This window comes from Sturnira hondurensis, unplaced genomic scaffold (genome assembly GCF_014824575.4).
Source record: "Sturnira hondurensis isolate 20B ecotype Veracruz unplaced genomic scaffold, ASM1482457v3 Scaffold0014104, whole genome shotgun sequence".
NCBI lineage: Eukaryota > Metazoa > Chordata > Mammalia > Chiroptera > Phyllostomidae > Sturnira > Sturnira hondurensis.
The window spans coordinates 1-67,011 of NW_028086735.1; the positions used below are offsets into that span (position 1 = coordinate 1).

Consider the following 67,011-nt stretch of genomic DNA (forward strand, 5'->3'; position numbering starts at 1 on the left):
AAATTTACTTCAGTGGCTTTGGGACAAATTAAAAGTCCTAAACCTGATGACCAAAAAAATTAAAAAAAAAAGAAAGAAAGAAAGAAGAAGAGAAAAAAAGAAAGAAAATCCTACATGTGCTTGTGATTACTGTGATCAGTGGTTTTACAACTTTAATGTGCATAATAGTTCACTGGAATAAAATGCAGATTCTGCATCAATTGGCCTGAGATCCTGTCTTCTAAAGGCCTCCTAGTATGATCACTTTGTGAGGTATTTGATTGTCTAACCACTATGCTATACACCTGAAATGAATACAAAATAATATTAAATATAAACTAAATGATTGAAAAATGAAAAAATAAAGAAAAATTTTTTCAATAAAAAATAAATAATAGCTCTGACTGCTGCCTGGCTACTAATTCCCAAACCACATTTTTCAGTGATAAAGCTTATATAATATGTTTTAAAATATGCAATAGTAGAAATGTGGTTAGTAAGAAGAAAATGAAATAAATTACTTATATTATTAGACAAAGGGGTTGGTGGAGGGTAGGAGTCAGGTAACTTCTTAGACATTAACTTTCACCTATGGTGAGACTTTGCCATTGATTTGTTTATCATTTATTTAATGATTGGTACAACAAGTTCAGGTCAGTCTCACATTTTTCTAGGAAAGTTGGTTTTATGTCACCCATAGAACATGTAAAATTCACATTGTTACAGAGTTTGCATAGCTTCTTTATATATTTTCCTGAAGGTCAGGAGTGATAAACTCTAGTGAGGATATATGAACAATATATTTTTTAATTTAAATTAATATTATTGACATTTTTGTGCCAGTTACTGTGTTGGGTTCTGGAGTAATAAATAATAAGTAGATAATAAATAATAAATAGATATATAAATAATAAATAAATAGAAAAGAAACAAATAATAAAGCATAGTTTCTGCTCTTAAAAACTTTACAATCTAGTAAGAATGGGAAGGCAAGTGGATACAGATTTGTGAAAAGCTAACTATATGCAAGAAAAATGGAAGGACATGTTAAATAGAAGCACAAGTAATGTGCTATGGAAGAAGAAATTAATTCCGCCTAAGGAAAGTCTTCATTAATGTCCTGACATTTAGGATTTTAAAATGGTTCCTTAAAAAAGTTCACATCTGCTTTCTAGTTTCCTAACTGTTCACCAACAGAAGACTCACAGTCTCAACTCATCTGGGAATATCTCACTAAATAACAGACCAATTTTAGGAACCTTTTAGAACTTTCTTCAGGGCTTCCTTCATTTCTTTATTCCGAAGGCTGTAGATCATGGGGTTGAAAAAAGGGGTCAAAACTGAGTAGAACAAAGTTGTGAACTTCTGCATACTCTCTGCTTGTCCTGTCCCTGGACTCACATATGTCATCATGACAGAACCGTAGAATAAAAACACAACAGCCAGGTGTGAGGAGCAGGTGGAGAAAGCCTTCTTCCGGCCAGCAACTGAGGGCACCTGCATTACAGCCTTCAGCACCAGGGTATAGGAGCCAATAATGTAGAAAAAGGTGGCAAAGATGAGGAGGGAGCTCATGGTGCCACACATGAGAACAGTCCCTGGAATTGGGACACAGGTTGAAGCCAGGTCCAACAGAGGACCCAGATCACACAGAAAGTCATCTATCACATTCGGACCACAAAATGGTAGCTGGGTAACGAATATCACTGGGATCAAAAACCAAAGGAAACCATACACCCAGCAAAAGATGACCAGGCTGCTGCAGAACTTAATAGTCATGACAGTGGGGTAGTGCAGGGGGCGGCAGATGGCCAGGAACCGGTCATAGGCCATGATGGAGAGAAATAAGCATTCGGTTGTGCCCAGTGAGAAGAAGAAATACAACTGGAGGAGGCACTGAACAAAGGAGATGGTTTTGGTCTGGGAGAGGAAGTTGGCCAGCATGTTGGGCACATCAGAGTTCACATAGCAGATCTCCAGGAAGGAGAAGTTAGCCAGCAGAATGTACATTGGGGTGTGGAGCCGGTGGTCCCAGCGCACTGCGCACACGATGGCCATATTCCCAAGGAGGGTCAGGATGTAAGTCACCAAGAATATGGAGAAGAGAAAGATCTGTATTTCCCAGCGGCAAGGGAATCCCAAGAGGATGAATTCACTCACAGTGTGAGAAATATTACTGGCCTCTGAGGTCATTTTCTTCCATCCTGTAAGGATTGCAGTAGAAATTACATATACAAAGGGAATGATGCCTCCTGACTTCTCCCCAGGAGAGTGAGCACATGTTCCTGCTCATAGGGGAAGGGGTCTAGACTAGTGGTTTCTATTTCTGATTGAGTGCTCCAACAATACAGTTGTGAGTATACTTTTTTAATATGTAACTATTTACTTTTAAACTATATACAAACCACTGTCAACCAATATAGTAAATATTGATAAAGACTTTGAAAGGAGAGGGGAGAGAATCATAGGGGAAAAGGGGAGGGACTCACATGAATAAGTATAAAGGACATATGGACAATAATTTAAGGTGGGGGGAGGAAATGGGAGGGAGGTGGGGAGCACTTGGGGGGGCAGGGCAGGGAATATAAAACAGAAAACTGTACTTGAATAAGAATTAAATTTTAAAAAATTAAAAAAATAAAAGAAAAATAAAAGAAAAAAAAGATTTGGAAAGAAAGCACTCTTAGAGTTAAAATAAAAATAGGAATTTAGACATTTCCTTTCTGCATCCTTCATTGGGTCACCTGGTACACCAAACTGTGCAGAACATTAGTCTAGACAATACAAATACATGGCTGGATCAAGCTAAATTGAGAGGTAAACTTTGACACAGGCAATTCAATTCCAAAACAATTAGAATTAACATACACTGAACAAAATGGTAATATCAACTAAGTGACATAAAGGAGGGAACATGAGGCTTTGTAGCCAGATAGGAAAATAAGTACAGAGTGACTTTAAGCAAGTTATGATTTGCCTCCATTAAGGGACCATTTATAGGCCATTATTAATGTCTGTCCTCTCTCTGTAAGATGGTGGAATACATGGGCTCCAGACTTTGATATTATCAGAATCACATGGAATAACCTTTGAAGGGTGTGGAATTGCGTGCTCCAGCTTTGGTGTGGGATCCACTGGTGTAGCTGAGCACGGGCATTTGTGTTAAAGATTTTGGCTCTGCCACTTCCTAAGGAGTATGTCCTCAGAGAAGGACTTAAGCTCATTACTTTGTCTCTGAAATATAAATAATAATACCTCCATAACAAGGATAAGATGAGAATTGCATAAAATGAGATATGCAAGAGCAGTTTATAAATTATACAATGCTACAAAAATGTAAATTATTACAAATCATTCAGGGATTATTATTATGCTATTATTATGATGCTAGATTATTTACTACCCCTTGTTAAACTTTGTAAATTAGACTGATTTCAAAATACCAAAGAATGTTTTTGCTTGGAGAATTTTAGCTATGTAACAGGCTAAGTACATGTATGTATGTATGTATATACGTGTGTGTATGAGTAGGAGAGTGCTCCTTAGTCCTTGCAGACCACACCAGATACAACTTCCTAATAAGCTTCCTTTTAAGGCTATATTTTTTGTTCAGCAAACACACCAAAGTGCTCATTTTCTCCTTTATAGATGGTCTTCCTTGTAGGGGTACCATCACAAATTTAAATGATCATTATTCATGGTGGACAAGACATGGAAACAACCAAAGTGTCCCTTGATAGACAATTTGGTGCATTTATACAATGGAATACTACTCAGCAGTATTTTCATGAGAAAAGATGAAATACTGCCATTTGATGACCATATGGATGGATTTTGAAAGCATCATGCTAAGTGAGGCAAGTCAATAAGAAAAAGTTAACCATATGATTTCACACAAGTGTTCTCTGAGGAATCCCTTAACATGAGTAGGGCTGTGATATAATGTCAAAATGAAGAACACTTGGCTTCAGTGATATTTCCAGACTCAGAGTTTGTGGCTGGGGAAAGGGGCACCAGCTCCTCTCCTGGACCCATCTGCTGCTTGTGTCATTGAATTTTTAAAGTGAGGGAAGGAAATGACTGAATTTCAATAAGAGTCTCAGTTTATAAAGATCTTAAGACTTTCAAATATTAGCTTTCTTTTTCATTTTTATTGCCTATAATTTGATAAAATTTCTTATGTTTCATCTACATCTTTGATTAAAATGTTAAGTACAACATGAGAAAATGCTATTTCAGATCACTTAAAACTTTTTCTAGGTTAACATCTATTATAATCAACAATTGTAGAAAGATAGCTAAGCTAAAAATATAATAATGATACAAAGGAGATGAAGATGACCTGGTATCTTCACAAAAAATTCTAGCAAAAACTATTAAACAAATGGTTAATGAAGTATTTTTAGGAACAAATTTTGAACTTTAAATTGGTATTCTTGTTCAGTTTCAGTTTTAAAAAAATGTCCTCTCATTCTCCAGAATTCTTTAAAGACACCATTAGTAGTTTTGAAATCATGTATGTGAATTCCCTCAGCACCCTGGGATATAATTTGCCTATGTCTAAAAATTTAAGCTTAATTTAAAATAATTGAGTGCTGTTTCACTTTATTTTCATGTCAACCCCCCTTTTCTTTTTCTTCATGTGAACTTAATAATATATATTGTTTAACTCCATTTATCCAAAATAATGTCATTTCAACATGAAATGAATTTTAAAAGTTACTAATGTGTTAGTTTACACCTTTAAATACTTGGTCTACAATACCTGGTATGCATTTTATACTTACAGCACATCTCAGTTCAGATTACCCACATTTCAAGTGCATCTCCTTTTGGAAAGATGTCCTTTTGGAGCTGTCCATACTCTGTTTCAAATAGATGGGCCACATCTCTTTCTCTCTCCAGATGACAGGAGATGGCCCAGTCTTTTCCTTTCAGTTCATAAACTGTGCATGTTAGGAAGCTCTCTTACCACAATGCTCTCAGCCGGTGTTGGAAAGATCTTCCTGTGTAGGTACAAATCTAGTGAAAAGCCCATTAAATTTCTTAGAGAAACTCATTTGTTCTTTATAATCACTTTATTTCATTTGCCTGTCTGTCTCTTTCTCTCTCTGCACTTATTTTTTTCCTTAGAGTTACTTCTAAGATGACACTGTGAGTTGGAGTTTCTTACCTTGGAACATTTAAGAACCGGTTCCAATGCTACCCATCTTATATAGTTTCAGTACTTGTATAATTAAAGAACAATATTTCATAACATTTTCAGGAAAATATTTTAAAATAAAAGTACTTTTTGATCATTGTCCATCATGAACTTTATTTTCTTTTAATTTTTTTAAATTTTAGAGTGTGGGAAGGGAGGGAGAAAAAGAGGGACAGAAACATTGATGAGAGAGAGAAACATCGATTGGTTGCCTTCTCTAAGCACCCTGACAGGGGACAGAACCTGCAACACAGAAATGTGCCTGAACCAGGAATTGGACTGGTGACCTTTCAGTTCTTGCAATGATGCCCAACTAACTGAGCCACAGTGGCCAGGACTAATTCATCTTCTATTAACTATCACTTTGCTACCATTTATTAAACACTTTATGTGGTAAGTACAGTCTTTTCAAGCTTATCTTCTGAACTTCATTTTGCTTTATAGCTGATCACTGGCCTAAACCATTTTAAAAACTCAGTATAAGTTTATGGAGTATCTATGGTATTCTTGCACACTTTTCAGTGCAAAGGATGCTTTAGAATGTATACTTATATTCCTGCATGGTGAAATGTCATAACAACCCAGCAATTCCACTGCTAGGATTATATCCCAAGAACCCTGAAACACCAATCCAAAAAATCATATGCATCCCAATGTTCATAGCAGCACAATTTACAGTAGCCAAGTGTTGGAAGGAACCTAAGTGCCCATCAGTAAATGAATAGATGAAAAAACTATGGTACATTTACATAATGGAATTCTATACAGCAGAAAGAAAGAAGGAGCTCCTACCCCTTGCAACAGCATGGATGGAACTGGAGAGCATTATGCTAAGTGAAATAAGCCAGGTGGTGAAAAACAAATGCCATATGATCGCACCTATAAGTGGAACCTAATGAACAAAACCAACAGGTGATCAAAATAAAACCGAAGACACTGAAATTAAGAACAAACTGATAGTAACCAGAGGGGAGGTGGGAGAGGATAACGGGGGGAAAAGGGTGAAGAGTTTACAGAAAAAACTATAAAGAACACACAGACAGAAACATGGCGGGGTGGTGGAAACAGGGTAGGGAGGTGGGGATGACTAAGGTGGTGGGAAAAGGCAGAAAACTGTACTTGAATAACAATTTTTTAAGTATTTAATAAAAATAAAATATATCATTGTAATATAAAAAGAGAGAAATATTCTTTTCAGTAAAATCAAAGGGTATTTTAAGAAGTAAATATGAAGTTTCAATGTTAATTGTGGGAGTTAAGTCTATAACCTCCACATTTCTAGATGTAGGTTGTTAATTTAAATGTGAAACATATAATTTTTCTTTTGCTTTTCAAATTAGCATACACGACTAGTCACAGTACCAGTGTCAGTGAAGGTGCAGTGGAATGACATTCAGAACTGCTGGGGGTGGGGATATAAACTTGCAAAATATTATTTTTTCTGGCAGGCAGTTTGGAAGTACCTGGAGCTTTAAAACATTCATGCCCAGCCCTGGCTGGTGTAGCTCAGTGGATTGAGCGCAGGCCTGTGAACCACACGATCACAGTTTGATTTCCAGTTCGGAGCACAAGCCTGGACTGCAGGCCAGTTCCCAGCAGGGGGTGCATGAGAGGCAACCATACATTAATGTTTCTCTCCTTCTCTCCTCCCTTTTCTCTCTAAAGATAAATAAGTAAAATCTTAAAAAAAATTTATGCCCATTAAATAATGATTAGAGGTGTAGAAAAAAATTAATAATAAGAAAATTCATCAAAGTGGTACATAAGAATTTCTGGAATCATGTTAAAATAAAAGTTCTGACTCAAAAGAAATGAATGGGGATTGGGATTCTAACTTTCTAATAAATAATAGGTAGTGCTGATTCTTTGGGTAGTGAAATTTTATAAAGTTCTTTATGCTTAATAGAATTTTTTGTGTAGCAAAAGGTTCATGTAGTTCATTATGTACATTTCTCTAGAAAAGGTAAATAATACATGGAAATAGAAATTTTATAGAAAGAAAAAATTAATAGTGGTAAGTTTTTCAAGGTCAAATGATAGGTTATATAATTTTTTTCATTCAAGTCTGTATTTCCCCAAATTTCTATGAGTAACATATATTATTTCCATAGTCTGGAAAAGTAATCATTATAAAATATTGGTTTTGCAGATACTTACTCTTCTGGATCAGATTCTACTCTTCCTAAGCATTTTATGTGAACTTTGCTATTTCTGGAATGTTCCAAATTTCTGAGAAGCCCACTATTTGCATTATATTTGACTTACCATGCAGGACATCACCTCCCCTTTACTTGCTATATGAATTTCAAACTAATAAAATCAGCCTCTGTGCCAGGTTTGAAGAAAAAGAAAAAAATTCCAACAGGGCATACTGAAGGCTGCATTTTACTTTTGGGTGACCAATACCATTATATAAACTGAGGACAGGGATTAGGAGATAAATTTTAAAATTAGAGTGCAATGTAATGAGAAATAATAGCTACCACCTTTGAGAGGATTTGTGTTGCTACTTTTCCCCATTGGATGGAGTTATATCTCATCCTCAGTTTACTTTTCTTCCCTAGAAGAAACAGAAAGGAAAATGGTATTAGTCTCCAATTGGGGCTTTACTATTCTTCAGTAAATTTTATTTTAAAGAGAACTCTGTAGTTCAGAATGAAGGTCAAAAAAGCCATGGCAATAGTAGAAAAGATGAAATGAAGACAATATAATAATTTTTTTACCTTTTCAGTTGACAAAATTTGGAAGTAATGGCTTCTTTTTCAAGTAGAAAAGTAGGAAAAAACCTACCTTTCCCTGCTTATATTTCCACACTCAAAACATAATACATATTTTTCAGCATCCCGCATTCATAAGGTATAGACAGCTGCCCTTTGTTGAAGTAGTTGATTCAGGCACCGATTAGGAAGAGGAAGCAGTGTTTGAAGATAAGCCTTCCCCACTCTTCAGTTCGCTGGTCTCAGAGCTCCATCCCTGGTGCTTTTACTTCCAGTGCCCTTGGGGGAAAAGGTTTTTTTTGAAGTTATGTAGGATGTGTCCTGCCTCCTCTCAATCCCCAGCAGTGATAAGAATGAAAACTTGGATTCTCCGCTTGTCCCCAGTGAAACTATTGCTGGAGCCCAGCCAGCTTCCCCAGAAGGACTCTACTGAGATTCTCTCAGCTGGATGGACATTACCCCAGGGACCCATCCTTTGGTGACTTTATTTCTGACATCTGACAATATTTTGTTCACAATGGACCAAGGATCCTACTCAACCTGTTGACACTGTCCATCTGGCATGCAATTCTGAGCCTCTTTATCTGATTCAAGAGACAGGTTATTTTGTTTTCTCATTTTTGAGTTTATTACATGCCCATAGCTGCCCTTTTACTTGGCCATACAAATATTAGCAGTTAATACTTATGGAAAGATTATTACATGCCAGGTACTAAGATAAATAGCTTTTATGAATAAGCTCATTTAACTCCCATAACAATTCAATATGTTAGCTATTACTATGACTTTTATTTTATAGGTAAAGCTACTGAAGCTTAGATAAATTCGTTTGTTCAAGATATCATATCTTATAAAAGGGAATGCCAATATCTGAAGTAAGTTGTCTCCAAGAGCAGAGCCCAAGTTCTTAAATAGTAAACTATTTATCCTGAGTCTTCACTTGGCATGGAAGAAAAACAGTCCTTACAGATAACTCAGCTCATGCCTGCTGCATGGAAAATTCTTACATACAAATTATTTTATTCAATTCTTTCGACACCCTGTGTGTCAGGTATCACTGTTGTAACTTTTAAAAGATACCTCATTATCACCTGGCTAGTGTAGCTCAGTGGATTGAGCATGGGCCTGTGAGGCAAAGGGTCACTGGTTCGATTCCCAGAGCACATGCCTGGGTTGCAGGCAACCACTACCTCCCACCCTCAATCCTACTTGCCTTTGGCTTTGTTCACGTGTCCTTTATACATGTTCCTTGACAACCTCTACCCTTCCTTCCCACATTATCCCCTTCCCCCCTGGTTACTGTCAGTTTGTTCTTTATTTCATTGTCTCTGGTTATATCTTGTTTGCTTGTTTATTTTGCTAATTACGTTCCATTTATAGGTAACGTCTTTCTTCTAACTATTTTTAAAACTGCAGAATAATGTTATTTGTGTAACATTCCCCTAGTGTGTATTGAGGCTATTTAAAATCTTCTGATCTTAAAATAATACAACAAAAAATCTCTGGCTTCAAATATTTGTTTACTTTTAGAGTATCTCCCTAGAACAGACTATTTGAATGAAAATTATAATGTCAAATTATATATGTGTATATATGAATTTTCTTCATACACATTACTACATTACTTTCCAAAATATATTCTCAAAAGATCTGTTGATGAATATGCCATCTTACACTATCCTTTTCAACATAAGGCTGATATTTTAAAAATTTATCTCTACATTGATAGAAGAAACCCATTCAGGAATAGAGGGCTCACGGGCATAGAGAATGAGGGGGGACTGACTGTGGGAGTGGGGGTGGTGGGTTGGGGGGAGCAATGGAGAGAAAGGCAGGACAACTGTTACTGAAAAACAATAAAAAAAGAAAACCATTTATACCTTATTTTTATAGTTGCATTTCCTTGTTACTAATTATATCATTTGTTCAGATATAGTTGACATGCTGCATAAGTTTAAGGTGTACAGCATAATAATTTGACTTACATATATCATACAATTATTGGCACAACAAGTTTAGTGAAAATACTTCATCTCATACAGATACAAAAGAAAAAAGAAAAAAAACTGTGTCGTGACATGAATGCTTAAGATTTATTCTCCTAACTTTTATATATACCACACAGCAGTATTAACTATTGCTACCATGTGGTGTATTACATTCCTAGTATTTATTTATTTTATAACTAGCACTTTGTACCTTTTGATCACCTTCGTCCAATTTCCTCTCCCCCCATGGTAACCACAAATCTGATATTTTTTTATTCATTACATTACATTCTCTTTTTACTTTATTTTTATTGTTTACACTATCATAGATGTCCCCTCACTGCTTCCCCCAACCTGAAGCCCCCTTCCCTATCTCCACACTGTTGTCTGTGTCCATGGGACATGCATATATGTTTTTTGGCTAACCACTTCATGCTCTTTCAACCAGTTTCCTTCTCACCCCTTCCTTCTGACAGCTGTCAGCCTATTCTGTATGTCCATGCCTCTGCTTCTATTTTGTTCATCAGTTGATTTTGCTCATTAGATTCCACATATAAGTGAGACCATATGGTATTTGTCTTTCACTGACTAGCTTATTTCACTTAGCATAATAATCCCCAGTGAGATCATATAATCTTGGCCTCTGTCTGACTTATTTCACTTAGTATAATGCCTTCAGGTTCCATTCATGTCATCCTAAATGGCAGGATTTCCTTTTTAACAGCTGAATAATATCCCATCATGTATTATTATACATAATAAATGTATAAATATATTACAAATATATACTAATATATAATAATATATTCAATCATGTATATACTCTATCCAGCAAAGCTATCATTTAGAATGGAAGGGCAGAAAAAGTGCTTCCCAGATAAGGTCAAGTTAAAGGAGTCCATCATCACCAAGCCCTTATTATATGAAATGTTAAAGGAACTTATCTAAGAAAAAGAAGATGATCAAAAATATGAACAGTAAATGAACTCACAACTATCAACAACTGAACCTAAAGAAGAAAATGAACTAAGCAAACAACTAGAACAGTAATAGAATCACAGAAATGGAGATCACCTGGAGGGTTATCAGCAGGGAAGAGGAGGGAGGTGAATGGGGGAAAAGCTACGGGAAATAAGCATAAATGGTAGGTAGAAAATAGACAAGGGAGGTTAAGAGTAGTGTAGGAAATGGAGAAGTCAAAGAACTTATATGTACTACCCATGGACACAAACTAACGTGGGGGAAGGCTGGTGGGAGTGAGGGATGCAGGGCAGAGGGGAATAAAGGGGAGAAAAAAAATGAAACAACTGTAATAGGATAATCAATAAAATATATTAAAAAAGAGAAACATAATTTTATTAACCAGTGTCACCTCAATAAATTCATTAAAAAGGAAAATAAAAAGCTTATCTCTATTTCTTGAGTGACTGTGGGCAGGTTATGCAAATTGTTATTTGCTGTGGGGATGACTTTGGCAGCAAGTCCTCCCAACCACCATGGATGAAAGTAATACTACCAAGACATGATCTGCTCAGGGAGGAGAGGTGGCCAATCTCTCAGAGGAAAAAGGCCTTGAGCCCCTTCCTCCAGGGGCTTTTATTGGGCTGTAAAGCACAGGAGTACAGGCGGTAAGGATCAAACAGTAAATAACATTTCAAAGAAATCTGAGGGCTTAGTCTGAGTCAATGTCTGCCAGGAAAGGGGGTTGCAGAAACTTTGGGAGACATACTCATTTTCCGCTCGGACCCTTAACATATGAATGAAAGCACTCTTAGCAAAGCAGGTTTGACAGGACTTTTAGGAATTCTTTCTTATGCCAGATTACCCCGATCCTGCTCTAGTCAGCAGAGGACTGGACTGCATCCCCCATCATAGGTTTTTCAGGCTTAAGTGGATTAGAGCCAGGAAGCGCTTCTCCCAGAGGGCATGGGGACATGGGCTATGTCAGAATAGCAAGGGGGTGAGGGTGTATCACTCCCTCTTTGTTGCAGCCCCCGAGTCCTTTCATGATGGCCTCACAAGTGATCGTGTCTAGCTTAGGTTGCCCCTCCTCTGAAGAGTCTTACCTACCATGCTTTGGGGGCAGGGGGATGAAGCAGAGGCAGCGTTTGCTACCAGAGGCAAGCTTTGTCTCCTTGTGGTTTGCATTCCAGAGGTTGCTCACTCAGCCTTAGCCATGGGGAGTAGTTGCAATTCCTGAAACCAGGCAGAGCAGTTCCCAAAAACTTGTCTGATTTTCCAGTTAAACTTGGGTGATGATCCTAAAAATAATATCTATATCATACATGTTTGGGTGATGAATTAATATATGGAAACATTTATAACAGTCCCTGGCCCTCATTACGTATTATAATGTTATGTAATGTATTATTATTAATAATAATTTCACCAAATTTTATTATCATCAGTTATTATTGTATAGTATAAGTTTCAGCAGTTTCCTTTTTCAGAAATTTTAAATGGTAATTCTACTATATTTATATAAAGAAAATATGACTACTTTTGTCTCAATTTTGCTTATAGTTCAAAAATGTCTATTTTTAAGAAAAAAAGGTTTGATTTTTAAAAGGTAAATGCAAATCAAAAGGAGAATTATTTCTGCTACATTCCCTCACATTTCCTTGTTTTCTAAAAGTGACAACAATAATTTTTTGGACAAATATTGTTGAGGACTGTCTTCTAGTTTCACCCGAGCAAATCAGAACTTTCATCCCTAGTTCTCAAAAAGGGCATTTTAGAGGGAAGGTTTATTTGGATTCAGTGAAAAATCACATATAAAACTATTTGCAAAATGCACTGTATAGCCAAAAGATGAAGCAACCCAAATGTCCATCAGCAGATAAATGAATGAATGAAATGTGATATATACATATGACCTAATATTATTCAGTCTTATAGAGAAAGAAAATTCTTAAATATCCTGAAACACGGATGAGACAGCTAGTCAAAAAAAGATACTGTGTGATTCCACTTCTATAAGGTTCCTAGAGTAGACAAATTCAGAGTAGAATGGTGGTTTCCAGGGGCTGGAGGGAGAGGCATGGGGACTGTTGTTTAATGGATACAAATTTTCAATTTTGGAAGGTGAAGAGCTCTGGAGGTGGATGGTGGTGATGGCTGCTTAACAATGTGGATAAACTTCATGCCACAGCATGGTACACTCAAAAAATTGTTGAGATGGTAAATGTCATGTTATGTGTATTTTATTACAATTAAAAATAATTATTTTTTAAAAAAATTCAAAGTACACCACCAATATCAGTTGTTATTTATTTTGTTACTGTTTTAACATTTCCTCTGTAGCCCTAATCTCATCTGTGCATGCATTTTCCTTTCTTCTGCGATGTTGCTGTTACGACTTTTACTAAGTAAAAAAAGCTATGGAGGGCAACATCTTTCCCTTCTGGTCACAAATACATTCCCACTCACCAACTCCAGCAGTTCTCTTTCCTCCAGGTGTCCCTTTGCTTAGCTCTTCCATGACACAGACAGTAGAGAGTGGTCTCCAGGAGACAGGCACTCCCTTCTTCCAAATGCAAGTTCTATCTCAGGAAGTTTCTTTCACTCCAGTGCACTTGATCGTAGAAACTGCATTGTCACTGGTGATAAATTTAAAGAAAAGAAAAATTTTGATTCTGGGCCATGCATGTAAGGTCAAGTCGACCTGGGGTGTGCCAGCTCTTGGCATCTGTCACTGGCAGAGCTTCTCCTGAAGCTCAGATATGCCTCCTACCTGAGCCAACTTGATTTTACTGTGGGTCAAAAGCCTCCTCCACTATTGAGCAACAGTTTTGAGGTGTCTGAGCTCAGGAAAAAGGAGAGCTCATAAACTGTGCTGAATTTTTTGCTTAGAGCACATCTGAATTTGGACCAGCCACATGTAAGTGCTCAGCAGCCACATGAAGCTAGTGATTACCTTTGAGACAATGAAATTCTTTGGCTTCTATGTTGTCCTTTGTAATAAGAGTGGGTGGGAGTGGGGTGAATTAGGGCTAGTAGATGAGGAGTTTCCATAAATAACCTTATGTAAATGACTTATGTTTTCCTTATTCTCTGACGCAGACTCCAGCCCACAGTATCTGTGGCATTATGGAACAAGACAAATTCACATGGACTACTGAGTCCTGTGCAAGAAAAGGGACAGCACAGCCACTCTCTCAAGGGGAGAGCACACCAACTCTTGCCTTGACAGGCTTTTATTGGCTTTAATTTGCATAGGAAATAGGGCATATATGGAAAGCTCAATCATTGTCAGGGATTAATGATCAAATAGATAATATTCAAAGAACTCTGAGGGCCTATTTTGAGCCAGGGTCAGATAGCTAAAGGGCCATAAAACTTTGGGGAAACAAACTCACTTCACTCTTGAACCCTTATCATTTAAATTGAGGGTATTAGCAAAGCAGGTTTCACAGGATTTTGTGTATTCTTTCTTAGGCCTTATCGCCCTGGGGAATCCTTCCCTTCCAGCATAGTGCTGCACCCATCGTTTCAGGCTTAGGTTGAGCAGAGGAAGTAAGGCAGCCAAGAGATTAGGACAACTCTTGCAGACAGAATGAGGACTCAGGCTTTGTCAAAGCTGAGGGGTGAGGGTCCATCACCCCCTTTCTCCATAACCCCTCAAGTTCTCTGAGGGCTCCCTCATGACCCTGCCTGTCTTAGGTCATCCTTCCCTTGAGGAATCTTACCCATCATTGGCTAAATAGTCATGCACTGGGGGCCAGGTAGGGTGAAGTAAAGTGGGCAGAGGGGGTGCCCTTGCCAGGGGGATAAGCTCTGTCTCCTTAGTGGCTTAGGGTCCCATGTTCTCTCACTCAACCTTAGCTATGGGGGATTACAGCTTCTTAAACCAGGCAGGGTGGTTCCCAACAATTCTCTATCCCTTCCCTTTTGTTTTCTTTATCTAAAGGGAGATTGAGCTTCAAAATACGGCTTTTAGAGAGCAGGGAGGCTTAACAACCTGGAGGCAGCAAAAGAGACAAGGAAGACCCTCTGTTTGTTACAACTGGAGTCAGATCAGGGACATTTTGGGAAAAGGCACAATGGCATTTGTATTGCTGCCCTCCACAGCAGACAGTTGTGGAAAGGTTGATGGGGAAGGGGAGTGGGTAACTTCACTAGGAGATGTCAGAGTTGTTCAGTGCTCTCCTTATCTTGCTGGTGGTGGTATATCAACCTGAGGATGTACAGTTTTACACAAAGGAACTCTGGGGCCTGCAAAGGCTTCTGAAACACAAATCACGTTCCAGGCAGTACACTTGGTATTGATGGTACATAGATGCATATGATAGGATCCTTGTTCTCAAAGGACTCTTGACTTATGGTGGCACAGATGTGTCAACAATTCCAATAAAAAATACTAAGTGAAAGGAAAGCATAGGGTGCCAGAGGAGCACAGAGGGGCGTATGACAGGAGTATAGGTTCAGGGGTGGGGTAAGTGAGAAGTGTTGGAGAGGAGTTCACAGAGGCTACTGCAGTTGAATCTTGAATTACAAGTGTTCTAGATAGGAGGGAGGGAGGGTGGATGATAGTGTGACAAGCAGAAAAAGAAATAGCACATAGAAGAGTCCTAATGTATGAATAAATGAATGTAGAGTGAAAGTGTGGGTCCTGAAAGGAGATGAACTTATAGAAGTAGGAATTTGGGTGTGCTGAAATGGTTGAACTTGATCCTATATGTGAGAAAGAAGTATTGAAGGATGGAAAGCAAGGAATTGATGTGAACAGATTTACATTTAAAAATTTTTGGTGTCTTTAAGTAGAGTCTGTGCTGTTTAGTGTCACAATATAGCTCCTTCTCTCATTAAGCATGTTGTAAGCTATCCAAACAGTTTTAAGGAGAAGATGAATTCAAATTAATTGCATCATCTCAGTCTTTTGAGAACTCCACAATTCCCCTAGAAAATACTTCTGATATCTTAGAGTGCTATAGAGGCAAGGCAGGAAATCTGTTTTACATCAACATTGTCAGAGTTCAAGGTTAGCAGCTCAATATTTCAATTGGGTAGGTATTCAATTAAAAGGGTAGACATTCAGCCCTGGTTGCCATGGCTCACTTGGTTGGGCATTGTCATGCAAATCTATAGGTCCTGGGCTTGATTTCTCATCACAGTACAGGCCTGGGTTATTGGTTCAGTCCCCAGTCTGGGCATGGGCAAGAGGCAAATGATCAGTGTTTCTCTCCCACATCAGTGTTTCTCTCCCTCTCTTTCTCTGCCCTTCCCCTCTCTTTTTAATCAACAAAAGAAAAAAATTAAAAAAGAAAAGGGTAGATATTGAGTCACCTCGGTTGGAAAGAGAGTTTTAAAACTAGGAATGTGTTGCATGTTCTCTCAATTGATGTTGACAGATATCATCATAATGGAGGCAGGTGGTAGTGTTGCCATATTCATCTATGGGCTCCAGTCTGAAGGCCTGGGCCAGCAGCACAGTATGAAAAATTAAGGCCTCAGTGTTAAGATAAGAGAGAAAAGTAACAGTAATGAGGAAAGCCCTGAAAGCTTTACAGGAAAGGCGGTTGCATTTACCAACATTTAAAATGCACTCACGCTATGACTCAAAATTTTTATTTCTCAGAATTTGTCCTTTATAAACATTGTTTCCTTAATTTTCCCTGCTGTTTTAATCTTGAAGGGAATAAGCCTGCAAGTATATTTTTGACATAGTCACCCACAGATCGTTTTCTTTTTACATTTATTGAAATGCAAATATTTTATTCACATGATTGTTCTCCAAATGAAATTCTTTTTAGTGGATCAAATACGAAGGGTGTTCATTTATTGTTCACTTAAAATCCAAATGGATGTTCCTGATTGACAAGTGATTGTTCTTCATGTGATAATTCTGGGTCTAGTTAAAAAACAAGTATAAATGGCCCATAGATATAGACAATAGGATGGGGATTGGCTGCGGGACTGGGGAGTATGGGGACAACAGGGAAGAACAATGGGGGGAAATGGGGACAACTGTAATATAGAACAACAATAAAAGAATTCTGGAACTCAGGCTTTTCCCATTTTTCCTTCATCTTCTTCAAAACTCAGCTTTCGCCCTGGCTGGTGTGACTCAGTGGACTGAGTGCTGGCCTGTGAACCAAAGTGTTGCTGGTTTGATTCCCAGTCAGGGTACATGCTTGGGTTGTGGGCCAGGTCCCCAGTAGGGGATGCAAGAGAGGCAACCACACATTGATATTTCTCTCCCTCTCTCCTTCCCTCCCACTCTGTCTAAAAATAAATAAATAAAATCTTTAAAAACAAATAAACAAAAACGCAAAAAATCTCAGCTTCCTGGGTCACATGCTCGGTTGTATCAAAGATCATCAGGGACCACACAGAGGTGTGGCCTGGAGAGCTGCACATCAGTTTTAATTATATTCTATGGACTAGACCTCAGTTACATGAGCAGACCTAACTGCAAGGAAGGCTTAGAAAAAATGCATTTTTTGAAGAGGAAGTTTTTTTCCTCACACAATGTTTTAACGTCATGGTTGACCAGCATATATCCTGTTTGATCCATACATAGAAATGAGGAGTTTGTAAATAATGAGGATAGGTAATTCTGAGGATACCTGGGAATAGGCTTATTCTGGATACCATTGGTGAGGTCTGTGAACAGCTATTTGTACAATAGGAATAGGAGACCATATTTCTCACAAAGCTTTAAGGTAATGATGCATCTTTGTTAGCTTAAAAGTAATTTATTAAGGTTGGGAGATGCAGCTCTGGAAGTGTTAGGCTAGAATATGAGTGCTTGCATGTGCCTGTGTTTGTGTGTGAGAGTACCTATGGGTGTGTGTATGTTTGTGTGTTTTTAATCTCCAAAAGATAATCACTAACAATGAAACATATTCAAGTCCGTATGATATATGTTGTCTTCATTGCTCCTGAGATTGAGGTCTCCAGAGACAGGTTTCAGAGTTCGGAAGGAATAAATAATGAGGGATGGAGAGATTTTTGGCACATTCTATTTTCTAAGTAAAACCTGAAAGGGATCCAAAGGATGTGAAGAAAGCAGCCAAAGGCTTTTTTTAAACCAAGTAGCTGACATCTCAGACTCACGGATTGAATTAGAATAAGTGGGTTTGGGTAGATGGAACAGTAACTTCTTTCCTATGTCTGACTGTCCTTTTTGTTTGATATATTCACAAGAAAAAGGAGCATAAATTTTCATGATTATTTTCCTGTATAAACACTATTCTAATTATAGAAACCTTATTACACATGTAATTAAGGAGGTTTTTTTTTTTGTCAAAGTATCATTTTGTTTTTGCAGGTCATCTTCAAAGGAATTGTATTCTTAGCTGACAAGAAAAGGCAAAATTTTTCTTTAAAACTTGGCAATAATTTAAATGACTCTTGTTTACTGTTCTCTTTCACATAGTTGGCGGCATAGCAAATCAACACCGATATGTGTGGCTTGTAGGAGGGGAACACTGTGTAAGTAGAAGCTAATTTATTTAATGAAATATAATAGTCAGACTCCAAAGAGTGAAAAAGAAAGCAGGGGGCTGGAGAACGCACTGTTCAGCGCAGGGATGTGTGGGAGCAGCTCTCCCCTTTGAGTTGCCCCAGGGGACAGGACGATCAGAAGAGAGCTAAAGTGTATTACAGTGGCAAACAGACAGTGAGGGCTCTTTGTTTAGTGTATCTTTTTCCTCTGTTCTGTGAGAAGCACTTAATTACCTCTGCTGATTTTAAAGACTGAGTGGTTAGGTTTCTACGCATCTTTTGAATCCATTCCTGGTATCTTTTTGCTTACACATTACCCTAGGTCAGCATTCAAAAAACATTTTTTTACTTGGACTATTGAAATAGCTTTCTAATGGTTTCCTGCTAATTTAATTAAATTAGCCTGTACTTGTCTGGTAAATTGTCTTTCAAAGGCAGCTCCATAAACCTTATATGTTGGTGGTGAAAGACAAATACCATATAATCTCACCTATAAGTGGAACCTAATCAACAAAACAAACTAGCGAGCAAAATATAACCAGAGACATTGAAATAAAGAACAAACTGACAGTACCAGAGGGGAGGGGAGAGAGTGATAATGGGGGAAAACAGGAGAACAAGTATAAAGGACACATGGATGAAGCCAAAGGGGGTAGGTTTGAAGGTGAGAGGTGGAGACGGGTGGGGCAAGGGCATGGTAGTGGGGGGAATGGGCACAACTGTAGGTGAACAATTTTTAAAAAAGAAAAAAGAAGACAAAACCTTTTATGTTTGTATTATATGCTATTCATGTTCTGCCTCCATCGGTGATTGTCCTTGGAAAATTCTGTCTTTTGCCAAGGTCCATCTCCATCTCAAAAGCCTTTTATTATTTTTTCCAGATGAGTCTAATCTTCGTATCTCAAATGACAACAACGCTTTGTTCTGATTTTTCATATCCTGTTGTTACTGTGTTAGTGGCAGCATCATGATGAAGGTGGAGGGATGGTAACTTCCAGTTTATATTTTGTATTAGCTCCCCACGAAGTTGCCATACACACAAAAAATCTAAATAAAAGCAATTCCCTTTTGAGGCAAAGGAGATCCCAAAGTAAATCTCCTTAGATCTCTTTCAATCAGATTTAAGCTCTTATGCTCCCTTTAAACAGAAATTCTAGAGCACAGGTGGCAAACTCAAGGCCCATGGGCTGAATCTGGCCCTCCACCTTGTTTTATCTGGCAGCAGCGCTGAGCTCTCAGTTAACTATTAAGGAGTAGTTACATTTACACAGTCTTAAAATTACACTTGACCCTTTGAAGGCAACCGTGAGGCTGACGTGGCCCCCAGTAAAAATGAGCTTGACACCCCTGTTCTAGAGCTATGAATGCGTTGCATTGCTTGAAGTTGTTTTGAACTAAGGATGTTTGACATAAGTTCTAAAAGAGTAGGACTCTGCTTTTTAATTAATTATTCCCCCCACACCTATTTATTAGAACAGTGGTTGGCAGTAGTATGAGCAAAAAATGTATGAGCAATAAATGCAGGAGACAAAGAGGAAAGAACAACTCACCTTCTGATGGAAATATAGTAATACTACAAACCCACATTGAGGAAAATAAACATATCTCTCCACCAGGAAGAAGAAAAATTGTGTAAATATTTCTGTGGCTTTTACCGTCTCTGTCGCTTTCACAGGTCAGACTAATGAGGACTTTGGAGACTACTAACATCTCTGGGTTTGTGAGTGAGTTCATCCTCCTGGGCTTCCCCTGCCGCAGAGACATCCAGATCTTCCTCTTTGTGCTCTTCTCCCTCATCTACCTTCTGACCCTCCTGGGGAACATAGCCATCATCTATGCTGTGTGGTCAAACCAGAATCTCCACACACCCATGTACATCCTCCTGGCCAACTTCTCCTTCCTGGAGATCTGCTATGTCAGTTCTGATGTGCCCAAAATGTTGGCCAACATCATCTCTCAGAACAAGAGCATCTCCTATTCTGGCTGCCTGCTCCAGTTTTACTTCTTTTTCTCCATGTGTGCTGCTGAAGGCTTATTTCTGTCGGTGATGTCATTTGATCGATTTCTTGCCATTTGTCGGCCTTTGCACTATCCCACTATCATGACACCTCGCCTATGTGCTCAGCTAGTGGTCTTCTGCTGGACAGGGGGCTTTCTCTGCTTACTGACTCCTTTGACCTTAATATATCAGGTGCCTTTCTGTGGTCCAAACACCATTGACCACTTTCTTTGTGATTTGGCACCTTTGCTGGCATTGTCCTGTGCTCCAGTATCTGGAATTACTCTGGTCTGTGGTATCATTAGCTCTCTCATCATCTTTCTCACTTTTCTGTACATCCTTGGCACTTACTTCTGTGTCCTAGGTGTGGTGCTACAGATGCCCTCAGGCTCAGGAAAGCATAAAGCTTTCTCCACTTGTGCCTCCCACCTTGCTGTGGTGTCTCTGTTCTATGGTTCAGTCATGGTGATGTACGTTAGCCCAGGTTCTGGGAAGCATCCTGGCATGCAGAAATTTGTGACCTTGTTCTATGCTTTGGCAACTCCATTCTTTAATCCCCTTATCTACAACTTCCGGAACAAAGATATGAAGGATGCACTAAAGAAAATTCTGAATGTATTACTGTGAGAAACTGCTAAGAGATCCAAAAGTCAAATTTAATATAATGCAATCATTAATGTTTAGGAGAGTAAATATGGAAGATCATGAGACAATTAAGATGATGTTTTCCCCCATCAGTTTATTTTATTTTCATATATTGGAAAGATAGTTTTAAAAACTCATTAGGCTCATAATTTAAATCTTAGGCAGTTTTTTTTTGTTCCAGATATGTCCATACCTTAGGTAGACTTCTTTATTTTGAAATACAACTTAATAAGATTTCTATATATTTCTCTAAAATTGAGTTTCTAGTTTCTCTTTTGTTTTCTATTACACACTACTTATTTCAGCACCCTCAAATTCTTTTTTTAATTTTTATTTTAATTGTTGTTCAAGTACAGTTTTCTGCCTTTCCCCCATCTCAGCGCACACCCCCCAGCCACCCCCCATCCCTCCCATTTCCACCCCTCCTTGTTATTGTCTATGGGTCTTTTATACTTGTTCCTGCAAACCCTTCACCCTTTCCCCCTGAAATTCCCTGCCCTCTTTCCTCTGGTCACTGTCAGCCTGTTCTCTATTTCAGTGTCTTATATTTTGCTTATTTGTTTGTTTTAACAAATTGGGTTCCTGTTAAAAGTGAGATCATGCGGTATTTGTCTTTTACTGCCTGGCTTATTTTGCTTAGCATAATGCTCTCCAGTTCTACCCATGCTGTTGTAAAGGGTAGGAGCTCCTTCTTTTTTTCTGCTGCATAGAATTCCATTATGTAAATGTACCCCAGTTTTTTATCCATTCATTTACTGATGGGCACCTAGGTTGCTTCTAGCACTTGGCTATTGTAAATTGTGCTACTATGAACATCGGGGTGCATAGGTTCTGTTGGATTGGTGTTTCAGGGTTCTTAGGATATAATCCTATCAGTGGAATTGCTGGGTCAAAAGGCAGATCCATTTTTAGTTTTCTGAGGAAATTCCATACTGTTTTCCATAGAGGTTGCACCAGTTTGCAATCCCATCAACAGTGCACTAGGCTTCCCTTTTCTCCACAACCTCTCCAACACTTGTTGTTTGTTGCTTTGTTTATGATGGCCATTCTGACCAGACAGCACCCTCAAATTTTGCCTTCATCACAGCCAGTTGCTCTTTTCTAAAGCATAGTAAATGTTGAATGTACTGCAAACCACAAGTGGCACACTAACAACCATTCAGACAACTTGATTTTAAAAAGTCCTCAACATCAGGAACTATTTTACAACACTTAAAAAAATTTTATTAATTCATTTATATTTTTTAGAGAGAGGGAAAGAGAGGGAGAGAGAGAGAGAGGAAGAAAAACATCATTGTGCTAGAGAAACATCCATCAGTGGCCTCTCACCAACCCCCCCCCAACTGGGGGTTTGGCCTGCTACTCAGGCAAGTGCCCTGACTGGAAATTAAACCAGTGACCCTTCAGTTTTCAGGCCAGCACTCAATCCACTGAATCCACTGAGCTACACCAACCAGGGCAATTTTAAAACACTTCAAAAAATATTTTATGATTCCAAGTATAGTTTTGGGATCCAATGAGTATCCTTAGTAAGGTTATGTTGATTGGATTGACTCCCACGTTTCGCCAATGCCGTCATTTTGGGAGGTAGGTCCAAATCCTCCAGATCCAGACACATGACATTTAGTTAATACTCAATGTGAGCCAAAGAGCTATAGGCTTTGTGAGGTCATTACCATCCAGATCTAAGCTGCACTTATTTTCATGTAATTCTCTGTAAAATTCCATATACATATCCCTCAGAAGTAATTTCTACTCTCGAATTTCTTCCACCTCCAACCCAGAGGAGAATTTAGTTTACAGTATTGTACTCCATGAGGATACCTCGGGCTAAAACTGTACTCTGGGGTAACTCCCAGCACTACCTTTATTTTTAAACCACAGGTCTGTCTGAAAATTCCTGCTGAATATTTGTACATAAATATCCATTTTAAATTTAAATATGCAATCCTTAGTTTGTTAATCATTTAAAAAAATGATCTCTAGCCAACCTTAAGTACCAATGGCTCTACTGATAACCTAAACTTAAAATCTTGACATTAACAATTCCTTATCTTTCCATACTCAATGCAAGAGTCATTAAATTCTGTGGCATCTTCCTTATGATCTTTTGTCATCTTTACTGATTTGGTCAAGGTTTGAACACTACATTATACCTGTGAAGGCATAATAATGTTATAAATGGCCTCTGTGTCTCTGATATCTCCCATGTCAAAGTTCAGAATCATCTCTTTAAACCATAGGTCCTTTTCATCAGTCTCCACAGTCACTTCCTCTGTGGTTAGGCAGATTTGTGAGCCAAATTTCCAAATCTTTGTTTGTATGTGTACTTGTCATTATGAATTTGTTCAAACCCACAGAATGTGCAACACCAAGAGTGAACCCTCACATAAACTACGGACTTTGGGTAATGGTAGTAAGTCAATGTAGGTTCATCATTTGTTAACAAATGTACATTCTGGTAGGGGATGTTGATAATGGGGGAGGCTACTCTTTTGTGGAGTCGGGGGGCATCTAAAACAACTGTTCTAAATAAGAGAAATTTTCTGTATAAATGCTTAATGTTTTCCTCACACAGCCAGAGGCAACAGCCTATCCATAGCCACTGCTCTGTGCTAGATCTGTGACATTTAGTTTGTAGATCCTCATCCTTTTCATCAATTATTTTGAATTAAAGATGTGTCAGATCTAAGAATTCTCTCACACGGACATTGGTAAAACATCCCCTGGGGGGAGGACAAGTGAAGGAGTGCTTTGAGAATTCCAGGAAATACATTCTTGGAACAGTAATAATCTTTGTTGGTAATAAAAAAGAGGAAGAAATGGCAGGCTTAATTGCTTATCTCAAAAAGGAGCTAACATTACTGTAAACTGTCTTATTTGTCAAAAGATGGAAATCTCTATCACACTTTTTAAATTATATATGCAATATTTAAGTTGATCACATGCACAGAGTTAGATTTGGTTAGCAGCACCCAAATTTTCAATGGAGGTGGTTGTTTCCAAGTGCAAACCTGCAAGGAATTAAAATGTAAAGATTTATGTGTACACATAGTCATATAAGTGAACCAGGGAAATCTACTTCATTGTTCATGACAGAAAAAGACCAACCTATATTTGAGTTATGCACATTAACCAGAATTTGTCATCCTGTGTCAAGACCAGGGTTGAAGTAGTTCCACTGAAATAAAAGATAGGAAGGTACACTTGAAAATTGATGACTAAACATCCAAGTGGACACTCATATAGGCAATTATATATGCAAGTCTGGAGGCAGGAGATGAGATTGGGAGTGGAGGTAAGCACCTGGGAATTGTCAACATATTAACATTATTCAAAGCTATTAGATTTTTGAGGTCAGCCTAAACCAGTGCTAATAGAGATATAATGTGAGCCACAAATGTGAACCACATGCATAATTTAAAATATTCTAGTAGTCACAACAATAAAGTTAAAAAGCAATGGGTAAAGTTAATTTTACTAATATACTTTATCTGATCCAAATTAACCAAAATAGTGTAACTTATATATATATAGTCAGCATAAACATTATTCATGAGATACATTATATGATTTTTATGCTTACAGCACTTTTCCATTAGGACTGGTCACATTTCAAGTAGTCAATAGTCACATGTGGGTACTGGCTATTGTATTGGACAGTGCAGGTATAAATAGAGAAGTCTGGGGACTAAATACAGAGCCCGAAAAATGTTAAACAAGAAAAATATCTATTCTTCAGAATAAAATTTTTTTTTGCCTCAAGAGAACAAATACACTCTTATTTCACAGATTTTCCTGATCTAAATTCTGATTTCAATGGCAGAGACCCCACTGAGCACACTGTGTTATGGGAATATTGTTCTTGCAAATGCACACACCCCCTCCTGGGAAAGGTTTTTCTGGAAGAATTGTATCTTCAGCTTCATTGTCCTAATTTGTTTCAGACTGACAGTCTGCAGAAGCTGAGTGAAACTCAGATATTGCTATTTAGTTGAGAATAGGGGGTGGGTGTGAAGATCAGTCATTTGTAAAACAATATTTAAGCATAATCCAATTTATATACTCTTTTGAGTCTCATAATTTATATTTTTATATCTGGTCAAGATGCAGGCATATGTAAACACACCATGTGTCCTCACACAACTACAGCAAAAATTACAACTAGACTACAAAAAAGAATACCACACAGAATTGTCAGAAAATTGAGCTCTATGGAAGTCCAACAACCAAGGATTTAAAGAAGCCACATTCATTCAGGTGGGTAGGAAGGGCGGAGATGCAGAGACATGTGCAGAGGCACAGAGATGGAATGAGTGATCCCAAATCCACATGTGGTGGATAAAAATTGGGAGGGAAACATTGGGAATGAGGGATCCCAGCCCCAGACCAGACCACACAGCCCAAGTTTCAAGGACCAGAAAGATAAGTCCCCATAATTTTTTATTGTAAAAACCAGGGGGAGGTTGGGGCAGCAGAAGAAACTGTGGGTTTCTCAAGAGTCCCTTCTTAAAATGTCCACAATAGACTTAGGATTCATGCAGCCCCACCCCTCTGGGGTTCAGCAACAGGGGAACAGCTGGTTGGGCTCCAGTGGCATAAGGGGAGAAAATAAAGTGACTGGCAACAGGGGATGCGCCAGGAGACAGTTTCTTCCAGGGCAAAACTTCAGAGGCAAGTCCTCTCTCTGAGCTCCCTGCTACACAGAGCAACAGAGCAATGACATGGGTTGCCCTGCCCTGGTGACTAGCTAAGGCTCTGCCCTGTTCAACTTACAGGTGTGCTTTTCTGAAATAGGCCATGCTGCTAAGACAGGGAGTCAAAGTAGCTCTACCTAATACACAGAAACAAATAATAAGAAGATGCCAAAATGAGACAAAGAAAAATATGGCTCAAATAAACAGACAGAGCAAAACTCCAGAAAAAGAACTAAACAAAACTCTATCAGATGCAGAGTTCAAAACATTGCTATCAGGATATTCCAGGAGCAATTGGGTACTCCAACAGCATAAAAAGACCCAAGAAGACATGAAGTTTGTGCTCAGTGAAATAAATAAAAATCTACAGGGAACCAACAGTGGAGGGGATGAAGCCAAGAATCAAATTAATGATTTGGAGCACAAGGAAGAAAAGAGCATTCAATCAGAACAGCAAGAAAAAAAAGAATGAAAAAAATGAGGATAGGCTAAGGAGCCTCCTGGACATCTTTAAACATACCAACATCTGAATCATGGGGGTGCCAGAATAAGAATAGGAAGAGCAAAAAATTGAAAACTTATCTGAAAAAATAATGAAAGAAAACTTCCCTAATTTGGTGAAGGAAATAGCCATGCAAGTCCAGGAAGCACAGAGAGTCCCAAACAACTATCAGTAATTGAATACAAATAACAAACTAAGCAAACAAGCAGAAGAGGAACAGAATCATAGATATGAAGATCATTTGGAGGGTTATCAGTTGGGAGGAGGAAGGGGTAAAATGGAAGAAAAGGTGCAGGGATTAAGAAGTAAAATTGGTAGGTACAAAATAAGGGGATATTAAGAACGGTATAGGAATTGAAGTAGCCAACGAACTTACATGCATAACCCATAAACATGAGCTAAGGGGGGATTGTTGGAGGAAATGGGGGTACCAGGCAGAGGGGCACATGGGGGAGAATTGGGACAACTTCAATAGCATAATCAATAAGATGTATTTAAAAATATATATCCACATCAACCATTAAAAAATGAATCACAAAAGAGTGTTTAGAGGTACACCTGCCAAACTGAGCACATTGCTGAGGAGATAAGTGGGTATGTAGAATTGAAGATATGAGAATTTTCATTATTTTGTACTGTTTTTCTTTCACAATAAAAATAATTAATACTTATGTAATTTAGAAAGTATATAGAAAAAGTGGAATATAATTCATCCTAGTGTAACTAAAAAGCCCTTATTATTAAAAATTTTATATGTATAACATTTAGGCCAAAACCAAAATTATTTAATTTAAAATATTTTAATCAATTTTATCATGGTGAAATTAAAAGATGAAACACTGCCATTTTTGACAACATTGATGGACCTTGAGATTATGCTAACTGAACTATGTCAGTCAGAAAAAAGCTAAGAACCATATGATTTCACTCATATGTGGCATATAAAACTGAAACTCATAGACACACACAGTATGCTCATTACCAGAGACAATGGTGGGGAGTAGTAACGAGCAGCACATATATAGTGATGGAAGGTGATGTGACTTTGGGTGGTGGGCACACAATGTAATATACATATCATGTATATTGGAAATGTACACTTGAAACGTATATAACTTTTTAAAAAAATATTTTTATTTATTTATCTTTAGAGGGGAAGGGAAGGAAAGAAGGAGAGAAGTATCAATGTATGGTTGCCTCTCGTGAGTCCCCTGCTGGGAACTGGCCTGCAACCCAGGCATGTGCCCTGACTGGGAATCGAACCACGATCCTGTGGTTCGCAGGCCCGTGCTCAATCCACTGAGCTATGCCAGCCAGGGCATATATAACTTTTTTTTTTAAAGAGGGGACGGGAAAGAGAAAGAAAGGGAGATAAACATTGATGTGAGAGAGAAACATCAATCAGTTGCCTCTCATATACGCCCCGACCGAACCTGCAACCCAGACATGTGCCTTACCGGGAATCAAATCAGTGACCTTTCACTTTGTGGGATGGAGCCCACCAACTGAGCCATACTGGTCAGATCGAAACCTATATATAATCTTATTTAGCAATGTCACCTCAATAAATTTAATAAAAAATAAATTTGGGGGAGGAGAAAGGGGGATACCAAAAGAAAGAAGGGGAAGGGGCAAGTCAAGAAACATGTGTAGAGGACCCAAGAGCATGGGCAACAGGCTGGGGATTGCTGGTGGGGGTGAGTGGAACAGGGCAGGGGAGAGCAATGGGGAAAAATGTGGGACACTATAATTGAAAGCAATAAAACAAGCAAACACAAATATTTTAAAATTTTACATATGAATATCTTTTTCAGACCCTATGAAAACCTACATATAAGTAGGGGTCTTGGTTATTTGGTTGATTGTGGTCCATTGGCCCCCAAGACTAAACATTAGGGCTCCAAGTTAAAGAATGTACCATAGTTTTTTGATCCATTCATTTACTGGTGTACACTGAGGTTGGTTCTAGCACTTGGCTATTTACACAGTGAAATACTATGCAGCAGAAAGAAAGAAGGAGCTCTTATCCTTTGTGACAGCATGGATGGTACTGGAAAGCATTATGCTAAGTGAAATAAGCCAGGCAGTGAAAGACAAATACCATATGATCTCACCTTTAAGTGGAAACTAATCAACAAAACAAACAGGCAAGCAAAATATAGCCAGAGTCATTGAGATTAAGAACAAACACACAGTAAACAGAGGGGAGATGGAAGGGGATAATGGGGGAAAAAGGTGAAGGGTTTTTAGGAACAACTAAAAAGGGCACATGGACAAAACCAAGGGGGGTGGAATTAGGGGAGGGAGGTGGGGATGACTGGGGTGAAGAGGAGAGATGGGGGGAAAGGGAGAAAACTACTTGAACAACAATAAAAAAAGTGAAATAATGTTTCTTATCCACTTCTCACCAGTTCTGAGAAAAGTTGGTAGGCAGCATTACATTTCACTGCAGCTAACAAAGATTTTCCCACATAACGGATGATATCTTTCCCTCTAACTGAACTTCTCTTAGAACTCCAGATAATCCCACAATAACTTACAAGTATCATAGTGTGTTCTAACAGCAGCCATCATGATATATACAAGCCCTCGACTAGCCACATTTCCTCTTTCTCATTCTGCTCTTACTTCACTGCCAATGCATAGGTAGATCTTTGAACTAAGCCTTACCCTGTGTAACTTCTACAGGGAACATAGACTAGGGATATTATGGGGGAGTAAAAAGGAATGGGTTGTTACAGTTGATATTTTTCATTTGTTTTGGCTACCAAATATCTTGATCCCTTTAAAAAATATTTTATTTATTTATTTTTTGAGAGAGGGGAAGGGAGGAAAAAAGAGAGGGAGAGAAACATCAAAGTGTGGCTACCTTTCACATACCCACTACTGGGGATCTGGCCCACAACCTAGGCATGTGCCCTGACTAGGAATCAAACCAATGACCCTTTGGTTCACAGGCTGGCACTCAATCCACTGAGCCACACCAGTCAGGGCACCAGTCCTTTTTTATGGCTAGGAGGATGACTATATTATCAGGCTTGGAGCTTATCTTTGCATAACTGGAGTTTTTATTGCAAAGTATTAATTTTCTCAGCCTCACTTGCAGCTATACTTAGGGATGTACTCTTGGTTCCACTAAACAGATACAACTACACCAGATTTTGATTCAGGGGCTAGTGATGCAAGAAGCAGAAGCAGGGGGAGGGGACAAGTAATATTGAAATATTGGCATAAAAATAACAATGAAGCAGGTAGCACAATTATTTCAGAAAAGACAGGTGTACAGCATTGGCAATGGTTAAAACTATGGCATTTGGTGGTCCATGACAACAGGTGTGGCTCTATTGACAGTGATTTTTCACAAGATGAGTTCCATAGGGTGGTTTGCACATCAATCTTTGAATCTGAGCCTCAACTCTGGTTTTATAGTTTTCATTAATTGTGTGAAATTTCTGATATTATGTCAAAAATTCTTTCAGTTGTCATGTTTAATCAGCCTCCGTTGTGTGCAAGTAAACAGAATCAGCTTCTGGTGTATGCAAGTAAGAACCCTGCCAGAATTACACCACAACAAGTTTCTTTGTGTATATTTTATGTATGTGTCCTTTTGCCCTTGAAGCACCAGGTATGTGTTTAATATATTGGTTCTGAACCAATTTTAGTTTGGGGGATAGGCTCTATCACCCAAATTCTTTCCAGATTTAGCTGCTCAGTGTCTTTTTATTTTCATTTGAAGTAGTGGATTTATTTGAGAAAACATTTTTTTTGAAGAGGATACAAGTAAATGGAAAGATATATCATTCTCATGGATAGAAAAAATTAATATTGTCAAAATGACCATACTACCCAAAGCAATTTACAGATTCAATGCAATTCCTATCAAAATGCTAATGTCATTCTTTTTCAGAACTAGAGCAAATAATCCTAAAATGTTTATAAAACCACAAAAGGCCCCAAATAACCAAAGCAATCGGAGAAAGAAGAGCAAAAAGAAAGAAGATCATACTCCTTGATCTTTAACTACAGTACAAAGCTATAATAATCAAAAGAGTATGGTACTGGCACAAAAAAACAGGCACATTGATCAATAGAGAGCCCACAAATAAACCCTTACGTATATGGTCAACTAATCTATGACAAAGGAGGAAAAAATATACACTGAAATAACAGTAGTCTCTTCAACAAGTGATGTTGGAAACCCACCTCCCTCCCTTGCTTCCACCCTCCCCCTTGGTTTTGTGCATGTGTCCTTTTTAGTTGTTCCTAAAAACCCTTCCCCCCACCCCTCTGGTTATTGATAAATTGCTTTTAATTTCAATGTCTCTGGTTATATTTTGTTTGCTTTTTTCTTTTGTTGATTATTTCGCAATTAAAGGTGAAATCATATGGTATTTGTCCCTCACCACCTGGCTTATTTCACTTAGCATAATGGTCTCCAGTTCCATCCACCCAAAGGTAGGAGCTCCTTTTCTTCTCTCTGCTTTGTAGTATTCCATTGTGTAAATGTACCACAGCTTTTTGATCCACTCATTCACTAATGGGCACTTAGGTTGCTTCCAGCACTTGGCTATTGTAAATTGTGCTGCTATGAACATTGAGGTGCATACTAGCAGCACATGAACTCTAGACCAAAGTCTCATTATGCTGACTCAGCTTCATTTCCTGAAGCAAGATCCTCCCACTCTGAGGGAAGAATTGGAAATAAACAATAAGCCTTATTTCTATTGTGTAAATGTACCACAAGTTTTTAATCCACTCGTCTACTGATTGGCACTTGGGCTGTTTTCACATCTTGGGTATTGTAAATAATGAATATAGGGGTACATAGATTCTTTCTGATTGGCATTTTGGGATAAAGAACATCTGTGATTATATGCATAAGTCCACAGACACAGACAACAATGTGGGGAAGGATGGGAAGCGGGGGTCTGGGTAGAGGAGGGGAGAGAGGGACATCTGCAATAGTGTCGGCAATAAAAAGAGCAAGTCTTTTTAACACTGTCAAGTTGAGATTTTTGAGTTAACATTTTTTTTATTTTGATAAGAAAAAACAAGATTACTACAATAAGTTTGTAATATACAACAAGACGCAAAACACAGTTATTCATAATTTCACTAAAAATTGCAAGTGGAATTTTAATATATTTCTTCCTGTATTTTCTTTTTATTTATTTATTTATTTTATTGTCATTCAAGTACAGTTGTCTGCTTTTTCCTTCAACCACTTCCTGTATTTTCTTAGTTACAAAATAAGTTTGGAAACAATTGTTTAAATTTTTATTTTGGAAAAATAAAAATTAAAAGCATTATATTGTTAGCATTTTCTCAACTCATCAAATATGTTTCAAAACATGATTTTTAATATCTGTGTGACATTCTATCATTTGGATGTATGATAATTCACTTAATCACTCTCCAATTACTGAACATTTGGATAGGTGTAATTTTGATATGATTATTTTATTTTCATTAAATTTATAAGTTTATTTGAGATAAAATGACAGATTTACAACCTTTACCCATTACATTCAGAAATGGGGGGGATGTCACCATTTACTCATATCTTTCTACTGTTTCAAGTCATTTGCAATTTTCTTTCTATACACTTCACTCCTCTTTATTGAATTTTTTTAAAGGTGTATTACATTTCATTGTTATTATAAATGGCCTTTTCCTTCCATTATATTTTCTTCCTGATTATTATCTTTTGTATATTAACTTTGCATCTGGCCACCACTTGAAAATTTCTTATTGATTTTAATCACTCTTTGAAATTATTTTTTATGAGAATTCGCATCCAATATTTGCTTGTCTTTGGTTTAAAGAAAGGAAGAAAAATAAGCACTGGGATGAGAGCAAATTTCTGTTTTAATTCAAGAGATGAGTGATGAGAACTGGTGTGCTGTGTTTAATCCCCACCTTATTCTCCTTCTTTCTTTTAGAAGAGTTGGAGGACTAAATATTTGCCTTTCTCTTTTAGTCAGTACCTTTAAGAAAGAATGTGGGGAAGGCTAAACGTGGCTCACTTATTCCTTCCCCTACCTACCAAGAGATATCATATAACGCTTTACAAGTTGTTCCTGGCATGAGGGAACCTGTCCAGCAGAAGAAGTGGTGACTGTCATCTAACCCGTGCCCTGGGAACAGAAATGTGCACCCTGATGTATTTGGGTCCTTCCTGGTGAAGGGCTGCGTAAAGGCACTTCTGAATAGGACTTGCAGCTGAGGGGCTGCTTTGTGACTTTTGTGATTTATGCAAAGGGCTCATAGACTAGCTTTGGCCCTGCACCCAAGCTTTAACATAAGTCATGCTAGCACCCCCATGCAGAGCCTGACTTTCACCTCCTTTGCATAGCTGAGATGATGATAGACTGGTGAAATTGTTTTTTTGTGCTCTTGAGGACCTAGGCAGAATTTCACCAGTAAATTAATACATGCCCTCCCAGAGTAGCACTTATTTATCAAGATGGAATATGATGACTACAGGTGACTTTGAAAATTAACTGGAAAATAATATACCTCCTCACAGACATTGACCATACTCTCTTATTTCTATCCTCAGACTCACAAACACTATCTTCTCTGCACAGTTAGTGTTCATTCTAATACATACAGTGAGAAAAGCACTTTAAAAATAAAAAAGCACTTAATATACAAATATTGTTTCATTAAGTTTTTTTCAGGTAATCTGGTTTCCAGGTCTCACCTCTATTCTGTTTCAGTAAATTTATTCTTTTGTATTGAGTGGTAGTATTAAGATAAAGAAGGGATATATCAAGTGATAAGAACCTAAAATATAACCAGCTGGAGAAAGCTATTTTCACAAGATCCTGTTCAAAAGTTAGGTTTGCTGAGAAGAACTTTTTTTTTGGACAAGTCTATTTGAGGAAGAATCACAAACCCCCAAGGGTCTGCATATAAACAAAATTATTCTGAGTAAAAAAGGGCAAGATATTGTGGCTATTCTTGTGGGGGGTGAGAAGATGAGGAAGGTAGAAAAGGCAGCACCAGGTATGAGATGAGAGATTGGCTGGGTGTTCAGCATGGTGGCCCTTCCTCTGACTTTTCCTACCCCCAACCTGTATCAAAGTTAATAAACCCACACAAAGCTGTAATGGGTTTGGTTTTATACAAAATGTTGAAGGGGGTGAGTCTCACATCCGAACTGATGTGATCCAAACGAGAGAGCAGGGAGATTCAGGAGTGGGAGGCGCATAAATGCATGTGTTTGAAAGGTGTGTTTGCATGCACACCCATGTATGTGTGTCTAGGCAGTTAGTGATGGGAAGTCTAGACATTTAATCCCTATGGAATAAAGATGAGACAGATTCATCTAAATTGTCAAAGGATAGAAACTGACCAGTTTACCTCTGGTTTGTATATGATTTTTTTCTTCAGAAATGCCTGAGAATGTCTGGCATTTTCCTGTTTCCATGCCATAGACATAGGAATGTTAATACAATAAAGTCTACTACAAGTAAATAATTTGTGCAAGTTCTGGTAAGATCTTCTCTGTTATTTGCTTCATTGAAATGCATCCCTAAATATATCCCACGAAATAAAGGCAATATTTGCCTCTCAGACTTACTCAAGACCAGTAACCTCCTGTGCGTCCTAAACACAGGGATTCTAGTTCTTGAGAGGCTGTCTTTGACCAAATTGCACACTCATCAGCAGTTTTCTCAGGGCCTTCTTTATCTCCTTATTCCGGAGGCTGTAGATCAAGGGATTAAAAAGTGGAGTTAACACAGAATAAAATAAAGTCACAATTTTCTGAATCCCTGCTAGACTGTCTGCTGTTGGGTTCATATACATCACCATGACAGAACCATAGAACAGGGACACCACAGCCATGTGGGAGCCACAGGTGGAGAAGGCCTTATGCCGGCCTTCTGCTGAGGGGACCTTCAGCACAACTCTGATCACCAGGGTGTAGGAGCCGATAATAAAGAGAAAGGTGGCAAAAATGAGGACTGAGTTAAAAATGGCACAGGTGATCTCAATGACAGGAGCTGGCACACAGGACAACTTTATAAGGGGTCCTGGGTCACATAAAAAATGATCAATAGTATTTGGGCCACAAAAAGGAAGCTGGGAGATGAGATAAACTGGGAGGAGAAAGTAGGAGAAGCCACACACCCAGCAGCAGGCTCCAGTTTGGATGCAGCGTTCTACTGTCATGACAGTGGGGTAGTGCAGGGGCCTGCAGATAGCAAGGTACCTGTCGAAGGCCATGGCAGACAGCAGGAAGGTCTCAGTGGTGCCCATGGAGAAGAAGAAATAGAATTGGAGGAAGCAGCCAGAGAAGGAGATGGTGCTGGTCTCTGAGAGAAAGTTGGCCAGCATGTTGGGGACAGTAGAAGTGACATACCAGATCTCCAGGAAGGAAAAATTGGCCAGCAGGATGTACATGGGTGTGTGGAGATGGCAGTCCCACCACACTGAACAGATAATGCAGAGGTTTCCGAAGAGTGTCAGGACATAGGTCACAGAGAAGAGTGAGAAGAGGAGGATCTGAGTCTCCCAGGTACAAGAAAATCCAAGAAGAATGAATACACTCACAGGGTCAGAGTGATTACTCCTTCCTGGGTTTTTCATTTTTTCTCCTAAAATTGCAAAAAAAAAAAAAAAGACATTACCATGTTGCAAATGACACTATAGAAGTTTTCTCATTGAAATATAACCCTGAATTACTTTACAATTCAATTAGTTCCATAGTTTTAGATGACTTAGAGATTTTCAGCATTTTTTGCCCCAAATGTGATAGTGTGAGAAAGTGAAAAACTTGGTGTGTGGGTGCTTATTACAGCCTTACATTGTGGTCACCATGCCCATTATGGACCATTAAACACTTACCTTCGTTTAAGTGCTTGCAATACTCCATAGAACAAGGTAATGCTCTCTTGCCATTCAGAGGCTTTTAACCTAATTCAGAATCAACCTGAGCCAAACGTGGAGGTTTAAACAATTGTACAATTCTAGCTCTGTGTAAATAGAAGAAAACACTGCAAGAATGAATAGCCACAAAGCAGGAGTTTGTTTACAATTGTGGTCTTTAATGCTACCACAGGCATAGTTTCATGTGGGGTTTATTTCTATGTAATATTAGGAATGTTGGAAAAGAGATAAAGAAAATGACTTTTAATCAATGATTGCTTACAGTGAGATAAATTCTGACATTTGTGTGCCTCCTTTATTTTGAAAGATCTCTGTGAAAAACATTTCACAATTTGCATTGTTAATTTCTCTTCTTGTTTAGTGACATACACAATTGTTTAAAATACTCTTTATTTTTAACTTGGTCTTCGTTGCAGTTAAGCATTTATTGCTGAAGAGGTGTAAGCTTTATGCGTTGTCAACTTGAATACACATATTACATGAAATTAATATGAATGAATGAGGCTCAGACTACAAACTAGCATGGCTCTCTTTTAACTGAGTCACCCTAACTACAGCACACAGCCCTCAGTCCTCAGTTGAAATTTATCAGATGTATCAGAGTACTTAATGATAGTACTCTATATACATTTTGCCACATAGAGGGGAAAAAAACCCCAAACAAACAAACAAAATCAACCTCCCCCCAAACCCAGATCAAGCCCAAACAAAACAAAACTACAGTGTTATGTCATTGAAAGTGCTCTGAGATTTGAATTACATTACTGTCCATGGGCTATTCATTCTCATTACACTGTATATATTATCTGAGGCTCCTATGTTAGAGTTCCTTCTGATTGACCCAACCTATGAATGTTTTCTTTAGGACCTAATCCTTGATATTTTTCCTTCTCCTACTCTACTCTCCCTGTAAGTGGCCTGTCCTCTAGCCCCCTGACATAAAAAGCATTCATGTGAGATGAAGCCACATTTTCTCTTCCTACCTATGATGTCTCTTCTGCAACCAGGGTTTATCCACACAATTTCTTACTCAGCATCTCCATTTGATATCTAACATAACTAAATCAGAATACATCCATTTCTGACTTCCCCTCCATATCAATGAATGACACCTCCATTTATTCAGTTTCTCAGGCCACCCCCTCCCAACACTCTGCATTCAAACCATCAAAAAATCCGCTAGCTTTCATGTTCAAAGCCTTCAGAATCTGAACCATTTCTATCAGTCCTATCAGCATTCACCCCAGTTCACACTACTGTGAAATCCTCTAACATCCACCAGAGCATCTTAACTTACCTATTTCCATATGCTTAGAGACTATTATCTCATAGGACTTAGACTGATAGTTTTAAAATCTGATGTCACCTACTTCCTTTCAATCTTTTTAATACACTTAAAATAAAATCCCAATTCCTTACCACAACCTGTAAGGACAGTGAGGCCTTCCTCCATGTCCTCACTGCCTACCATTCTTCCTTCTGACCCACTCCGCCGGCTGCTATCTGACTAATGTTGAGTATAGCCCATATCAAGGCATGGAATGTCCCTCTTTCCCGCCCATTAATATTTATGTGCCTTAATTTACTTCATTCAGATTTCTGGTGAAAATCAGAGACTCAGAGAAACTCTCCCTAGTTTAGTCCATATTTGCTACTCTATTTACCAATACTGCTTTATTGTTCATAAGTTCAAAGCACATATCTTCAAAGCACATATCACTATGTGCTTTGCATGTACTTAGTATGTATTTTCTGTTTTAACCCCCTGAAAACAAGAGGAGGACATTGTTTTGCTCATCAAGGACAGTGTCCAGTATATAGCTGTTCAATAAATATTGAATTGATATTTACTGGACTCAATCAGTGAGTCTAGTAAATGAACTCAATCAATGAATGAGGTATCAATCAATGAACATGCCCTAATTATAACCAATTAGGGACGATTGCATGTTGTCAGGGGGAAAAGTTTCAAAAAGAATGTGAAGACTGGAATCTCCAGTTTAAAAGAAAAAAGCAAGGCAACAAGGACTTTGTTATGGGGATACACCCTCAGCCTAAATAGGAGGATACCCATGACAGGAGCCTACTCGAGGCAATCCCACCCCGGCTACCTCTCCCTCTGAATCACTTCATCTTTCTGTATGTCCCCCTTTCCCACTCTGCTTTGTGCTCTGTGCTTTCTTATTGCTGCTAAGTTGTAATCACTCTTTAAGGGTGTGTGGGTTGTGTGTGAGTGTGTACACACACTGATTTCTGCTGTCTTCTCAGTCTGTTTCTACAATTGCTCATACCTTTAAATATTTCAATTGAATGCTTTGATAATGTATTCCTCTATTTTTAAGAAGGTAAATGAACTATTCTAGATCTCTCCTTCTTAAATAAAATGTGCTTGTAGTCTGTAACTAACATTTCTTTCTCATGTAGTTAACCAGTGTCCTTTCATAAACAAATGTTCCCTTATTGCTTGGTATTTTCTTCTGCTCATATTCAGGGTCAGGAAATCTGGTATGCATGACTTATATATGTAATAAGGAATAGAATAAGGCTGTCATTCTACAATTTTCCTCCTGGCTCATGTGATTTTGTGTCTCAGTTAACATCTCAAGTTAAATAAAATATTTTTATTTTTATTAAAGATACTTATATATTTATAAATAAAACACATATAACCTAACACTTATTGAGACCAGTGCTGATTCTGGAGACAATATTATATAACTGAGAATCTAACCAACTTCCAATATGAGGAAGCTATTCTAATTTACATTTTTTCAATCTTAAGACTAACTTAATTTTTGTTTATTTATTATTTTTTTAAAAGATTTTATTTATTTATCTTTAGAGGGGAAGGGAACGAGAGAAATATCAATGTATGGTTGCCTCTCATGAGTCCCCTCCTGGGAACTGGCCTGCAACCCAGGCATGTGCCCTGACTGCGAATCGAACCGTGAATCGAACTGCGATCATGTGGTTCGCAGGCCTGCGCTCATCCACCAGTCAGCGCTAATTTTTGTTTATTTTTTAAACATATTTTTCCAATTATAATTGGCATACAATACTATATTATTATATTAGTTTCAGGTGTACAATATAGTGATTAGACAATTTATATGCCTTATGAAGTGATCATCTGGATAAGTCTAGGACCCATCTGATACCATACATAGTTATTACAATGTTGTTGGTTATATTTCTTGTGCTGTACTTTACATCCCTTGACTGTTTTTATAAGAGACAATTTGTACTCTTTGATCCCTTTCATCTTTTTAACCCTAATTTACATTGTACATGGGGAAAATGCAATGCTTCAAGAGGAAGGTGAAAAAGACATCACAAAGAACCCTAAGCTGTGCCTTACCCGAAGCTTCTGTGTGGAAATTATAGAATCCAGAGGAGGGCAGATGTCCAAATGTGAGTTTCTCTCCAGGATGTGCAGTCTGCCTCAGTCTCCTTGTTTTGTCCTTTCAGCAGGCCAGAGTGCAGCAAAGTCAACACAGCAGTGCTCACATCCCAGTTTCTTGGGGGGTGATGGTTGGGAGGTAATATCAAGTATAGCAACTATTTGAAGCTCACACAAAGACCATATTGCTCATACAGCTTGAAAAGGTGGTTACATGCAGTTGCAAAGGGCACTAGGGTCTCTCCCGAATTGGGAAGGACTGAGAACACTGCTGCCTCTAGAGGAGAGCATGTAGCAAAGACATTCTGAGCCCTGGCTATTCTGTCCTAGGCAGCCCATCTTGGAGGGGTGGTGACCCAGAGCACTCTGTGTGAGCACTCACGCCTTACCGCTGAGCTCCAGGCCCCCTACACTTTTTAATAAATGTGTCAAGGTTTGCTTCTGACCCTCTTGGATTACCTGACTTTTCCCAGTTGCCTCTACTAGGGATAACAACGAGAAAGTTTTGGCCTGATCTCAGAAAGTATTTCTTTAACTGAGGTCTAAATTGGTCCAACCTCTAGGGGAAAATGGTAAGATGATGAAGCCTGGGTCTAAGTTGAAGAATAAACTGGCCTGAAGCCTTGGAGAAGAATATGAATTATACAAATAAAGAGACATGAATAAGCCCTGGCTGGTGTAGCTCAGTGGATTGAGGGTGAGCCTGCGAACCACATGATCGCGGTTTGATTCCCAGTCAGGGTTGCAGGCCAGTTCCCAGCAGGGGACTCACGAGAGGCAACCATACATTGATATACCTCTCCTTCCCTTCCCCTCTAAAGATAAATAAATAAAATCTTTAAAAAAAGAGACATGAATAAAAAAAGAGTATGAACTATAAGCAGAACTATTGGTATGTGTTTATAGGAAGGCAGCTGTGTTTTCCCATCAAAGAGATGATATTGGACTTAAAAATGAAAATGTAAGAGCAAAGGTTCTTACAAAGCCAAAGGATAGAAAGCCAGAGGTTAGCTATTGCAAAGAGTTTAAAAATACTTCAAAGGCTTACTCCACCTATTCCTTTCCTTACAAAATTTGACACCTATACCAGTCCCGGGTGTGCTGAGGTAATGCTGAGATTTTTGAATTAAAACAACAGCTCCATTAGCACTTGACTGTAAACTGTTGTCTTACTTGTTTTCTGAATTTGTTCTCTTAATTTCATTTCAGCCAGAGAAAAGCAAATTAAACATTTATTTATCTTATACTGAGGTTAAAATTAATATAAGGTATAGTACTTTCCTTCTTACAAATTTGTCTTGATAGTTATTTTGTCATTAAATATTACTCCATGATACCGTTTTTTTAAATTACAAAAACACAAGCATCATTTAGTGTTGGAAGATATTCAAGGTGATTATCTGAAGTATTTATGGTTCATGGAAATTTTCTTTTTTCTATCTTTTTAAATCTATTTTTATCTTTCATTGAATACATTGGGATGACATTGGTTAATAAAATTATATAGGTTTTAGTTGTACAGTTCTATAACACACCATCTGTGTACTGTATTGTGCGTTCACCACCCCAAGTCACGTCTCCTTCTGTCACTATTTATCCCCCTTTACCCTCTTCTACTTCCCCCACCCCCTTCCCCTCAGGTAATCGCCATAATATTGCCTCTGTTACCTGTGTCTATCAATTGTTATTATTATTTTTTTGCTTAATCTCTTCACCTTTCTCACCCAGCCCCGCAATCCCCCTCCCCTTTAACAGCTATCAGTTTGTTCTCTATGAGTCTGTTTCTATTTTGTTTATTAGCTTATTTTGTTCATTAGATTCTACATATACATGAAATTGTATAAGCAAGTTAAATATTTAAATCAACATTTTGCCACAAGTAATGATGTGAATTCAGAATGTATAAACAGAGGGAATGATCTAATCCCGTTTGGTTCTACAGAGATAAGATTTATGGCGATTCCTAAACTCTGGGCCCCACAGTTTAAGCAGTACATGGGCAAACTGCAGAACACGAGGAGGGAAGCAATTAGAGGGGCTGAGGGGCCGGGGAAATGAGCAACAGTGGCAGGAATTGGGACATTAAATTGGTGAACAAAAGACTATTGGAACAAATTAAGGGTGATCATTTAAGAGCAACATAATTTGTCTTATTTAATCCTAAAAGTTCAGAATTACAAATAATAGTTAAAACTTATAAGGAAATTTATTATAATTCAATATGAAGAGTAACTTTCTTACAATATCCAGTGTGGGAACAAGCTGCTTCAGAAGACTACTTGGGATCATGGATTTTGTCAGATACAGGCTGGAAAAGTGGTGGAAGGAATTTAAGCACCAGAAACACATTTCTTTCAATCCTAAAATTATATGGTGTGCGTGTAAGATGTGTCGAGAAAAGAAAAAAACTATCCAGGTAACCTCGATGAAATAAAAAAAGTGTCATGGGAAATATTAAAGTTAATGAGAACTTGAGGTTTTCGTCAACACTGACAAAAACAAATCACATTTTCCAAGGGCCATGAGTGTACATCAGACAAAGTTGGGGCTGTGGGAAGGACTTCTGCAATGTGGTTTGGTCAGCAAAGTCTCAGAGTTATGCCATCAGAATACAGTTAGTCTCACTCTATTGACTGAAGAAATTGGCACTTCTTTCTGAAAAAAAAATGTGTGGAACTCTTTCACTCACTGAGCCAGAATTTGAGTGGTTCCTTAGTTTGATCAAAGATTGCAGAGGGGTTTTTGGGGATTTTCCAGGTGAACAAGGAAAAAAGATGACCATGAGGTGGCAGTAGCACATACAACTTTTATTCAGTGACATTGCTTTGACAGATAGATTTGCCACATGTTTGCCTATTTAAACTTTGTAGCAAGGTAAGCTGACAGTGGTTACAGATAGAATGACAGAGTGGAGAATACGGAGTACTGGATTGTGTCTCAGAGGAACTGGGGCCAAATGTAAACTTCACGATGTAACAGTGGTGCCGGATTTATGTGCTCAGATTCCCCACGTGTAATATAGGATCACAACTATTATCCTCCCCCTGTAATACTGTTATTGTGAGAGCCTTATAAGTTAGAAAAGGTCTTTGGATTTTTGGACCTTTGGTGAATTGCAAACATGGTTTCAATTTAGCTTCAACATGCTGACAAATGCCTCATTGATTCTTGCCCTATTCCACTAGGATAAACTTTTTTAAACAAACAAGTAAGTACATTACTTTAATCAAGCAGAATGAATTTATTATGAAAATGCAGATGTGATTCTGAAAATCATTTTTGTGTATTCTTTTATAGGGGATGCCTTGTGTGGACAGGACTAGTGGGTATCAGAACTGTTTTTTGAATGAATATCTGGTTTCCAAGTGCTTTCTAATATGTTATCCCTTTGGGATTTGGCTTCTTCATGTATCACTTTTAGGGTGGAAAGTGGGCCTGAACTGATGATCATTGCCTGCAGAGCACTGCCTTTCTGAGCCTGCCCTCCAGTGACCTGATGGCATCCAGGCCCCTGCTGGGCGCTTTTCTGGCCCCGCTGAATCTCCCTTTCATAGCCGCTAGTCCTCTCCCTCTCTCCCAGCTGTCTTTAGCCTTTTCCGCAGTTGTTTGCAGAAGGCGTCCCAGTCGACCCTTCCTTGGGATAAATCAAAGTAGTCCTCTTTCTTTAGCCACCGGCCAAGGCGGTGGTAGCTGTGCAGCTGCCGCCGATCAATGGGTTCCAAAAACAGGAGCAGAAGGCAAGCAGTCCCAGGCCTGGCCACCAAGTTGTGGGTGGCCAGCCTTAGCTCCAGATTGCACCAGAAACTTCCCAGGGCCTGGCCGCTGAGCACACAGAGGGTGGCTCTGCTGCTCTCCATACTGGCAGCCGTAGCATCCATCCTGTCCTGCCCAACCCCAAAGTCCCTCTCAGGCAGGCATAACCTCAAACCCTCGCCCTCTGGAAGAGGCTTCTCGAGGGCAGGAACCAGCTCTTCCAGCACCCAGGCTTGGTCCTGCTCACAATAGGATACAAAGACATCATAGTGGAATTGGTTTCTGGGATGTTGCCCACACAGTTTCCACCACCAGGCATGAAATAGGGTCCGGAGGTGGTGAAGCCAGAGCCATTTGGGACAACCAAGCAGTGCCAGGAAGGTGAGCAGGAGCACCAGAGTGAAGCTGGTTAGAAATCTCTGAAACTCAAGATCATGTGGGCAGTGACCAGAAAGGAAGGAGAGCAACAGTGTCTGGGAGTAATCAGAGGCATTGGCCTTGCAGATGGATTTCTCCAGCCCATACACAAAGGTGTTTGGGGCCCGGGTTGCCCAAGGCCCCACCCAAGAGCTTTCACAATGGCAGGTGAAGGTGATACCTGAAAAATAAATATATTGAGGCATCTGGGGGATTAGTTCCTGGAGGCTGCTGTCCAGCCCAAGGGCCCATTCAGAGTTGAGTAGCAGCAGCTGAAGGGGGTCCAAACCCCTGAAGCTGGAGATGGAGAGGTTCCCGAGGTTTAGGTTACTCAGCGCCAGCACCTGTAACTGAGGCAGATCCTTCAGTAGCAACTCCAGCTGCACTGGTCTTGGGTTGTAGAGGAAATCTAAGTCCCCCAGCTCCAGCACTCGCAGCCTGGGCATCCCAGACAGATGCAGACCTTCTGCACCCTGGTGGTCAGACCAGAAGTGCAAGTGCTCCAGGACAGGAAGCTGTGACAAGACTCCCTGGGGTGGACGGCCAGAGAAAATGTCGTGGCTGCAGCCTCGCAAGGTAAGGTGATGCAGGGAAGGAAAATGGACTGTGGCGTTATATGGACTCAGCAACACGTAGTTAGTTTGTATGGTAAGTTTCTCCAAGAACAAGAAGGGTTCTCCACGGGGGACCCTAAGTGTCACGGAACTAGCTGCCCATAATTCCAAGCTGAGCAGTGCTGAAGGCCAGGGAGGATAGATCTCCAGCATTTCAGAAGAACCCAGCTGTAGGTGGCTCAGCTTCTGGGAACCCTGGAGATGTTTGCCTGGGAAATGCTCTAAATGGGTGCCCAGGAGGTTCAGTGAAGTAAGGGCAGGAAGAGAGGAGAAGCAGCCTGGATTCAGCGTCTTAATTTGGTTCCAACTGAGGTCTAGGGTCTTTAGCCACCTCAGTCCTTCCAGGCTCTCACTAGATAAGTTGGAAATATTGTTACCACTCAGCCAGAGCTCCTGTAGCTGAGGAAGAGAGGAGAAGGCCTTGCAGGGCAGAATGCAGAGCTCATTGTGGGACAGATCTAGCACCCTCAGACTTGAGCTGACCAGCCCTTCTGGGAGCACCAAAGTTGGACCTAGCTTATTCACTGATAGATTGAGCCTCTGAAGCTGGGGCAGGGCACTCAGGAAACTGGACGGAATTAACTGAAGGCCGTTGGCATGAAGGCTGAGGAGTTCCAGGGAGCCGCAGTTTAGGGGATCTCCAACCTCTAGGTTCTGGATTTGGTTTCTCCCAAGGTCAAGTGCACGAAGCCCAAAGTAACCTGTCACGTTCCCAGGCAGTTTTTCTACACCTGTCCCCACCAGGTAGAGGGAGTCCAAGTGGAGCAGCCCTGAGCCTGGGAGGTCTGATGCACTTAGTGGGGTGTCATCCAATTTCAGGGAGTGGAGCTGCAGGCCATGCAGGGCCTGGCTACCTACTCTGCTGAGCTGCAGGTTTGCAGACAGATCCAGCACCTCTAGAAAGGGGGTCTGTGGCCTGGGGTTGGCTGTAAGAGAGGAGCCAGGGACAAGATTTGGGAAGAGCCCTTGCAATTCCCGCAGCTCTGTCAGACAACTGTGCTTCATGGTTAGATGACTAAGGCTGATGGGCAACTGGACATTTTGACTATTATTTAGGCAGTAGCCATGGAAGGAAAGGGTGTTGAGGAATGTGAGGGGCTCCAATGCATCTGGAGGGAGAAACAGATTGAGGCAACAGGGAGTGTGGTGCTCAAAGGAAAGGTGCTGCAGCTGGTCCAATCCTTGAAATGTCCCGGATGTAACCCTGAGGGTGCCCAGCTGCAGCCTCAGAAGCCGCAGTGTGGGGAAGTGTCTGAAGGCATCAGCAGGCAGCATGGAAACTGTACCCTGGAGGCATAGTGCCTCTATGTCCCGGGGCACTGCTCTTAGTGTCTGAGCCAGGTTTTTAATATTGAAGCATGATGCAAAAAGGTGCAGTTCTGGGGTCAAGGGACAGAATGGGATGTAGTAGGAGATATTAGGCAATAGGAAGCTGTCTCCTATGCTGCAGTTGGGAGCAGTCCATGCCCAGCTCATCCAGCTGAGGCTCATCAAGGACAGCAGGGAGACAGAGAGGAGAGTGAAGGAGAACAGAGATCTTTCCATCCTTGGTTCTGCTTCTAGGGAAAGAGGGGAAATAAGAGAACGTCAAATCCTACAAATCCAACAATCCCAAGCCTAGGACCTCCGATACTCATAACACACAATATGTTGTGGAACATGTTGAAGAAACAGCTCTGTGATTATCATATAAGGGAGACATTTGGTCAAGCAGGGAACTCAAGTTGTACCCACTCAGATATGCCTCCCTGCAGACAGAAAGCCAATGACGACAGAAACAGAAACAGACCAGCAAGAAGAGCCTGCAACGTGTAAGAAACCTCAGTAGAGAAACTGATGGATGACACAGCCCAACTCTCCTGCTGGAGATGATTAGCTCTGATTTCTAACTTCTTTGGGGGGGGGGGAGATGTGAGCTATGAATTGGCTACCTCCAAGATGAGGCAGAAAATTTACTTATTACAAAGTAGATTGGAGGAGAAACAAATGGTAATGGTATAAACATAATAAGACCTGAACTTACACTCTTACTTCATCTTTAGCGATGTTCTATCATGGGCCCAATATTATCTTTATTTTACTCAGGAGGCAATTGAATGTCAAAGCAGTTAAGTGACTTGCCTGAGGTCATAGAAGTAAAAGCAGCAGAGTTGGGACTACAGTCCTGGTCTTCTGCCTCCAAGTTGGGTGGCTTCCCCATTACAAAAGTCCTCAGGCAGGACTAAAGAAACATTTTAAGTGAATTCTACTGTTGAGTTTATGTTGAGATTATAGAGACTCCAAAGTTAGTTCAGGTGAAAAATAAAGAAAGTAGAAAAAGTGAATGGGAGAATAAAGTCTAAAAAAAGCAGTGAAAAGAAAACACAAAGCCACGATACATTTGTGGTCAGAACCCAGTACAGAGGTAGGAGGTCCCACTGACCTTTTCTCACGGCTGACTTGCTCCTTTCCATTGGTTAGGCCTCGAATCCCCCAAGTATGAAATGGATAGTGATTGATCAGATCTGTGATCCAGGTCCCTGAAAAGACAGAAGGAGTCAGGAGAGCAGACTGGTCTCCTGGGGGAGACAGAGGACAGTTAACCAGAGTGAAGGGCATTGTCCTCCTGGCAGGGTTGGGGATGATAAAAGACATGGTGCTTTTTCTTTCCTTTGAGTTTGTCATGAGGAAAAACTGCCTGGGTGGGCACATAAAACTGGCTCTGGAAGCACTGAGCTGCCTTTCCTCAAGGCCTATGCCTTCAGTTGCTGGAGCGTCATAGTGTATGGGCCTCAGACTTCAGTGAAAAGTTCAGAGGAGGCCTGAGGAGAAGAGCTGGGGGAATTCATCATCTGGGTGACTCGACCTTGCAAAACTACCAATCTCATTGTGGATGTCACTGAATACACTGCAGTGCCACATCATTCTATTTCCACAGCTATTGAATTTTTGGAAAGCTGTATCTTGAGCCCACACTGCAGTTCCAGACTTGTGTAATAGCATGCCCTATTACTCTTGAACTCATGCCCTATTACTAGCCTCTCTATTCTAGTATGTAGGGAGATTTTAGACTCTGGAATAGATCTCAGCCCAGGGAGATACAGTGGCCTTGGAGCAGAGATCCTGAGAATATAGAACAATTCTGGACTGTGGAGTGATCTTTGTCTTTAGGAGATCAGCTTTAATGGTATTACCTGAGGTATCACTTAGATTGTCCACAATGACTGTTCCTCCTTTGGCAAGGTCAGCTGTGGAAAACTTTAACCCAAATGTTCCCCTTAAGCTCTGTCTAGCCCCGCCAAGCTTGAAGCCTCCAGCCTTCCCCGAAAATAGCCAGGAGCTCTAGGGAGGGGGAGATTTGTCACCTTTGCTTTCTATTTTGACAGTTTCCACTTCTTGCTCTCCCACCTTGTCCACAAAGCTTACCTGGCACTTCGTTCCACTGAGCAGAGGAAATGGAGGTCAGTCAAGACAAGCTGAAATTTCTCAGGAAGGGTTCTTTCTCATCTCCTGCAGAGAGGGTGTAAAAGCCTTTTCTGCTGTGATTCTTCCCTCTTCATGGTCCTCTACCACAAGTGGACATGCCCCTCTGTTAAGCTGAATGTAAGACCAGCCAGGGCAAAAAAAAAAAAAAAAAGAGTGCTTTGTTAAGTTCTTCTGTCCAAACTGCACTATTTTCTGTTTCTTTTCCCTCTTAACGACTTTTTCTACATCATGATTTTGTTTTTTTCGGTCTGACTTGGAGATTTCAGTTCTCACTATTGTATCATATCTTCTTATCTGAAAGAACAATTTTTTTCTCCATTGTCTAGGATAGTTTTCTTTCTGGCAGTAAAAGTGACCCACTTTTTGCACTATTTCTACCTCATTCCTCTCAGCCCTCCTAGTAGTCTTAAAATTAAACTATTTTGTAACAGGAAGATTGAAGAGGGACCCCATAATCTAACTGGAGGGAATTGGACCTTCACACTGAGGTTGGTAGTACAGAGAAGGAGTAAGAAAGAGAAAGGGTGATTTCTATCTCAACAGTTCGATCTACTTTTCCAGAGGATATGAGCCATTGAGAAACTTCTGGGAGGAAATCATAAAATCAGAGCCAGAACTGGGTTTGGTAATTTAGTATCCCCCCAAAAGAAGGATACCCCCCACACTAATTCATATGATGTTTGACCAACAGAGACTCTCTTTGGGTATATATTTTTCTACTTATGTTTTTGGAGTAACACTTACATAAACCTGATCATGGCAATATTAAAATATTTCTCTTGTCATTTTCCCCAAGCATTCAGTTTTTAAAAGTATCACATGAGTTGCTTTTGTTTGTTGAGGGTTGGGGAAACAAATTTATGTTTCTTTTTCCCACATATATTCGTAAGTTTTGATAAAGTCTTAGGCTTTATCAGGTCTCATTTTTTTTTGTTCTCACTAACATTTTTATCTTTTAAGACTCTTTTGTCCACTAAACGCATCTCTCTTTCTGTTTATTTGGATATAAAGATTTCTTTCAATATCAACATCCTAAAAAGGTAGCACTGAGAAAGGGGGCTGTTTCTAAAATTTCATCACTATATTTCTTTCCTTATTTTATGGTCAATACATGTGGGGCTGCACTATCCAATTATTTCTTAACTAATACAACCTCAGTTCTTCTCCGGTTGTAAGGTGCTGGCCTGAAAAATTAAATGTCACAGAGCCTACCTTGCACACAGGGGTCATGTGACATACTTCTGTTCAGTCAAAAGCTTTTGCTGTGAGAAATGCAGCTGCCATCTTTAGATGATAAGGTAACTGTGAAAATGAAAATGAGTACTAAAACGGGTTTACCAAAAAGCCCGGAGAGCCCGAGTCCCTGATGGCATCTTAGAACTGCCTTCCTCTGGACTGTCTATCTCTACAAGTTTACATATGAGGAAAAAACCTAAATATTTTGCATAAGCTCTTGTTACTTGGGTTTCTATTATTGGGAGCTAAATCTAAGGCTAATGTATAAAACAATTCTGGGTCCCTGGATAGATCTTAGTTTTCTTTTTGTTTTCATTGTTCATTTGGGTGTAATGTGGAGGAACAATTATTTAGTACAAAATATTCTTTCTTTCAATTCTGGATTCTTTTCTTCTTTTGAGGCAGCTAAATGATCATTTTTTAAAAAGTGGCTCTGTTTTTATTAAGATGATTTAAAGTATATATATTGACAGATAAATGGCTTACATTCTTTTTTTAAATCCTCACTCAAGGATCTACTCACTGATTTGAGAGAAAAAGTGAACATCAGTTTCCTCCTGTACATACCCCGACTGGGGACTGAACTCATAACCCAAGCTGTGTGCCATGACCAAAATAGAACTTGCAACTTTTTGGTGCACAGAGGGAATGATGTTCCAATCAACTGAACCACCTGGGCAGGGCATGGCTTATAGTCTTTAAAAGATATGAACATTTGAAATAGGTTGTTGAAAAGAAACAGAAGTGAATAAAAGATAGGTGTTCAAAGGATAATAATTCAAAGTCTGTTTTAGTGAAAATTTATTCTTGTACTAGTAGTAAGCAGGGGCCTAAGGTGAGAGAGAAAAACATGTAGATAGGAGGTCTCTGGGTACTTTTTCCTGTTTGGGAAGATTCTTTAGAAATTTTATATGATATGTCTCTTTATTTTCTTCCTTTCTCTGTCCCAAGCATCTAGAACAAAAACGGTAAAGCCACAGTTGACTGCCAAAAACTCTTCTTCCCTTTAGAGAAGGTGCTGATTCTGAGTGAAATAAAAGTACAAGGGAGCCAAATTTATTGGCTCACTTTCCACGAAGTGACTCCCATGAAAGTTTTTTGAGAAGTTGTAGAAAGGCATATGTTATAAGGCTCACCAAAGCCAGTAGCATTATTTTTTTCTAAAGCATAAAGTAGAAGAAAAGTTTAGGTAAGTACTATGTCTAAAAGCAATGCTGTTAATTATATATCCCTTCCTAAACATTAATTTTTCAACTCCCTATCCTTTGTACATTAGATGAAGTATACATATTATCATGAAAAAATGAGGAAACAGATATCAACATAAAAAAAGAAAAATAATTAAATTACCCATAATTCCATTACTTGATATTTCAGTAAGCTTATTTGATAATGGTGTTTCATGATATGCCTTTTCACTCAGTAACATATTTTACCTATGAAATATTTTTTACATAAATGTTCATGTAATTTGTGTAGTTGTCTTAAAAAACTGAAAAGTGGATCTCTTAACTGCATTTCTCCTCTACATTTCTGAGATTAATACGGCTTTTGGCTTGCATTGCCATGTATTTCTGAAGGGGGCTACATGGGACACACCATGGTTTCCAGGAGAGAAATCATAACACAGTAGAATTATTAGTGACATTGAAATCAGCAGAACTGGTTCCTACACTTGATCTTAGCCAAAAGGCCGAGAAGCAATCAGAACTGTTTCCTTATGTGTGTGACATGGGAAAAGTTAGTTGGTTTCTTTGGCTGAACGAGTATGAAAAAAATTTACCTTAACTATGAAACGAGTATGAAAAAAATTTACCTTAACTATGTCACAAAATTTGTGAGGATGAACTGGGAAAGTATATTAAAGTCTTCTGTAAATGACAGTTTTACAAAAGAAAGATATTTTATAATATTAACTGAAATCAATTCTGATTAACATCACATACATTACAGTGACAAAAGTATTCTCGTTAGTTCTATTTTATAAAGTAAAAAAATCAAGAAAGAAAGGGCAAGTAATTTGCATAAAGAAGTTCACGCAGTTAATGAGAGTACTTAAGTTTGAAACTAATCTGTCTGATTCCAGAGTGTTGGCCCTTCTTATTTTTGGTAGTAGAAAAGAATGGGCCCTGTAGTTAGTCAGTCTGACTGGGATCCAATACCATCTTTATGTAAGTAAGTTCCTTTTTGTGCCTGTTTCATCCTCAGTAAATTGGAGATACAATAATTCTGCCCTGACATCTCTGGGTTATTGAGGGTAGTACACAAAGTAAAGGACTTAGGATGGTGCTTGGTGCAAAACAAGCAGCTCAAAATGTTGATTCTCGTTCCTTCCAATGTTGTCAATAAGAGCAAACCCTGCTAGTGGGGATTTTGCACATCAGAACTTGCTAAACTAATATTTTCTCCCATGTGCCCCATGCCCTTATTGTTCCTGAATTCTTGAACATACATAATGTTTGTTTTATAAATATTTGTGAGTCAGTTAGTTGCCACTGAGGGAGATTCAATATTTGGTAAGCTTAACAAGGGTTTGAAGGCAGCTAATAAACACCATGACTCATATTTGAAAGAGAGAAACAGCTTTCTGCTTTCATTTCCTTGGAGGAAACCATGAACCAGTACAATAACTTTAAAATATCACATTGCTTTGTCATTTTGAAAGCTTAAACGCTCAGAACTAAAAAAGAACACTGCCATCCTGCCATCCTGAATGCTTTTTCTCCCTGTCTCTCTCTTTGGGGTGCCGTTGGCTTTTAAAAAATATCGTATGTGAGTTGTAACAGTATGTCAAATAATTTAGTGTGGAAAGGACTGTGAATTAATCAAGGGCTTGGGGTTATAAAAAGAGGGCCTAGAAAAGCTAGTGGCTGCACAAACATATTAACTTAGTAACCTAAAGCAGGGGTACAAATAGTTCCAGCCTTGACTAACTCTTCTTGATCCCTTTGCTTATCGAATCTCAGGAAATTTAAGTCATGTATTCTGGGAAAGGGTGCAGAGTTGGAAATGTCCTCAGTGGGCTATATAACTGAGAGATATATAGCAGAATTCTGATAAAACTCAACTAAGGAATCTGACAGCTTCTCACATCAAAGCCTTTAAAACCTGGAAAAGGCAAGGGTGTGGATTCTCCGCAGAGGAGTGCATCCTGCCTAAACCTTGATTTTTCAGCCCAGTGAGACCTGGTCAAGCTTCCAACCCACATAACTGTAAGATGATGAATTTATTTGTTTAAGCCACCAATTCACAAGAATTTGTTACAGTACCATGGCGACAGAAAAGTGATACATTTATTCTTGGCTTTGTCTGCTCATTGTCCTTGAAAAGTTATTTGTGGGATTCTCTAAGACCTGGGAGGAAAATGCCTTCCTCCACAGAGGATTCGGGTTTGCGACTGTCAGGCACTTTAGGATGCTGGTTATTAGGGCATCCTTAAGAAAAGGAAAAGTCTGAGATTCCCATTATGTATACTATGGCTGCCATGTTTATGAGGGCTTCTCTGTGGCCCTTACTTCTCAAGGATTGTTTTTTCTCCTTGTTTTTCTTTCCCTGTACTCATTGTCAAAGCAACCTTCCCTACAGTTCACTAGAATTGGGGTGGAAAACATGCTTAGTTCTGTTTTCCACATTCCTGAAGATACAGCTCTTTGTGTCCCAGCGTAAGATGCAGAGTATCTCACTCAAGTCTTTCTGTCCAGGGGACACCCTGGACCTTAACTTTGGTCTTCTTTGCAAAGCTTTCAAAATGAATCCACAATTTACCATGATTGTAAATGTTCTTAAATTAATCAATCTCAGGTAGGTAAAAGGAGTGGGGTTGTATTATGCAATAAGGTCTGAGTGTTTCAGAGCCTGTAGGGCCTAAGGCCAGCTTGCCAGCAAAAACAGATTCAGACAATTGAAACAACAGCAGCCTTGGGGATCACAGAGTTCATTAAGCTGAGCAGTGGCATAAAGACTAGAAAAGCCTCAGACACAGTCAGAGCCCTAGGGATAAGAGATCTTTTAATCTGTACAGCCAGCCCTCAATTAGGACTTGACTTATAAGAAAGCAGCTGGGCACAGACTGGGCAATTGTGACAAGAATTTCTCATTTTGCAGGCCTGAAACTATGAAGATAGTTTCTTCAGGAGGGGGACTCATGACAGGGTAACATATTCCTTCCTTAAACCCACATAGCTCCTGACATGCAATGATGTAAGTTTCTCAGGTATATTTATTCAAATATCCACTTATCATCCTTGCTCCTCTTTCTTTCTCTAAAACCATTTTTATACCTCCTGTTGTCTGTATTTTTTCTGTATATACTCTGACATTCATCATTTTTAAATTTATGAAATTATTGGAGTTTTGTTGTTCCAGATTTATACATTTAGAAGCATTTAAAGAACAATGAAGTTCTCATAGCATCAGGAAATTCTAGGACCTGGTGATACCTTCAAAGGTGGTTACAAGGTTTGGATAAGATAGGATCAACTTGATATAACAGAAAGCATTTGATTGATGCAATACTGTCTTAAGACTACCTAAGCCCACCATGCTCCCTCCTAGATTCTATTTTCCATTTCTTGAATTATTTCAGTTGCCTTTTGTTAAATCTTCTTTACTTCCCTATATGCAATTTAAAGTGCAATAATTCAAACCAAGCTATATATATTTCAGGTGGAAAGATTATGCCCTTCTCAATGGGGAATACCACAATGAGTACCATCTCTAATGAATGATGTCTATTTCTTGGTGTTTCAAAAGAAATCAGAAAACACCTCAGATATCTTCAAAAGGAGTTCACATGGCACTTAAACTCCAACTGGAAAATCAATTTCCATCATTGTTTTGGTAAAGTTCTTTTTCTGAGAATTCTTTGAGTTCAAAACAGGCAAAAATAAACAAGCAAACTAACAAAATACAGTATACTGTATTCAGAAAAAAAAAACTACTCCCATTCTTAGTATTTTCTGCGTAGATCTCTCTGGTTCCCTACTTAAAAACACTGGACAAGAGCTGCTCTGCTATCCACAAGTTGTCTTTGATAGTGTAAAGAGCTTGATTTTGTCCTCTCCTCTTCATGCTGCATTTGGATCTTTCTGCAAAGACTGTCACATTCTTGCTCTACAAGCAAGTGAAGAGGATGGTCATATACGTGGTCTGAGACATCAAAAAGTTCCTTGGGCCCAAAATCTCTCTTCTGCTTGCTTATCTTAAAATAATGTATACAGAGAAATTTCTTGGCATTAAAATTTTTTTCTTTTTGAAATTCATGTACTTTTCTGCATTGTCTGTGTAAATCCTTGACACCCAGTTTGAATAACTATCTGATAATGTTCTCTCAATAAATTGAGAGAACCAAATGCAACATGGAATAGCTCAATGGTCCTCAACATTTTTTGCACTATGGACTGGTTTTGTGGAAGATAGTTTTTCCAAGGATCAGGGCTGAGAGGGGTGGAGGGGTTTCGGGATGATTCTAGCACATTACATTCAAGCTTACCTCCTGCTGTGTGGCCCGGTACCTACCAGGCCACAGACTACTATTGGTCTGTGGTCTGGAGTGTCAGGGACCCCTGGAACAAGTAACTGGGACTGAGGACAGAAAAATACAAATTTTGTCTCATTTAAAGTTTTGCCTAGAGCTGGGTCTAGATTGAAAATATCCCAATCTGGACAGACAGCATCTGCTAATTCTTAAGCACTTCAATGGAAAAAATGTATCAGTGTTTCCTGATTTTTCATTTGTAATCTAGATATTCCCACCCTATGTTAGGGGTGAATGTAGGTATAGAGCAGGAATAATGGATAAACAATATCTTATTGTGTTCCCTAATTCTTTTAAATGTATTTATGGTTACTAAGAAGTCCAAAAGCAGCGTACTTCTCATTTCCCTTATTATCATTTTCTATAAAATGGCTCATGGTGAGCCTCTTTTATACAAGCCTCAATGATATGAATCACTACCCTTGGTCTCTTATTTTGGTAATCAGTGTGTTCCAGCAACTGTCCTATTCATCTTGAATTTGATGCTTCCCCAAACTTTAAAGTAAAGATTTTATTTTTTCTTACTCAATCTCTACACATTTACCAACCTTTCTCACCTGGGATAATAAATAAAGGCAAAGAACATAAGTTTCTTTTCAATTATTCCTAAATAATTTTTTTCTTAACCTGTGCATTTATGATAACTACTAACCCTTGTGCTATAAAGCAGTTCACAGCACAAAATATTCTTCCTTCAATTTGACAAATTACTATGCAGTAAGCATTGTGGTATGAGTAAAAAGATGAATAAGAAATATTTCCTCACTTTGAGGGACTTAGTCATTTTTGGGGTGAGTGTATATTGCTCAAAGATGGATTAAATTTGATTCTCAAAGCAACTTTGATAGATATTATTATCCTGATATTAAACTGAATAAACAAAGAATAAAACTCAGATACCTTTAATACCTTGCTTGAGGTCACTTCATTGGGAAATTAGAGCTGGGCATTGAATCCAGATACTTCATTCCAGAACTCTTGTCCTTAAAGAATATAATTCGGTCTATTTAAAAAATGGAACTAGCCCTGGCTGGTGTGGTTCAATGGACTAAGTGCAGGCCTGTGAACCCAAGGGTCACTGACTTGATTCCCATTCAGGGCACATGACTGGGTTGTGGGCCAGGTCCCCAGTTGGGGGCACAAAAGAGGAAACCACACATTGCTGTTTCCCTCTTTCTCCCTCCTTTCCCCTCTCTTTAAAAATAAATAAAAATCTTTTTGTAAAAGGAACGATTTTTATGCTCTCATCCCCTCAAGCCCAAGTCATTGTCTCCTTTCCTAGTTGTAAATGCAATTTAAAGCATTACAGGAAGAGTTGGAAGAGATGCAAAATGTTCTGTGTTCTCTTTATACAGAAATATACAAGTCTTACCTCACAAAACTTGCTTAAGTTTTTTAATCTTGGAATATGGTTCATAAACACCAGACTCAAAATCTGATGAATTTTTTTCTCCCTTTGTTTAACTAAAATTTCTCTTGTTCCAATTTAATTCTTTTTTTAGGTCACTTGGTATTCCTGACTTAATGAAAAAAGAAAATGATTCAAAGGTGACAGAATTTGTTCTTCTGGGCCTATCATCCTCTTGGGAGCTGCAGCTATTTCTCTTCTTAATATTTTTGTTGTTTTACATGGCTATTGTCCTGGGAAACCTCTTGATAGTGGTAACAGTGCAAGCAGATGCTTGCCTACTCCAGTCTCCAATGTACTATTTTTTGGGCCATCTGTCCTTCATTGACCTATGCCTGAGCTGTGTTACTGTGCCCAAGATGTTAGGGGATTTTCTATGGCAGGGCAAGATCATCTCTTTTTCAGGATGCCTGGCTCAGATCTACTTCCTGCACTTTCTGGGAGCCAGTGAGATGCTTCTGCTGACAGTCATGGCCTATGATAGGTATGTTGCTATATGTGATCCACTGCACTACCTGACAGTCATGAATCGCCAGCTATGCTTCCAGTTGGTTTTTGCCTGCTGGTGTGGGGGTTTCATTCACTCCATCACACAGGTCATACTGGTCATGCTGCTGCCCTTCTGTGGCCCCAATGAACTGGACAACTTCTACTGTGATGTTCCACAGGTCATCAAGCTAGCCTGCATGGACACCTATGTGGTAGAGATACTGATGGTCTCGAACAGTGGTCTTCTGTCTCTTGTCTGCTTCTTGGTCTTGCTATTCTCTTATGCTGTTATTCTCATCACCCTGAGGACTCGCTTCCGCCAGGGCCAGAGCAAGGCACTCTCTACCTGTGCCTCCCACCTAACAGTGGTCAGCCTGATCTTTGTGCCATGTGTATTCATCTACCTGAGGCCTTTCTGCAGCTTCTCTGTGGATAAGGTGTTCTCCGTCTTTTACACAGTGATCACGCCTATGTTGAACCCTCTCATATACACACTCAGAAATGCTGATATGAAGACAGCCATGAAGAAGCTGAGCAAAAAGCATGTGGCATCCTGCTGGCCATGTTAAAGGATGATCAGGAAGAGGTGAATTAGAACACATACTTTCTTGAGACACTCTTAACTCATCCTGTACCTAAGTACATGCATGAAAACCAATTTGGTGACTTTGGTAGAAAAAAGAAGGCAGCATCAAAGTTATTGCTTTTGATTATTGCATTGCTCTTGATTATAGTTGGAGGTATAGGTGACTGTCTCAGGTGTTAAATATCAAGCAGGGAATACAAGAGTGCTTACTGCTCTGCAAATAACAGTAATTAATCAAGTACTAGAGTCAAGAGGATACCCTGAAAAGTCAACTCTTCTGTCCTTTGTCTATTAGTAGGCTTCCTTTATTCAACCCTATTCAAATGAAAACAGCTATCACATTTCCATTTGCATCCTGATCCTACAGGGTGTAAGAATTCCTGGTGTCAGGAAGTTCCTTCTGATGTCTCATCAGAGTCTTTTCAGAAGCACCAACTTCCTTTTGTCCTGTCTCTACCAAAGCCTGAAGCACCACTAACCACCACGTGTGGTGGTGTTCACCCTGAAATTGTGTTCTGTATTGTACCAAACTGTAGTTGAACAACTCAAAAAGTTTATGTGTGAACAAGAGTCTGGGAACATTGGATGATGGGAGGTTTTTAGTATTCTGCTGTAGAGACTGCTCTAGGTGAGGCTTCCCATTTCACCTTGAGGTTTTCTTTGAATGGGAATTATAGTGAGGGAAAGTTGATAAGCTGGCTCTTCAACTGATTATAATGTTTAAGAGCTATGAACTCTAAAGAGAAAAAAAGGAAGAAATGAACTGTGTTTGAACACTCCCCTGCCTAGTTAGTGCCCTTCAGGTTCTCATAGTTATGACTTCTGAGTCTCAAAAGTGCTTTGAGGATTAGATAATGTTATTCAACTTCATTTTTTACAAGTGAACTCAGATTTGTTAATTGACTTGCCCAAGATCACTTATGTAATCAACCAAGAAAGCCAGTAACTTTAGGTAGTTAAGACTAAGGTAGTATTTTGCCCTAGCTGGTGTAGCTCAGTGCATTGAGTGTGGGTCTGAGAACCAAAAGATCAAGGTTTGATTCCCAGTTAGGGCACATGCCTAGATTGCAGGCCCATTCCCAGCAAGGGACCCACAAGAGGCAACCATACATTGATATTTCTCTCCCTCTCCTTCCCTTCCCCTCTAAAGATAAATAAAAAAGTCTTTAAAAAAAGACTAAGCTAGTATTTCTTCTCTCCAAAAATAGTATTTATTCCAAGTATGTGGGCTAACTGCTTAATTTCAACTATATCTGTATAGGAGCTCCAGAACTAGGACATCCTTAAAAATGTTCTCTTAAACATTTATATTGGAGGTTATCTATTTCTGATATAAGACTCTTTGCTACTTTACAGCTATGGAAAGGTATTTATTAAATAGGAATATAGTGATAGACTTAGGAATATTTTAATATTTGTTTGCTTTATTTCCTAATAAATTGCTATGAGAGACTTTTCTAATTACTAAGCTGAAAAACATACCTCAGGAAAAAAATATCTAAAATTCCACCTAATACTAGGATTTAACTATGTAATTTGCAGTCCCTTCAACAGGTAAGAGTTGTCTTTACATATGAATAAATAATGGACTTTAATTTTTGTGCTGGGAGCTAGTGAATTTACATTTAAGAAACCATTTGTATATATGTATGCATATATGTTAATATGTATGTATGTTTTGCTACAGAAGGACTCCTTATAGACCAGAAACAAGGCTACCACTTGAGTGATTTCTTAAGAGAATGAGTGAGGGTGAGAGTGTCATCTCTTGTGCGGATCACACTCTCTTCTTTCTCTTTTACTTCACAGCATTTCCACAGAGCTCCACTGCCTGCAATAAACACCGAGAAGAGCAGACAGAAGGAAATTCACAGACAGAAAGTAGTGTGTGGGTTTACAGGAAGGTTTAAATGATGCCGTGGTTTTGCTAGGCACATGAGTGGAACAAGCTTTCTTTTTGTATCCACTGACTGCAAAATCCCCTTTTTTTCCTAATATTCATCTTTCAAAGTAAAATTTAAGATGCTTGGCAAATCATTTTAAATGTGCTGTGGATAGCTGGGATTGGTAGCATAATATTTGGAAAAGCAAGAACTTTGTATAGTCCCCTTTGCATTTTCAATCCTCTAATACTTCATCAATTGTCTATATTAAAATTCTCACTATTAATAAGCACTAATAACATGTCTGTTTTTCAAACTACATGATTCATATTTTCTATAGATTTTCCTGCTCAAATGCCCTAAGAGCACCTCCAGGGTCTGCCTGAGCCTCTTCCTTGGTTCTATGCCCCCTGAGGTTGGACCACACCAATGTGTATGTACCTTTAGCTGAGCGGTACTGTATTTAAAGTGTGTGGACAGAGCCTGGACATCTGGGATGCAGAGTCCACATTCATACATGAGAGACTTCTTGTGCTGGAACAAGATTTGGAACCAGGAGAAGAGGCAGGCTGGAGACTGAGAGCCGAAGCTTCCTCTTTCCACACTGCCATGCCTAGTGTATATTTCAAGGAATCGGAGGATTTTAAATTTGAGACTGGACGTCCAGTAATTATGAGTCTAATAACATTATTCTCTGAGTATACCTTCAGGCTTTGTTAGAGACAGGACACTCAAATTATGTTACCTTGATTTATAGTTTTTAGACCTATGTATCTGGGTTCCATGCGTAATCTTGCTCTGAGCACCACGGATATTTTGTAGTGGGTCTTTCCCAGCTCCTGTGGCCCTTTGGGATACTGAAGTAACTTAAAGGAGACAAAAACAAGCCTGGTTTATGAGATTATGGGAAGATTATTGACTTTACATTTTGAGAACAGATGGGTACTAAGACTGAACACTTATAGCCTAGCTCCAAACTATGTATTGCCAATGAGCCAAGAATAGTAAGGGAAATAATAGTAAGAAGGGCAATAATAATAAAGAAAAGTAATGTTTTATTTGTTATTATTGTTGGGTTAGTGGTCCAATACAGAAATACTGAGCACCGCCATACCCATTCCCTTATCCAGCTTTGAGTAAATTGTACAAAACCATGCAGAAATGACCTGAATATTTATTAAATAGTTAATTACCAAGTAGCCTTCAATATAGTTTCATAAGGAGTCATTTAGTGAGAATTTTTAGAAGGAGAAGTTTTTCCCATTGCCAGATTTCTTCTTCTAAAATTCCTGGAAACTAGAAAGTATTATTGGAGAGAAGTCAGCCTGCCTTCACAATGTTTACCCCTAATTTAGAAAAAACATTTTCTGTGAAATGTTTCTCTAATAAATAACTTCTAGTAATTTTTGGATGTTTTAACATTAATTAATTTCTTCATTACTCTTTTATTAAGCTACTAATATTATTCATTCATTAATTTAACAGCTATTTATTGAGTGCCCACTATGTTCCTGGAGATGGGATAGACATCTTGCCATTTGGTTGTCCCCCCATGCAGCAATAGATCACCCAAATATCCAATCATAAGGTCTCTCAGTGTTCACCAGAGAAAGGTAGAGAGCACTTTAAGACAATGTGTGAGCCCAGGTGACTGAGGGGAGTGGAGCGATGAGGTCAGTAGTGTGGACTCTGGAGTCAGATAGCCTCATCGTGGTCCAGCTCCATCACTTACCAGAGGGCAAACAACTGAACTTCACAGTACCCCTTTGACTGTAAAATAAATAATGTTTTCTGCTTTATAAAATTCTCAGAAAAACTAAACAAAATAATACCTGTAAAGCTCAAATGAGTGTCTACCTATGTTCAGAACTCAATAAACATTGACTGCTTGTGTTACTATTATTGCTAATTGTTCTGTGAAATTAAAAGAGAAATAGAGGCTGGAAGAATGCACGATTGTTTGCTCTTAGAGAACTGCAGGACAAAAAGATGCACTAGAGAGTGTTTGACCCCAGTCCCCTGTCATGTAACAGTAAAATTCGTAATAACTCCCATCCATGTTTAAAACCAGCCTCAATACAAGATATTTTATCTTAGGTGATAATACATGCTTCCTCAAAATTAAGTAAAAAGTCAAACTTTTATTTTTTTTAATGGTCAGTTTACATCATGTTATACTTTCAAGGCTTTTATACCATCACTTTATTTATTTATTTTTAAATTTATTAGGATGACATTGGTCAACAGGGTTGTAGAAGTTTCAAGTGTGCATTTCTGATACTTGATCTGTGTATTGCATGGTGTGCCCACTACCCAAAGTTCAATCATCTTCTATCACCCTACAAAATTTTACCCTTTACTACCCCCACACCCTTTTCTCTGGTATCCACCATACTGTTGTCTGTGTCTGAGTTTCAGTTTCATATCCCGGGTGTGAGTGAAATCGTATGGTTCGTAGCTTTTCTGACTGACTTATTTCACTTAGCATAATATTCTCAAGGTCCATCCACATTGTTGCAAATGGCAGTATTTCATCTTTTCTTATGGCTTAGTAGTATTCCATTGTATATATGTACCACATCTTCTTTATCCAATCGTCTGTCAGAGGACAGACACTTTGGCTGTTTCCATGTCTTGGCCATATGAATAATGCTGCAATGAACATATGGGTGCATATGAGGTTGTCCAGAAAAAGCCCAGCCATTGTTAATATAACAAGAAAGGTTTGCACACTATCCATGTAATCTGGTAGCCAAGGAGAATGGACTGAAATGAGCATGTATGAATAATGATGACTTCACTGTAATAGTCAGTGGGTTCTGTAGACACTGTTAAATGACCATGTGTACTGTGTAGCCATTACATTAAAAATGACTGACCACTTCTTGGCCTTTTGGCTAAGATCAAGTGTAAAAATGACTGAATGAGTAGAGCAACAAATCTGTATCAGATTTTGTGTTAAGTTTGAGCATTCTTCTATGGAAACTATTTGTGTGATTTAGAAGGCTGCATCTATGGGAAACTGGTGATTGGCAGCTTCATCATGGCAATGTGCTCACTCATGCATCACATTTTGTGCAGTTTTTTTTTGCAAAATATCACCCAGGTTACACCCAGGTTACAGCCCCCCTACAGCCCAGATCTGGTATCCTGTGACTTCTGGCTTTTCCCGAAACTAAAATCACCTTTGAAAGAGAAGAGATTTCAGACCATTGATGAAATTCAAGAAAATATGATGGGACAGCTTATGGTGATTGGTAGGACTATGTGAGGTCCCGAGGTACCTACTCTAATGGGGACTCAAGTGTCATTGTCCTACATGCAATGTTTCTTGTGTCTTATATCTTCTTTAATAAATGTCTCTATTTTTCATGTTATGTGGCTGGATACCTTCTGGACATACTTCATACATAGTGTTGATTCGGTACACTTGTATATTGCAATATGATTACCACCATAGCTTTAACTAACACTTGTATTATGTCATGTAATTATTATTTCTCCTTTTTGGTGAGGACATTTAAGAGCAAGTTTCTGAGCAACTCTGAAGTACATAATACATTATTGTTGACTACAATCACTATACCATTTATTAGATTGTCAGAACTTATTCATCTAGTTGCAAGTTAGCACCCTTTAACATTGCCCCAATCCTTCTTCCCTCCAGCCCCTGGTAACCACCATTCTGTAAGTTTGGCATTTTTCAGATACACATAAGTACAGATGATATTATACATTATTCACTTTTCTCTGTCTGGATAAATGGTTGGGTTTTTTTTTTTTTTTTGAGTCAAGAAAGGAAGGAAATAAAAAAGAATGAACATAGAAAGAAATGAAGGAAGGAAAAAACCAGAACAAGATAAAGAAGAGAGAAGAGAATCATGTGATATAGTCCTTCATCTCAAAAGGAATTTGAGTAGTACACCCAATAAAATGAGGACTACTGCAGTTAGCTCTTTCCTTGTATAAATAGCCCCTTATTTACAACTCAAAGAGTCATTGAATAATAAACTGTTGCCAACAACAACAAAAAGCACTTTAAGCTGCAACATGATAATCATTTTTGCCTCAGAAAATCACTAGCAAGGTGAATGTTATTTGGGTTACTATATTTTTTCCCGTTGAATCATTGTGCCATTCAAACACATGGAGCTTTGGGCTTGACCCAAAATTTCACTCTACACTTTAGTGATAAATTTTACACTCGATTTTAGAAGTGTAATCCTCATCTCCAGCAAGGTCTTAAATACCTCAATACCCTAGAAACTCATTCATGCAATAGGACTGAAGCAGCATCTTCACAGTGCCACTAAATTAAATATTTTGCTTGTTTACTTGAGCTTTAGCAAGTTTAAAAATAAAGCAAAATATTTAAAAAGCTTTATAAACCAATATTTTTTGTTGGGTTAGTGGTTCAATATAGGGACACTAAGAATCACCCTCTCCCTTCCCCTGAGTAGATCGTGCAAAACTGTACAAAAGGCCTCAACATTTATTAACTAGTTACTTATTGAGTGGCCTATACTTTTACAATGAGTCATTTAATGGTAATCACACTTGCCCTTTCTCTCCCTAACAATACTCTCCAGCTGCTATCCAATCAATGGCCCAACAATTCCCTCTGGGTTGTGGTTAGGCACAGAGATCGCTTATGGTTTCTCTCTCTTGGAAGCAGGAACATAAAAAGTTCTTGCAGACCAAGATCAAAAGCAAGGGTATGGCAATAAACTCATAAAAGAGAGAGAGAGAGAGAGAGAGAGAGAGAGTTAGACAGACAGACAGACAGACTCAGGACCTCTTCCTAAGCTGCACTTACATAAGAAGCAACACTATACATATTTCCATTTTTTAGTGTGAATATCTGGATATAGATAACATTTCTATGTGAGAAAGGTTTTTTGATCCAAGAAGATCACAGGTCATCCAAATCCATGTAGTGGGACCATGCTCAAGAAGACAGCTAGAGTAAGTTTTCCAGCTGGAATGGCAAGTTAACTGGTGAAAGAGGCAAGGGCAATTTTCAATGATTCAAATCATATTCTAGGATAAAGGGGAACTTTCAAAATTTTTACCCACTCTACAATGTCTGTCCTGGTAATTCTATTAAGTAATGTGGGAAGTAGTTTATTACAGTTTAAAGTGTGTATAAATGTTATTTCAATTGGAAGTTAACCCTAGTTATACCACAGTGAAACCTAGATAATTCAATTTCTTTTCTGCACCTAAATGAGTGGAATAAAGTCAAGTGATCTCTAAAATCCTTTTCTACCTATATAAGTATAGAACTTTATATAAATTTAAGAGGACTTTTTCTCATTACTCTAAAATAAGTAATACTCTAAGTATTAAATGAGTAATACTTTAAAATGAATGGCTTTATGCCGGGAATAGGGTTTTATTCATCCTTTTATATTCACAGCACAATTCCAGACAAAGAGAATATGTGCAATAAATATTTATTAAGTAAAAGGAAAAATAAATATTGGTGCTGTATGAAATATATACATGTGCATTTCTGCATTTGTGTTATATTAACTTATTTGCATGTCTCTCAAGCCTTTGCATGCTCAGAAATTATTTATTGCACAAAGGGCACAGAAGATTTCAGGGAGCTGCTGTCCTGCTATTTGTTCTCTTTGAAATAATTTAGGTGGACTCATGATGGCAAGTAAAGGAATGACTTTGTTTCCTGAACAAAGATCCTATTATAACCAGCATTTATTCTTTGACACCATCCTAGAGTAGTCAAATTTGACCTAAGAACCTGGGAGGATCAGAGGAAATGAGCATCCCTATGGAAGCTCTAGTCTACAGAATTCAGATGTCTGATACTGATGCCTTTGAAATTCCACCATTAAAGTGATCATGATTTAGATTAGCAGATCACTTATTGCTTTTCTGTTCACTATTGTGTCATTATTGTCCAACAGAGGAGGACTCTGAGGTTAATAGAAGTGAGGAAAATTGTGTTAAGATGACACAGCTTGTAAGAGGCAGAACTTTGAGTCAAGCCCAGTTACTCTATCTTTGAATCCTGTGCTCTTTCTCCCCATGAAGATAGTACAAAAGTCTTTGGTCTTAGACTTGCATTAATTTTTTGGGATCCTGAAGGGGATCCCAGATAAAGTCAAGATCATCACCATTCAGGAGCACCTGCCCAAGCATCTTTGGGTATCCTTTAAAGAAAGTCAATGCAGAGATATAGACTATATACTGTTACTACTCCAGTCAAAGAATATATTTGAGAGAGTGGGTTTCAGCAGCAGATTAGTTTTATGTTTTTGACAAGCATGGAAATACATATAAGTGGAAATGAGGAGATGAACGTGGTGAAGAGTTTAGTGTCTTAAGGTGACTCCTATCCAGGCTTCTCTCCCTCCTTCCTGTTCGCATGTTCTCCAGTCACTAAGATGGGTAATGTTAATTATAACTTACTTACAGTGTGCCCTGTACGTAAGTGCTCTATGTGTAACACACATGTAATCTACAAAAATTTTGTGGTGTGTAATATTCTTATTTATGTTTTATACTTGAAAAAAATGGAAGCCAAGGAAAGTTATGTAATTTTCCTAAAGTCAAAGTATTAGCAAATAATAGAGCTAGAATTTAAAAGCTTGGTAAATTGGGTTTCAGGCTTCTTTTCTTCTCCTTTCCTCTTCTTCCTTCTTCCTCCTCTTCCTCCTCTCCTCCCCCTTCTCTCTCTCTCTCTCTTTTAAACTAGTACTCTTCACCACCTTTAATGCTGTTGTCCTCCTGCCATGGGAGAGATCTTTCTCTATGATCTCTCAAATTGTTCAAGATAAATTCCAACTCTTCAAATTTATTTGATTGTCAATAACACATCAAATGAAATAATGTCTATATTAACAATTAATATCATCACTTGTTATTGAATTTTTAAAAGATCTTATTTATTTATTTTTAGAGGGAGGAAAAGGGAGGGGAAAAGAGAGGGAGAGAAACATCAATGTATGGTTGTCCCTTATGTGTCTCCTACTGGGGGCCTGGCCTGCAACCCAGGCATGTGCCCTAATTGGGAATCCGAATGGTAACCCTTTGGTTTGCAGTTTGGTGCTCAAACACCATCCAGGGCTGCATTCTTATTTTAAGTTTAATTTGAGCAAACCTAGGCACAAACTGTGTATGTTGTGATGACCTTTCCAGTTGCAACTGTAGTCTTTGTCTCTAAATGCTAGATGTAGTTAAAAAAAAAAAAACTCTTCACAATTAGCAGAAGTATGGTGACTTTGATGTCCTCAGACTCAGGCATATGCATATTCATTAAGAAAATAAATTTTTAGTCCCATTGCCTAAGTTCAAATACCAACTCTGTGAATAACTAGCTCTGTGACCTTGGGCAAATTATTCTCTTTGTTCTTTAGTTTCTTCATCTCTAAAGTGAGGATAATGATGATAGACTACCTCATAAAATTGTTATGAGAATTAAACATTATCACTTGAAACAACACCAGGCACACAGTAAGTACATTATAAGTGTTTTCTATTATTGAATATTTTTTCAACTCCTACTTTTATTGATTTGTGATAACGAACATAATTTGACTTCACTGCTATAGTCTCATAGGTTATTCAAAGATTTAATGCCATGGAGCATATCCTCTAATGAAAAGACTTCACACCATAAGAGACCACTTGATTTTTTAAATTTAATTTTTGTCATGAATTTATCTATCACACTTATTTATCTATATGTCTGTCTATCATCTATTATCTTTATACTTATCATTCTATCTATCCTTTATTTAAGGAGGTGTGTTATTTCATGGGTTTTGGAAACAGAATACAGAAATTCAAATACCAAACCTTTTGCTGACTATGTTATATTGGCTGATTTACCCAACCTCTTTAAATTTTGGTGCTCTGTAAAATAAAGATAAGAATTATAATGTTGCTGTGAGGGTGGGTGAGGTAACATGCTACTATTACCTCATATAGTACAGTCCTGTACATAGCAAACTGCATAGTAAATATTAACTATTAATAATATCTCTGCGGTGAAAATGGGCAGATATAGAATTCATTATCTCAGGAATAGAATTATATATGAATTTTAATATTTTCTAGTAGCTGTCTATATAGTTATATAATGTTGACTAAGTCAAATTACAAATTCTACTTACCAGAGAGATCCTACTTTATAGGTTCAAATTGTATAGCCAAACACTTCATAAATACAAAAAAAAATTTATAGTGTCGATTTCATTTAATTTTTGTAAAAACTTTGTGAGGTTAACTCAATAAACATTGACTGCTTATGTTACTATTATTGCTAATTGTTCTGTGAAATTAAAACAGAAATAGAGACTGGAAGAAAACTGCACGATTGTTTACTCTTAGAGAACTGCAGGACAAAAAGATGCACTAGAGAGTGTTTGACCCCAGTCCCCTGTCATGTAACAGTAAAATCCCTAATAACTCTATCATGAATTTTATAGATGACAAAACTGAGATTCAGGAAAAAAATAAATAGATTAGCCAAAGGTACAATTTGGTGAGGGTGCTTACACTTGACTCACTCAGCTTCTGGGCAGTGTTCTCTCCACTGTCCAATCAGAAAAGAGAGGTTCCCAGAAAAAATGAAGAATAGCTAGTAATCTGCAGGATTCAGAAAAGCTATTTGTATTCTTAGGAACTTCTTTAGATCTTGTCTCATAGTTCATTTTTTTAAAGAATGCTTTCTTGATTGTTTTTATCCAATAGTTTTCTCTGTATGTCTTAGCCATTCTTATACAGAGTTTGTAAAACAGTATCAGACACTTAATTTTGTAAATACCATTTATAATGCCATCTGTATAAAAATTTTATTCCTAATTCTTACTTGTGATTGCCAAGATGGAGAATTATCTGGGGCTTTTTCAAGGCAAATGAATTGAGAATGATAGGGACTTTAATAATTTTTTAACTTTTCACCTCTTTATAGCAATATAGGAGAAAGTATTTCTCTGTATAATTGGACCACTTCTTATGAATTCCTAACTGACAAGTAAACTACAATTTTTACATGTAGGTAAAGGCTTAGGACTCAAACTTCTCCAATGTTGATTAATAAACAGGGGTTGTTGATAAACAGGAAGCCACTATACATGTTCTCAGTCACTAAAAATGTATTGAAATGAATGTTTTAATT

The 67,011-nt window shown here is 38.6% G+C and overlaps 5 protein-coding genes and 1 pseudogene across 5 annotated transcripts; 2 read left to right on the plus strand and 4 right to left on the minus strand.

Annotated features, from left to right (window-relative positions):
- Window positions 1–1,149: 1,149 nt before the first annotated feature.
- On the minus strand, window positions 1,150–4,828 carry LOC118998417 (olfactory receptor 11H4-like). The gene is made up of 2 exons (XM_037062621.1): window positions 4,767–4,828; window positions 1,150–2,183 (listed from the first exon to the last, which is right to left on the minus strand). Exon 2 carries the CDS (start codon window positions 2,170–2,172, stop codon window positions 1,231–1,233), a length of 942 nt encoding a protein of 313 aa, XP_036918516.1. The 5' UTR covers window positions 2,173–2,183; window positions 4,767–4,828; the 3' UTR covers window positions 1,150–1,230.
- Window positions 4,829–20,019: 15,191 nt separating this feature from the next.
- On the plus strand, window positions 20,020–20,961 carry LOC118998428 (olfactory receptor 11H12-like). The gene has a single exon (XM_037062634.1). It carries the CDS (start codon window positions 20,020–20,022, stop codon window positions 20,959–20,961), a length of 942 nt encoding a protein of 313 aa, XP_036918529.1.
- Window positions 20,962–33,807: 12,846 nt separating this feature from the next.
- LOC118998423 (olfactory receptor 11H12-like) lies at window positions 33,808–39,620 on the minus strand. Its single transcript, XM_037062628.1, has 2 exons — window positions 39,610–39,620; window positions 33,808–34,756 (listed from the first exon to the last, which is right to left on the minus strand). The coding sequence occupies exons 1-2, from the start codon at window positions 39,618–39,620 to the stop codon at window positions 33,808–33,810; spliced, it is 960 nt and encodes a 319-aa protein (XP_036918523.1).
- Window positions 39,621–42,033: 2,413 nt separating this feature from the next.
- LOC118998418 (toll-like receptor 11) lies at window positions 42,034–44,805 on the minus strand. Its single transcript, XM_037062622.1, has one exon. It carries the CDS (start codon window positions 44,803–44,805, stop codon window positions 42,034–42,036), a length of 2,772 nt encoding a protein of 923 aa, XP_036918517.1.
- Window positions 44,806–49,511: 4,706 nt separating this feature from the next.
- LOC118998429 (uncharacterized) lies at window positions 49,512–49,666 on the minus strand (annotated as a pseudogene).
- Window positions 49,667–55,021: 5,355 nt separating this feature from the next.
- On the plus strand, window positions 55,022–56,068 carry LOC118998419 (olfactory receptor 4Q3). The gene has a single exon (XM_037062623.1). The coding sequence runs from the start codon at window positions 55,022–55,024 to the stop codon at window positions 55,961–55,963; it is 942 nt and encodes a 313-aa protein (XP_036918518.1). The 3' UTR covers window positions 55,964–56,068.
- The last annotated feature ends 10,943 nt before the right edge of the window (window positions 56,069–67,011 follow it).

What these genes read in the sequence shown, in the direction of transcription:
- LOC118998417 (XM_037062621.1), bottom strand. Translation starts at nt 2,172, where the DNA reads ATGACCTCAGAGGCCAGTAATATTTCTCACACTGTGAGTGAATTCATC.
- LOC118998428 (XM_037062634.1), top strand. Translation starts at nt 20,020, where the DNA reads ATGAGGACTTTGGAGACTACTAACATCTCTGGGTTTGTGAGTGAGTTC.
- LOC118998418 (XM_037062622.1), bottom strand. Translation starts at nt 44,805, where the DNA reads ATGGAAAGATCTCTGTTCTCCTTCACTCTCCTCTCTGTCTCCCTGCTG.
- LOC118998419 (XM_037062623.1), top strand. Translation starts at nt 55,022, where the DNA reads ATGAAAAAAGAAAATGATTCAAAGGTGACAGAATTTGTTCTTCTGGGC.